General features: G+C 38.6%; 4 protein-coding genes across 4 annotated transcripts in view; 2 read left to right on the top strand and 2 right to left on the bottom strand.

The window, feature by feature from the left end:
- LOC145787172 (atrial natriuretic peptide receptor 3-like) overlaps positions 1-2195 on the top strand; it is a 9469-nt gene extending 7274 nt beyond the window's left edge. Inside the window, exon 10 of the mRNA XM_082598898.1 lies at positions 2092-2195. Within this exon, the coding sequence (XP_082455024.1) occupies positions 2092-2195 (104 nt within the window). The remainder of the gene's footprint in view (positions 1-2091) is intronic.
- Positions 2196-19725: 17530 nt separating this feature from the next.
- LOC145787580 (coiled-coil domain-containing protein 174-like) lies at positions 19726-26564 on the top strand. The gene is made up of 11 exons (XM_082599348.1): positions 19726-19867; positions 21661-21772; positions 22221-22299; positions 22734-22794; positions 23137-23218; positions 23744-23846; positions 24465-24576; positions 24863-25005; positions 25318-25443; positions 25582-25675; positions 25932-26564. Exons 1-11 carry the CDS (start codon positions 19774-19776, stop codon positions 26438-26440), a joined length of 1515 nt encoding a protein of 504 aa, XP_082455474.1. The 5' UTR covers positions 19726-19773; the 3' UTR covers positions 26441-26564.
- A 49-nt stretch (positions 26565-26613) lies between these two features.
- LOC145787171 (uncharacterized) lies at positions 26614-35762 on the bottom strand. Its single transcript, XM_082598897.1, has 15 exons — positions 35726-35762; positions 35418-35513; positions 35105-35285; positions 34436-34518; positions 34048-34125; positions 33700-33806; positions 33419-33516; positions 33242-33287; positions 32957-33020; positions 32746-32823; positions 30236-32624; positions 29655-29728; positions 29055-29121; positions 27076-28705; positions 26614-26752 (listed from the first exon to the last, which is right to left on the bottom strand). Exons 1-15 carry the CDS (start codon positions 35760-35762, stop codon positions 26693-26695), a joined length of 5088 nt encoding a protein of 1695 aa, XP_082455023.1. The 3' UTR covers positions 26614-26692.
- A 7070-nt stretch (positions 35763-42832) lies between these two features.
- Positions 42833-60012, bottom strand: LOC145787169 (inositol polyphosphate 5-phosphatase OCRL-like). The gene is made up of 17 exons (XM_082598896.1): positions 59636-60012; positions 58588-58746; positions 57555-57656; positions 57341-57455; positions 56605-56721; positions 55467-55651; positions 54675-54786; positions 54064-54247; positions 53462-53562; positions 52845-52955; positions 51872-52037; positions 51469-51579; positions 50796-50920; positions 50598-50711; positions 49412-49639; positions 48619-48730; positions 42833-47907 (listed from the first exon to the last, which is right to left on the bottom strand). Exons 1-17 carry the CDS (start codon positions 60010-60012, stop codon positions 47780-47782), a joined length of 2547 nt encoding a protein of 848 aa, XP_082455022.1. The 3' UTR covers positions 42833-47779.
- Between the last annotated feature and the right edge of the window lie 12077 nt (positions 60013-72089).

Genomic DNA, 72089 nt, shown 5'->3' with positions numbered 1-72089 from the left:
GGCTACAAATACAGAAAAAATAGCATTTACAGCAAACGTTGTTCGAAGCAAATAAAATACAACCAATGCTAAAACTTTTTCACCACATAGGCTTGTTAAAGTGAAACTATAATAATAACTTAATAATAACAATTAATAATTTTCAATACACTTATTAATAAACTCAATAAACTTAATAGTAATTTTCAATAATCACTGCCAGACCTACGTTAACATAAAGATATAATTTGCATCGACACTTGCACCTATAATGCCTAATAAAACTTCCACCGGTTGGTGGAACAATTCGCCTGAAACACGTAGCAAAAGTTTACATTCTAGCCCAGTGGTTCCCAACTCGTTTTTAAGGCGACCCATTTAAAAAAAAAATTCAGTTCGGTAAAATCTTGCGACCCTAGCAAATTGTCGTAATATTTTAAAAACCATACAAGATTGCGTTGCAAACAAACAGCACTACAAAAGCAGTAACTTTTTCCGAAAATAATATGTTTATCAAATCACTAATGAGATAGCGGTGCTGGCTTGCTGTCAGTGAGTTTATGAAATCGAGGCGTTATTTTGCTTATAACCATAGCCGCATGTCGGCTTTAACTTTCAGCCGATTTCGCTGTTCAGTCTTCAATACACACATGGCGCTAAATCCAATCTCATAAAGCCAAGTTGTTGCAAATGGAAGATGTTTTTGAATCACTAATTTTGAAACTGTGGGAGACACTTTGTACATGGAAGCCTTAAAGTGGATGTTTGCAGAATCTTTGGGCTATTTGTCTTTGAAGGACGCAAAAGAAATACGGTTTGCTGCTTCTGTCGTTATGTCCATAAACTGTTCTGCACACCCTGGTTCTGCATTCTGCAACATGGATGGGAAGTTGAAGCAGATCTATTCCAACAAATGGATCAATTATCCAATCATTTTGGTTATTAAGTGTTAGAGATTCTCCATAGCAGTGCACAAACTTTTTGGCAAGCTGTTTCAGGTGTCCAATTATGGTTTGCTTAATATCAACTTCATTGCCATAGATATATTGCGTTAGCTGAGGAAATATATCGTACTCATCTCTGGTGACATAACTTTTCCAGAATATGAGTTTTTTTGTGGTAAGCAGAAACTTTTGCGGCGCGATCAATCACCGTAAAACCGTTGCCATGCATATATAAATTTAGAGAATTCAAAGAGTCTAATATGTCGGCAAGGTAAGCAACTTTTGTCTTGAAATCTTCTTGCAAAAACTTCTAGGTTAATCTCACACAGTTATGTTGCCTCATGAAGATAGCAATCTTCTCCTGCAAATTACAAACTCGGTTCAGGACAGGACCTCGTGACAACCATCGCACTTCTGTGTGCAACAGCAATGCTTGATAATAATCAGAATCCACAAAGACGAAAACAAATGCCGATTTAGTGGACTTGTTTTGATAAAGTTTACACACTTCACAACATCACTCAACACTTCGTGCAGCTCTAGAGGCAGCTTTTTTGCAGCAAAGGCCTTTCTGTGGAGAAAGCAATAAGTCCATACAGCACTTGGGGCTTTGTCTTTGATGCGTTTTACCACACCAGACTATGTGTGGCCCAACGTGTGGAAAACTTTGTCATGGCGTTCGTGACATATAGTGCACGTTACAATATATATCCCGTAATTTTTTCAAGTTAATTTATGTTTGAGACTGAAATTTTTGCTGGGTTTACATTTAATAATAATAATAACAATAATAAAAGCGAAAACTGTTAAAACTTCTTGCACTACGATCATGCTACAAAGCTTTCCGATGTCTCGACATGAAACGCTTCATGACTTGTGTTCATATTTTCCAGTTTTGTGATCGATCTCTTCACGTTTTAAATTTGTTTTATTGTTATTTTTTTCGTCTAAGATACAATATGCCTGAAAAACAAGCGACTCAAAAAAATTATCAGGCGACCCAATTTTGGGTCGCGACCCATGCGTTGGGAACCACTGCACTAGCCTATCGAAGAAGGATATCTAGTGATGACGACTAAAGCCGTAACTCATGGAAACAGATAACTCATGTTGATGCGCAATCTGCATTAAGTGGAGATATAAATCGAAAGCTGTTTTGTTTGTGTAGAACTGGATAGTTTTGACTACAAAGCACTAGCCGGTGTGCTTGGATCTGTGACCGGGATAGTCATGGTTTGTCTTCTTATTGCTGCCTCTGTTTGCTGCAGGTGAGATAATAGCAAATAAAGTTTTGTAAATTATACGTGTAAACGGAGGTTAATCTACACCAGGGCTTCCCGATTCGTTTATCACCCCGCACCCCATAGGATTGATGAAGCCACTCTCGCACCCCCTGTTTTGAAGCGGAGTGGTTCTGAAAAAAAATTCAAACTACGTACAAAAACAAAGCAGAAAAGCCGCTCACCGGCCTTTATATGGCTAACGAATAGCAAAAAGGGCAGCCTTCAACAACGAAATCACACAAAATGCAAAAGCGAATAAATAGCCTAAAGAAATAACACAAACTGAGAATACAATGGCGTTATTCAAGATCTTTGACTTTTCTCCTGCGTCTTTGCAATTATCTGTTCGACTAGTTCCTGATGATGATGGCGTATGAGCGATCTTTCCAGGCTAGATTGGAGGGTAGGAAATCTTCAGCCACTCGGCAGTCTCGTCGTCCAGGATTCTCAGACCATGCGCACCGTGTGGAGGCCGGTGGGTTAGGCAGTGGTGGATGACATGGTCTGCGGTCTGTTCCGTGGCACCACACTCGCATTCTGATGAAGGAGCCAGGCCCCATTTGTGCATGTCCGAACGAAAGCGGCCGACGCCAGTTCGCAGGCGGTTAAGCCTGACCCACGCAAGCCTTGCGAGGGACATCCCTGGTGGACGGGGATCGGCGTTGGGTATGAAGTCACGGAGCGTGGAGGTGTGATTTTGCCACTCCGTGTTCCACATGTGGTTCTTCCAGTGTGCCGCACTTAAACTAAGTTCTTCTGCGTGCTTAAGGAGTTGTTGTGCGGCAGGCACAAAGGGGCGTCTTGATTTCAAGCGCTGCTTTATAGGTGGTGGTCTCTTGAGTGTTGCATGGAGGAGATGGTCGGGGTCCAAAGCACGGCGAGCGAGAGAAATCGTGGCTCCTTTACGGCGTAGCTCAGCGGGTTGGATGCCTGCTAAGATGGGTAGGCAGTCCGTTGGAGTGGGACGCAGGCATCCAGTCACAGTACGCAGTGCGTCGTTAATGGCGGTATCAATCTGGTGGGTGCGAGAACTACGACACCAGACCGGCGCGCAGTACTCAGCGGTGGAATGAACAAGGGCCAGGGCAGCTGTACGAAGAGTTTTAGCACCAGCTCCTCAGCCGGAACCCGCCAATCGCCTCAAAAGTGCGACGCGTGTAGATAGTTTTTTGCACAGTGACTTCAAGTGCCGGCGGTACGTGAGTGACCTGTCCAGGGTTATGCCGAGGTATGTAGGTTCGGCACAGTAGGGCAGGCGTTCCCCATCAATCTTGATGTTTATCTCACGCTGTGCCTCCCGGTTGTTAAGGTGGAAGGCCGCCGACACTGTCTTTGGCTGGCTGAGCTGTAGCTTCCATTTCTGGAGGTATGCTGATAGTGTTTGCATGTCTTGGCTGAGGTTCCTCTCCACTGACTGCCAGTTTCCTGCTGAGTGCAGGAGTGCCAGGTCGTCTGCGTAAGCATACTTCCTGGAGGTGGTGGGGGGCAAGTCGTAGGTGTATATGTTGAACAGGAGAGGAGCCAAGACTGAGCCCTGTGGGACGCCGTTTTTAAGTCGGCGTAGTCTGCTTCGACGACCGCTACCGGTTGTGAGGGTAAAACTGCGGTTTTGCACAAGTTCCATCATCATATGGACCATGTGTCTGTCAGGGAGCAGACGGAGTAACTTGCAGGTAAGGCCGCTATGCCATACGGTGTCATAGGCAGCCGTGAGATCAACAAACACGGCGCCAGCCTTCTTCTTAGCCGAGAAGCTGTCCTCAATGTCTTGGGTCATAAGTGTGACCTGATCTACGGTTGATCGTCCGTGTCGGAAACCAGCTTGTTCACGGGGGAGCTGCGGATCTATTATTGGTTCGACACGGGCGTAGATGAGTCTCTCGAGGATCTTGAAGGGGATGCAGAGCAGTGAGATTGGACGGTAACTCTTCGGGTCCCCTGGGGGCTTCTTCGGCTTAGGGACTGCAACCACAAGGGCTCTTCTCCAGATTCTGGGAATTCTCAGGTGGCGCAAACAGCAGGAAAGGAAGTCTTTTAACCAGGACTTTAAGGAGGCAGCAGCATGGAGTATCAACTCCGGGCATAGGTGGTCAGGGCCCGGGGCTTTACCTGGCTTTATGTGCTGGATAGCGGCGGAAAATTCTTCCGGGGTGAACTCACCCGAGATGTTGTCCTCGTCTGGGGTTGTTACCCTCCAGAGGTCCGTCATTTCTTGCAAGACGGATCTATCAGATTCACGGTCTCTCGATTTGTATTTCCCGTTCTCCACAAGTTGTGAGGCGATGGAGTTTGCTGAAACGGGATATTGTTGACGAGAGGCACGTGATCTGCCAGTTAGGTTGTTCAGTGTACTCCATGCTATGCGGCTGGAGTGCGTGAAGTCGATTGATTCAACGGCTGCTGTCTAGCGCTCCTTCCTCTTTAAGTCCAGCCTTGCCAGCAGAGCTGTGGCTGAGCTGTTGGTGTCATTGCCCTGAGGGGCGTGGAGGAAGTCGGAGTAGAGGCTTTCGCACTCCTTATCCCAGCACGGTATGTAGGTCTTTCGTCGGCCGCGGGGGATGGATTGTTTTGCCGCTGATGTTATTGCATCACAAAAGTCCTGGTAAGCTTCTTCCACGTTGTTGGTGTGAGGGGATGGGAGATACTGTGTGGCTTCATTGGTGAGGAGGCTATAGTACTCCCAGTTAGCCATTCTGAAGTTCCATCGATTAACAGGCTTGCTCGGGACAGGCATTATGAGCGTTGGAGCCGTGATAATCGAGGGTCGATGTTGGGACCTGGGGAACTTCTCTAGCACACGTCTGTCCGGTTGGCAATTATCGGGGTCATCACTTGCGAAAGCCAGATCGGGGTTTGTACCAGTGTTCCAGCGTCCGGAGAAGAAGCTCGCTGCACCCTTGGGATCGTGCAGTAGGGTGAGGTTATTATTGGCTGACCATGAGGCCAGGCTTTCTCCGTCGGTGTTGGTGGTGTTGTAGCCCCAATCAACGTGGTGGCAATTAAAATCGCCAGCATAGAGGCTGGGTTGGGGGAACACTGGGATGGCTGTTGGTGTTAAGTTCCTGACAGTTCCTGACACATTCCTTTTCGTAAGTCAATCCACAGTCATCAACGTGAAAAGCGTTCTTTCCCAATATGTACGATCATGGGCGCCGATCGCTCTCTAAAATTGGTGGGGACATTTACTAGGAAAGGTAGGAAGGGGCGACGAGCGAAGCGAGCTAGAAAGATCGGGGGTCTGTTCTGACAAACAAACTAATACAGTAGGTACAAGTCTGATGCGATGTGTATATATTTTAATTGTCAGTGTCAGCATTGGACAGCAGACGTCCCAACACTCGGCAACGAGTCTCCGGCGAATTAAAAACGAAGTCCTTGGAGAGGAAAAAGGAAAGCATTCAACAAAAAGATCAAATAAAATACCTTGGCGTTTACATAGATAACAAATTAACATGGAAATATCACATAGATAAAATTTGCGGAAAAGTAGCAAAAGGTTCATGGGCGTTGCTTAAACTCAGAAATTATGTCAACACAGACACTTTAAAAGATGTGTATCACGCTTTGATTTACTGTCATTTGCAATATTGTATTTCAAGCTGGGGAAAGGCCTGTGACAGTGCACTGGATCCATTAATAAAATTACAAAAAAAGGTTATAAGAATAATTACGAAACAAAATTACTATGCTCACACAAATTTTTTATTTTTCAAAATGAACATCTTGAAACTAAAAGACATACATAACATTGAAATAAAAAAACATATGTACAAAGTTCATATGAATGAGTATCCGTCTACGTATTGTGATTTATTTACAAATGCTTCATCTATTCATCAGCATAACACAAGATATCAAACAGGCAACAATTATTTTATAAACAGATCAAACACAGAATTTGGCAAGAAGTCCATGCAGGTATTGGGACCAATGCTCTGGTCAGAGGTTCCAAGTAGGCTAAAAAACTTATCATTTCATTGTTTCAAAAAAGAGATCAAAACGTTAATTTTACAAAGCTACAGTGCATCGTAAGTGATATGTTATGGAAACCAACTTGTCAGTTGCTTCGAAAACTTTATTATTCTCTGCTTGCTTCATGGAATTTTGTGTTTTGGCCTACGTTATCATCAATATGTTTTTTTTTTTTTTTTGTGCGTATGCTGTTATTGAAGCGCGGGAACGTTTCAATTATTATTTTTCTCTTGTAAGCTTATTTTAAATGGCAAAATCGTAATTTCCGTAGGGTGGCAATTGACTAGTAGACCGTATGGTCGTCTCGTTGTCTCCCTGTCGGTATGGGAACCTGTGTAACTTTTGTACTGTGTATATTGCATATTTCAAACATGTACCTATGTTCCTGTTACTGACAAATAAAACATTGATTGATTGATTGATTGATTGTGCCGTTGCATGATTTAGTCGTTTCTGTGACATGGTAGATCGTAACCAAGTTTTGACACGTCGCAAAGTTGAAAATGACCATTCAGCTGAACACGAGCTGGCTGGTGAAATGAGCAAAAGTCGTACAAAAAGTTCCACTTTCGGAAACATTTGCCGACCAGCGGATGGCATCTTCTTGAATAGCCTATCATTCAAAAATCTTCCACCCACTTTCCATTGTACTGCTTTCGAAAGAAGCATAACTTAGTTCTTGTGCAAGGGATTCTGTGTCAGAGAACTCAGAATAATCGTCTACCACAAGTGATTGTATCTTTCCACTAAAGAGTGATTCTTGTAGAATTTTATAGTGCTCTAGAACGGTCGACTTGAAATAGTTAGTAAGATTTTGCTGGGCGCTGTCAATGACTGCAAAATACTCTGACCGATATTTCGTCTCTGGTGTTTGAAAGTTGAGGAGGTTAGCCATGTCCATGCTGAAGACGATTTGGTATCTTTTTGGGACGTGACAGTTTCAATGATTCAGGGTTGCAATCTTCCATTAGCCTCTCAGCATTTACAAAGACACGATGAAATTCTTCTTCATTGCGTAGATGGCGGAGCAGTAGGCTACTAACTTACAAAGTTTAGTACATTCAACTTCAAGCATGCCAGCCACAGTCACCATGCAACCTTGCAAGGCTTTGTTAAAACGTTCCATACACTGAATGACAGACAATGCCGCTAATAACCTAAGCACACTTGACCCACGAGAAAAAGGTTTCAAAAGCCAAATTGCAGTTGTTGCTACATTTGTATCAATTTGACTCACGGCTGCTTCTATGGCTTCCAATACTGACTTATTATTATACTGACGTTAGAATCATCAAGCACTGCTTTTACAGCAGCTGCACGTGTGAGCAATCTGGTTGGACAAATTAGTTTCAGTTTTGATGCAGCCTGAGGCAAAGACTCTTTAGAATAAAAATTCAGGTACATATGCTTGAATTTCCCAGAAACCTTTTAGCCTATAGCCTATAGGCCTAGCTTTCCGAGTTCTTGTGTGGAACTTGGAGCATCTCGAATAAACGGCGAAGCTACAACAGCTTTTGATACAATTAGATTAGTAAATATGTGCCCCACAATGCACATATTTAGCAAGACGTTGAGATTTTTTATTTCAGCTTGACCGCTACGGGGTTTCCTCCCATAAAACAAAAATGTTGTCCCCTCCTTTCAATAGATTTTAAACGTCTGACTAATAAAATTGTGACATTCGGTTAATATTTTCCCTTTTACGTTATAAAAATAATGAAAAAAGATGGTGGGGACATGTAAAAAGATGGTGGAGACATGTCCCCGCTGTCCTATAGGGATCGGCGCCCATGTGTACGATAAGAAATTGCCAACAATAAGCAAACAATTACAAACAATGAGGAAATTGCTGACACAATATCATCGCATTATCCCGCCACCAATCACGTGAGGTTCGGACCACAGCCTTTTTGTTATCAGCAACTCGTCGGGTGGTATTTTCTTGTTGTTGTGCATTGTGCTGTATAGGCCAACATAGAATGCTCTGAGAGACAATCATCACCTCTCTCGTTAAACAAAATCCATCTCTATATAGCCTACGGTATAGCTCTTATTCCTCGGTGGATTCTCGCACCCCTAGCAACACCTACTCGCACCCCCAGGGGGTGCGAGCACCCCCAATCGGGAAGCCCTGATCTACACGGATGAACTCGCAATACCGTATCATTATGACATGTTTTTACTAAGTCTTAGCCTGTCTGGTATGACAACGAGGTAAATAAAACAGGTAAATACACTAAATACATATGGGGAAAGTAGGGCAAAATGGGATGCTTAAGCCTAAACAGTCATAAAATTCTAGAGACTTAAGAAAAACGAACAATTTTTGTTTTAGCAGAAAGGTCAGGCATCATGCTACACAAATCAAACAAAAAAATATCAAAAATAATAATGCTCATTTAAGTATCAAATAAATTTCAGAGGTGCCTTTTTTCCTGTGAATGAGAGAAGTGAATCAGAAATTTGCACAGCAACAATGCATTGACAATCTAGAAACAAGTTTATCGTTGATGATTAAACAATAAACATGCAAAATAGCAGAAATAACATTTGAACCACAATTATGATCAGTTATGTTCGTTTTCGATATTGTCATTTCCATTCTTATTCAATGCATAAATCACAAGTGTAAACAATAAGACTATTGTTATCCTGAATTCTTGCACAAGAATAATGTGCCCATTGCTCACAAGAACAACAACGCATCCACCCTTCATCAGATGTCGAATAGCTGTGCAGCTTTCTTGTATCCACATTCTTTATTCACAATGCACTTTATAGCGGCTTTCATTGTGCCTTCATCCCAATTTTGCCGCGTTGTTTTTCGAATATAAGTTCATACCATTTTACTTTTGTACCAAAATTATTAGCTAGGATATTCCTAAATGAAAAGCTATAATTTAAGATCTATTAATAAACAAATAGTTTAATTCTGCTATGGCCTGTAGCATATAGTTTCCAGAAGTAGGCTAACAAAAACGAAGAAACCCATTTCACATGTAGTTTCATGCAATGGTGTAACTATCCCATTATACCCCATTGCACTACACAGAAAAAAACTGGCTGTAAAACACTTGCAGTGAAAGGAAATTCAAATATTTTCCTTCTTATGCTATCACTACTTCCTAAAGTATTATGAAAAAAAGCAACAACTGCAACAAATAACTATTTAGTATAAAAAAATCACGGGAACATTTGGCCGTCTTTTTTAACGAATTACCTGTTTTTTTAATTCTGCTGCACAAAACACCTCTGTACACTAAAATTACAGAATTGAACTAAAAACTGATTCAATTCCAAGCTGGCTACTTCCTATCAAAATTTCAGCTATGTGGCGTAAGTAGTTTTTTTAAAAAACGAGAACCTCGTTTTGCCCTACCACCTCATTTTGCCCTACTTTCCCCTAGATCTAAAGCATTGATGCAGCACTAGGGGTAGCCTATTCCTCAGGAAGCACATGTTGCAAAGGCAGACAGGAGCCTACGATGCAACAGCTACTCAAATGCCTTGTCCTAAAAGTAAAATGCTGAAAGATAAAACAAGAGTTTGCGTTATGCTCAGAGCTACGGCCGTTTGACGCGAAGAAGAAATGAAGCAGAAATTAAACTAAATGTTGAACGTTCTTATAATTTCTAAAGTGTCACTATTATGCCTACTTCTAGCCTAATTGATGTATGCAGCATATTTCTTTAGGCCTACATGTTTATGTATCGCAGAAAGAGATCCTGTTCCACCTCATACAACGAGAGTGCATTAAACAACCACGAGGTTATACCCATACAACAGCAAGAAGACGAATCCATAACAACTTGCTTATCAACTCTAGAGGATGACTTAAGATTATAAATTATTATAGCCTACTGTGCTGAATAAATTACAGCCACAACCAGTGGCGTACGTAAGGGTTTGTAAGGGGAGGCAATGCGATTAGCCTAAGTTTGACATTTTTTGACAAAAGTAACACTTCAATATCTTATAGGTGCAAGTTTTAAAATAATCTAGTGGTTGGGGCAATATAAACTTTCACTATTTTTGCGTATGTCACTGATTTTACGGTTAGCATACTAAATTACAGATATGTGAATATGAAAAGCATGATTAATTAAACTTAATTACTGTAACTGGAAAGTAAAAACTATAATCGTTCGCTTATTAAATTAAGTTGACATGCTGTAAGATTAGCCAATTAAAGCATAAATCGAACATTTAGCTCTTTGGCCCATCAAGCATTTAAATACTGAAACAAATGTGATAAATAATAGGCTACAAAATTTAGTTTATTTTTGAAATTGTGAAAGTTTTCGGCATTACGTAAAATTCTTGTAGCCTACAAGCCATCAGACATCAGTAGTGTAGATGTGGAATCTATGACCTAAGCTTATTGTTTAATCTTATGTGACGTTAAAAGTAGATTGTGATTTTTAAGAGTCATGGTCCACATCTTTTTGATTAGTATTTTATTGAACGCTATAGTCTAAGTTCCATTGTTTGATTGTAGCCTATATAGCCCACCTACCCCGATAGCTCAGTTGGTTTGCGCGTGACTTCGTGGACGAAGAAGCTTCAAGATCAAGCGGCACTGATTCGACTTTAGGAGTGTGCGCTTGAGCAACGCATTCTAAGAACTGCTCTCCATTCAGCAGCACCAAATGGATGGAATAATTTCCCGGCAACAACACTTCAACAATCGAACACTTCACTCTGTCAATCTCGGTAACCAGTCCTGCGTAGAGAGCCTCTACAAGTAGGTATGCGAAACTACCAGGAATAGGCTAACCTATCAAGGCATTGTCAGTCCGAGGATAAAGATTCAAAACCAACCAACCAGCCTACTACGGTCATACTTCAGAGAGTTTTGACTTTTCCTTGATTTTTTTTTATTTAATCATAAAAATACTTCTATTTCTTTTTTTATGAAGTGAGTTAGACTACCTATTCTTAAATCTAAAGTCTATTCAAATTTGCATTGACCTTGTAACCTTATTAAGGTAGCACAACTTTTGCAAACACCAAAAGGCAAAAGATACGATGCAGTAATGTAAACGATTGTAAATCTTGGAAATGAAATAGACTATATGGGCGTTTTTTGTTTTACTGTTGTGCATTAGACTATTATTTGCAAATGTTCGAAATTAATAAAATCGTTCTTGATTTCTCGACGACCACAAGTCACTCTGCAATGTTTACCGTACCAGTTTACAGTTTACCAGTTTACCAGTTTACCGTAATGTTTACAATGTTTACCGTAGTCGGCAGCAGTGGCCGAGTGGTTAGCGCGTTGGGCTCGCAGTCGAGAGCCTGCATGTTCGACTCCAGCCACCCGCACTTGCTGTTGTTTCCTTGGGCAAGAAACTTTACGATAATTGCCTCTACCCAGTGATCGATTTCGAGTAATGGGTAGTACCAAATTTAAGTCATAAATAGAGTAGACAACCGGAAACAGACATTGCAGTCGGCTGCAGCGTGGGTCAGGTGTACGTCGGAAGGCGTACACCGATGCATAGCGCTCAAGTCCGCTTTCCCGCAATGCAGGATAAAGATAATCAAACAAAACAAAAACAAAAAAAAACAGTTGGATAGGAAGCTGCGGTTTATGAGCTTGCTTGAGCATTCAGCTTCTGCACACCTTGCTGGCCAATATCTTAATAATATTCTGAGTAGCCAAGAGTGCAATTTAATGAAGACGTAGAAAAAAAATATATACAAGATCGATGAACAGAGTAGGCTACAAAACCCATTACAAAACCCGAGTGGTTAGCGCGTTGGGCTCGCAGTCGAGAGCCTGCATGTTCAACTCCAGCCACCCGCACTTGCTGTTGTTTTTCTGGGCAAGAAACTTTACGATAATTGCCTTTACCCAGTGATCGATTTCGAGTAATGGATAGTACCAAATTAAAGTAGAGTAGACAACCGGAAACAGACATTGCCGTCGGCTGCAGCGTGGGTCAGGTGTACGTCGGAAGGCGTACACCGATGCATAGCGCTCAAGTCCGCTTTCCCGCAATGCAGGATAAAGATATGAAAAACAAACAAAACAAACAAACTTAGACCAGGCAATTCTAGAGCTAATACATGCTAAAGGTGCCGACGCCGGTGGAAACCCTGCCGCTGCCGTCGAAGGGTAACGCCTAGGCCCTAGAACATCACACAACTAAGGCGAAAGAGCCATGTCCATTGAGTCCTGTCTTTGTCATGAGTTACCAAGGGGGGTGGGGGGACTTGTATACCTGGGACCGGTATATAAGTCCCCCCACCCCCCTTGGTAACTCATGACAAAGACAGGACAATTCAATTTTCTCTTTCGCCTTAGTTGTGTGATGTTCTAGGTTTTTCCCCGGCGAAGAACCAGCTTTATTATTTTGTTCAATTCTAATACAGTAGAATTCGCCTATAGTGACACCTGAAGAGACCGCGGAAAAAGTGTCACCATAACCGAAGTGTCACTATAGAATTCTACTCAACTGTTGCGTATGCAAACGGGACTTTGCAACAGGTGTCACTATAGGCGAAGTGTCACTATAGCCAAAGTCACTATAGGCGAATTCTACTGTAGTAGCCACTAGCCAGCACAATGGCGTACGAAGAAATTTTTCATGCAGGGGTTTTGAAAAAAAATTCATGAGACCATTCTAAGTCTAAACGTAACCAGCATTTAGTTCACGGCAGCAACGAAAATAGGCCCATGACAGGTCACAAGACATAGACTTGTATAAGGCTATAAAATTGTAATTTCTTGGCTATATATAATTGTTATATCATAACACAAATAGGCTACGTGTTTACAAATTCGATTTAGGCTAGCCTACATAAAAAATAAGAAAAATAGTGAATAACGCAATTAAATAAAGTCATAATAAGCAATAGGTCTACAACATTACAAAAATTTAAAATATCAAGCCCAATGGGGGTTTTAACCCCTAACTCCTCCCTCCCTTGCCTACGGTAGCTTACGCCAATAATCCAGCATAAGGATTGCCATAGGGGAGACCGGGGCTAAAAGTAACAGGGGTAAGTTGTAACACTATCATTTTCTCCCCAACTAAACAGAAAAATGTTTTTCTCTATTGCGCCCTCTATCAAGTGTATTGTAGCTAAGTTACAGAGAAACCCTCGTTTCAATATCTCTCCGTACAGTTGAGTTATAACGAAAAGCATTTTTTGCCAACTGAAAGTAAAATTTTAGAAAAATAAACTTGTAGTTACTATGACAAGAAAAAGTAAGCTAGAGGGCTGGTCTTTTTTGTTTGATATAACCATTTACTTAGGTATTTAAAAAATTAAAGGTGACCAAAAATATGTGGCCTTTTATTGGTGAAATATCGAACAGTTTATGGCTAACTGCTATTGGGGCAAGATGTAACAAGAGCTGTGTTATGTTCTTTGGCAGTAAATGAGCTAGATTACTTGGTAACTGTTACAATTATGCGTAATTATAAAAGAAAAAGTGAACGTGGGAAGATTCCACCTGCTGTATTAAAAGGTAGGCACTTTAACATTACCCACTCGTCGAAGAGGTACGCAATCATGCGTGACATGTTCACTCGCGATTCAGCTGATTTCAGTCATGTGACTCGACACGTGATATTCTGATCGAAAAATTTTGATACAAAGAAAGTTAACTGAATGCTTTGCCACAACCACCGTTGCCTAATGGTTAGGGCAGAGGAGTTGTAGTTTATATTTCGTGGGTTCGATTCCCACCCTCTGCTAATACTATTTTTTCTTCTGCAACTGAACTGAGTGCAAGAAGGATCTTAATGACTGCAATCAATGGAGTTTATAAGAAAAATTGTGACTAAACAAAACACAAAGCAATTTCACATTGAAAAGCAGGCGCTCTTCGACGAGTGGGTGATGTAAAAGTGCCTACCGTATTAAAACGTGCTGCTGAGGAAGCCATCACTGGAAATGAGTCTAGTCGAAAAATTGCCAAAGATTACAACATATGCCATGTGACTTTGTACAGACTGGTTAAGAAAGTTAAAGGTAAATTTAACTAGCCTACCTAAGATAGCTTACTGATTGTAAGAAAAAACATTGAACACCTGTAGGCCTATGTCTTTCGAGCGTATTCGAACAGTAGACCGGGAGAAAACTGGGTCAGGTGTGAAAAGTGCCATGGTTGGTCGCATTCTCAATGTACCGAGGGATTGCCAAAGTATTATTGTCACCTTTGTGAGGAGTAAAGGAAAAATGTGAATTTTTGAAATGCCTATTATATTGTGTGCAGTTTTGCTTCAGTGTGTACCTTCTGGTGAACATTTTCTGACCTTGAAGAGTGAATAAGCCTTTCTTGAGCAAATGTGAATGTTCAGTAAAGTGTTTTCTATTTATTAGCAGCAAAAATATTCTGTTGCAACTTGCCTCTGCCTGTATTACAACTTGCCCCAGATCCGGGGCAAGTTGTAACGCCCGATTGAAGTTTTTCTAGGCCAATTTTCTCAAAATCCTTAATACATATCACAGGGCTTTAGGTGGAATAGTATGCGTAAATAGTCTACCTATACAACTAATCTCCAAAAAATTCGCTCAGACTTGTTTTTACAGACATATAATAAATAATTCAAAAAATGTTACAACTAGCCCCGGTCTCCCCTACTCTCATCTTAACATCAACGATACAAATTTTCGAAATTAAAATTGTGAAACAACTTAATGTCGGCTGCATAGCCGAGTGGTGAGAGCGCTGGAATGGCAATCGAAAGGGTGCCGGTTCGACACCGCTCAAGAGCATGCAGCTGTGTCTTTGGCAGGATACTTAAAGGCATGCCTGAAGGTGGACACGAAGATTGGCTTCCTTGCCTTCCTATCCACTTCATCTAAATCTCCAACCACCAGGTGTAAGCCTGGATACGACAAACGAAAACTTAAGATTGATTTTACACTCAAAGCGAATAATACGATATAGCATATAGGCCTAGGATAGAAAAACAAGGAAAATCAAGACTTGGCCTACAAGCTACCGGGAACACAAACATAGTCTACGCGGTAAACTGCGCAGAGGTGTAGCCTTGGGGGTCAGGTTTTTTGTAGGTTACTCCTGCTCCACTCCGTATCCAAAGTCTATGACTCTAAACAACACTCCTTCTCTAAATATTTTGAGAATAGACTATTGACTTCAAACTCCACATCTACTCTGAGCGCAAACCATAAACCACAATCCAGGTTTTGTAAGGCTGCTATAACTTTCCACCTTCCCTATCTCTTGTCATGAAAAGAAAAGCATACTTTTAAATGAAAAAACTACTGTAGCCTCCTACTTGGAAAAGAAAAATAGCGAATTGAAGTTGACTATGTCCAGACTATGTCAAACGTATCACCTGGTAAAAATATCAGACTTCAGCTCCTGTTTTGCCAAAAATATCAGATTTCCATTCCACTCCGCTGTTCGCCAAACAAAATTGCACGCGACCTTTATCGCACAATCATATGCTCTGGTTAACTTAGTTAAATGTTGGTGTGGTTATTTACGAGGTCAGTTTAGGAGAATAACATTGATTGATTAAATCTTTTGCCTCGGACTGAGAAAGTTGCTTTGAGAGCTTAATCCTGGCAGTTTCTTCTAGGCTAGGCTACTTATAAAGACTTTGAAACGCTGACCCGGTCATCGAGATTAAAAGAGTGAAGTTTTCGCTTGTTATTGAAGTGTTATCTGTAAATTATTCTATCCACTAAGGGCCAGTGAGAGGAGAGCAGTCTTTGACATGAGTTGCTCAGGCGCACACCTCGAAAGTCGAACCAGTAGCCTATGATCAAACTGATCGTATTCACTGAATTTTCACGTTGATGGGTAGGTTTGATGGCTGTACAACTTAACAATACTAACTTATAAAGCAATATTTTTAGTAATGTATCTTTTAAGGATGTGCCGATTAATCGGAATCGGCAGGTAGGCTATCGGCAATTTTTGGAGAATCGGAATCGGCATCGAAAAAAATTGCTGATTCTTTATCAAAGTTTCCTAATAAAAAGTAGCGCTTAATGCGTTCAACAAACAATCTTGTGATTGCGCAAACGTAATCAATCAAACCCGCTACCCGATAATCTTTTTTCACGTGTTTGCTAAAGCAACAAGATTGGCTGCAACTCTGCATTTGAAAACAATACTAATTTCTTCACAAGATGTTTTTCTTTTTTCGCCTATTGATGCACTTTGAATGCAAGGCTGGTGTGTTACTTTTTTAAAGGTTCTTGTATATTCAATACCGCTGCGTTCATTTTCTTTTACACTCTAGTTTTTTTCTCTTCTAGTTTCTGGCACCTTCTTGAATTCTGCGAGAAAAATACTGCAAACCGCACAAGATAATATTTTGTACACTGCATTAAGCTACGTTGATTTTACACTCTGTGAGCCATGGCGATTTTTCTCTTTTAACTGATTTCCGCGACAAATAAAACGCGTGTCTATCACCACTTTGTAGCGCACAAGAAGTGAAGAACTACCGGTACCTTAAAAAATCACGCTGTCATAGAGCAGGCGACAAAGTGAACGCTTTTAGACATTTCAAAGGCAGCAACTTGTAACAAAATTGCAACCGCTTGTAGAGCGCCAACTAAAAGCAGCTTTAATCATTTAACCAGAGAATCGGTACCGGTATCGGAATCGGCAAATATTTAAGAATCGGCATCGGCAAAATTTTGTAATCGGCACATCCCTAGTATCTTTTTAACTTTTTGGTTTTATTGTTTTTTTCTCATATTCTGCCGAGTTCATATTTTTATAGAATATTGCATTCTGTTTCACATTCTACTAAGGTGTTGCGACCGTGTCATATTTTAGACTGGTTGTCCTGCTTTGGTATCATGTAGCCCAGTGCTTCCCAACCGGTGGGTCGCGAAGCTGTTTCACTTTCAGATGGGTCGCGAAGCATTTCTAAAAGTTACTTGCATTAAAAGTGGGACCTTGCGAACTGAAAAAGATTGAGAATCACTGATGTAGCCTACTCTTGAGCGCATGACGTCATGCTTGAGTGATGTCAGGCCAGTCAGGAAACCACAATTGGCACAATATTGCCTCCAATGGACTAATAAAACCTTTTTGTTTTTGTAAACCAACCCTCCCAGCAAATTGTCCACTTGAAGGGTTGACTGTCTGATACCATTAGTACCATAGTACAGTATAAGCCTTGTTACTCAATGCAACAAACAGTTTACCAGCCTCATTTTCTATCAGAGCGTCCTCAGTGTGATCATGTCAAGAGCAAAAATAATAAAAAAATTCTTCAAAAGCTTCAAGTTTAGGTATTGTGGCGTAACAATTATACTGGTATATACTATCGGAATGGCCCGTTTCGGTGAGTCCAATCCCTATTCGGTGATTTTTTCATTTCTTTTTTTTAAATTATCGAGTACCGTAGTATCATTGCCGTTTTAGGGTTAGGAGTTAGGGGTTGGCTAGAGGTTAGGAACTCACTGAATCGGACTCACCGAATCAGACTCACCGAATAGTAGCAGACACATATACTATAGCCTCAAATGTTGTGATTAGCAGAGGTACTTAGGCTACTTTGGTAAATATAGGCTCCAAAGCTATCCTTGCTAGCACTCATGTTGCGCTTTCTTTGGGTACGAAGTGATACCGTAGCTTCTTTTCTCTTCCTTTTAAGATTCGTTTAGTTACAGGAATCTCTGCTTTTATCTGTATTGGGGTGGAAGCTGAATTGGTGACCTTGTAAGGTTTTGCTTCTCTCATTTCACTATGTAATTTTCCAATGTGTTGTCATGATACCTTGAGAAAAAAATAAACCACTTGTTGTTATCTGTAGCCTATCTGTGGAACCTCAGCATCATGATGAGATAACTTGCATTGCAGTTCAGTTTGTTTTTATTTCTGACCATCACAACGAAAGACAATATACAGTATGTCAAATATAGCAGAGGTCTAGAAAAAGGTAGCCTATATATCGGTAGCCTACCGTATTTGTTTCAGCAGACTGTCAAGTTGTGACATTTTTATATCAGCTGCATAATCCAATGTTGTTTACAATTAGTTTATCAAGACGATGCAAGTGTGGAGAGGTACTGTATATGTATAAATATACACAACATTCAAGATGTTTTTATTTCTGTACTGTACCCTATCCTATAAACCGGACAAAACGCTTTGAAGTAGGTGTAATAAATTGTTGTATTTGCAGACGTTTAATATAAAATAAACAATAATAACAGTTACGTAGTAGCCAACCAAGTGAGAAAACCATTTATCTCTTGTACTTACTGATTCAGTGTATATATAAAAGCAACGCAATATATAGTAAGAAAGAAACGCAAAACAATCAACTGAGGAACGTGGTAGGCCTACAGAACGCTTAATTGATTACACATGTGTGCAGTGCGGTGGTAATCAATTCCAGCGTCTGTACCAGAAAACGCTGAATGTAATTATGTAGTGAGGCAGGTCACAAGTTACATAACATCAACATAAATAAAATGACGACTATAACATAAATCTTCAACAGAAAGAATTCACATGGAATGGTTGATGCTTCCATTTGAACTCAAGTTGCACTGAACACCTGTTGTACTGTTGTAGTCTATTATACTTATTGGAAATACAACACAATAGATAGATAAGTGTTTATTCAATAGATAAGTATTATTTCTGCTTTGACATGCACAAATGGGGGATGGCTCCATCTGTGAGTGTGGCAAGGAGGAACAAACTGAAAACCACTGCAACTGCGCCATCTGCCATGTGCTTAATGGTGAACTGGATCACGACTTAATGCACTGGCTGCTCTTCACCTGCTCAAACATCTAGACAGAGTCACCGCCACTGCTCAAGGGTGGTACAACGTAAAAGGCAGGACCCTACCCCTGGAGTGGTAAAGAAGGTTCACACAAGAAGAACCGAAGTATTTATAAAAATCCAATCGCTTGGAGTTGCATGATGACTTGATGAGGTGTATATGTACTTAAAGAATTCTATTACATGTTAGTAGCAGAGTGAATGCATGTTCAACTGATGTTGGTTATAACCAGTGATGTACGCGCATACAAAAAATATTGACGTCGTCAGCGTAAACGCAAACGTTCGAAAAGCCATACGCCGTATGCGTCAACGTAACTTGTAAAAAAAGTTGGCGGTGTCAACGTCAGCGCATACACTAGCGTAAACTCATTTTGTTTGCTAGGTGCCAAACATTCACACGGTATAAACCACTCGAAACAAACAAGTTTTATTTTGAATTTCCACGAAAAAACACAAGCATCTGAAAGTGTTCATCTGACATTTTGCTGTGTTTTGGTTCTAATATGTCTTTGCCCATTGAAAACATTCTTTCAACTGCAGCGCTGGAAGGTATTGGCGTGTTGTAGCGAAAAAAATACATTAAAAAGTATGCGTTGACGCTATGCGCTAAAAAACCACGAAAACTTTACAGCGTAGCCTCAAGCGCAAACTATCCAAAAAATGTGGCCGCAAGCGTTAGCGTAAACAAAAAGTCTATGCCGCAAGTGTGCAGCGTAGAATTTGCGGCGTATACGTACATCTCTGGTTATACCTTTAATTTGATTATTATGTCTAACATCCATCTTTTTGAAAGGTCTACCACTGTTTAGTGTATGCACTTCTGCAATAAAGATTTGTTTTCATTATGATTAGTTTAAAATCAGAGCTATTTAAGAAACAAAAAGAATTTGCAGAAGAAAAATCTCGAAATTCTACTACAGGACATGGAAAGTCTTCAAGTAATAAAAATAATTTGTGAATACTAGTTGTATCCTGTGGATCGTATGTACCAACAATGGATTATTCAACCATTAAGCAAATCAGGCCGATTAATCAACTCATTTCATGGACTAATTTCATGTTGTATACACTAACCATAATCTGCTGATTAGAGTTGTTGATCACTGATCTGCTGATGGACTTTGCGCAACTTGATTTTTTATTATTTAATCAAACAATCAGCATAGTTGGCCACTTAAACAAACTGCTGTTGGTATATCCCACCACATACATTTTGTAATCTACAACAGTGCTTCTTAAACTTTTTTAGTTTTGTTCACCCCTAGCATCTATCTTCAGATTTCATTCACCCTTGTCTCATGATATTATATTATAATAAAACTATCTCGTCTATATATAACAGCACAGAATGACTTCGATTGTTTCGATTTTTGTCAAGATCAACTCAAGCTAAGTTTAACCATTGCAATCTACAATTTCTCGAGTCCAGAGATATAAAGCTACAAAACACAGTCACCAAATTTTTGTACTTATACACTCAGTGCAAAACAACTTCACTATTAAAATAAGCAAAAAAACAACAGTTCAGTAGTCGATTTACTGCAGAAAATTGTTTACTAGTGACTAGGCTGCTCCTGAACTTTTGCAAGTACAGCAGTTTTTCAAATCGCGGATGAATCAGTCCTTCTAATGCCACTCTCATCGATGAGTTCACACATTTCAGTGCATTTCTCTTTTTAGTTTTCAGTTAGTTTTTTGAAATTTATAAAAGAATCAAACAATAAAAAACATTGAAATTTATAAAAAACAATTAGTTTTGATTAAAAAATGAAAAACTTAGAATGGATTTTGTTTTTGGAAATTCTCACCTGTTCACTGAACAGGTGGAACACCCTGAATATCCGCCCTGCTGGCAAGCTATCATCTATTTCTGATGGTTCACCCTTATTCACCCCTTTTGGTTGGTTCACCCCTGCAAAAATTTTATTCACCCTGGGGTGAACCATTCACCTGTTTAAGAAACACTGATCTACAACATATGCTTGCTGTACTTCAGAGATATTTGGACTTGCTTTAATGAGGCTAGCTGCTTACATTAATTTTGCGATTTTAAATTGAGTTAATGCGTTTTTGTATTTCATAATTTATTCAATTATCTTGTGTTAACTTAAAAAATATCTTATAAGCAAGACCTGGATAGCCTCAAGCAATAAAAATAAGTTATGTGTGGATAGTGCTAGGTTTTCATTGTCTATAACAGATGCTTACTGTAGTTTAGAAATGTTTTGACCTTCTTTTACAAGGCTATGCTCCCATTTATTTTGTGAATAAATGAATGATAATACGGTATCTTGCTGAATAAACATGTTTTTCTGCTGTTTAGTTAGTTTTAACAACAAGGTATAAAGTTGAATGATACTGGACTTTTGTCAAATGTTGATGAGTGTACCAGCAATAATTAAAAGTGATTTAAACGTCTACAGTTGCTTTGAATGTTAACAATACAGTTCAATGATGTTAGTTTTGCGTTATGTTTATTGCCTTAGCGCAAGTGCATTGCACCAAGTCATGTGCGCTTGATTACGTTGTGCCGCCCTTTGGCTGTTAGTAATTTGTAATTATTACAGCAAGACTTGGTATTATACCTACTACATAGTGATTTGTCACTTGTACACATAGCCCTACTCCTGTTAAGACCACTTTTCAATTCCTTTACGTTTGTGGGTTTCTGTAGCTATTCTGCAGTACCTGTTTACAAGCGTAACAGTTAAATTATATTTAATTTTTTTAGCATCATCTGGAAGTAAAGTTCTGCCATGGATGAAAAAAAATAAAGGAGTTGAAGAGAGAAATAATAGAGATATGTCAGAAGTGCTTGAAAAAGATAAAAATGATCAAGTTCGGTATGTCGCTTCATGACCTCAGAGCAATACACAAAAACATAGTACAATTTTTGAACCATCAGGCATATAACTATATATGTTACGTTTGACATACAGAAATACTTACTGGTATGTACTTCTTTTTGGTGGATATAACTTAAAGGAAGTTTGATTTCCAATTTACTTTCAGCAAAAAGACTACAATGTATAATATGTTGTCACTTGAGGAGAACCAGTTCAGTTGGGCTTTTGTGTGTTAATTTTGGCATTGGACATGTTTTTGCTTGACTCTTACTAGAATTTTCAGGCCCTTTGCCAAGAAGGAAACATTTAATGGCCTAGTTTAATAAGCTACAAATTAATAATTAATCTATCGAACTGATGTCAAAGTCATAGTGAACTACAGATTATACTTATACTTGCTTTTTTGCTGACATGTATTTTTATGATGTGTTGGGTTTTGTTTCAGAGCTATATTAGAAGCAAAATCAAAGCTATACAACAAAATGACAAGTGGAGATATCATTGCTGACAGTGAAGACACTCAGGTGTGTTGCATGTACTTAACATGCATTCATTAACCGGATTTTTCCAATGTTATGTCCATATTGATGTAACCGCACTGAATTTGAAAATGTAAACCTGTGTCATCATTCTGTATTTCTTTTGAAGTGAATGTATAGAATGAAATAGTATAGCTTTGGGAGAGAAGTAAATTTTCAATATCATGAACAGATGACTGACAGCAACTTAGTGGGATTGAATAGCATTATTCATTAGCTTGATTTTGCGATTTCTGAAGGAGATTCTGTATTGATTGGTCAAGCTGCTATGAAAACACTTCTTAACCTTATCTGTAATGAATATTTATGATAATGTATAGAATTGATTCTGTGCTGAACAGTATCCTACGTTAAGCTGAGAGTAAGATATTTTACCATTTTATTTAATTCTTACAACAAAATGTACTTTTTGATCACAGGAGTTTTTGGTTGACTTTGAGCAGAAATCAATCGATGCTTGGAGAGAAAAGAAAGAAAAAAGTTTGACTTTACAATTTCGATTCATTTATTTAGATTGTCAGTGATCTTTAATTCAAAGAGCTCGATCTTTTTGTAATGACTTAAACTTGTCCTTGAAACAACTCAAGTTCGTGTCATTGATTTAACTTTACAAATCTGTGTTGTAGCAGCTCAATACAGAACTAAAAAAATGTGTGTACTGTATAAACTTTGTGGTGGTTTATTGATACAAAACTGACTTTCTGTAGATTTACTCTAAAAGCTACGCACATGGTTATATGGCTTATGTAATATCTTCAGTTCGTCCGGGTGTTGATTAAGCAATTAAGCATGTCAACTTTCGATATACTGTATTGCTTTCAGACAGTGATACCAAAACTCCAGAAACGAAAGCAAAGATTTCTTCAACTATCAAGGAAACCATTGAAGATGCCAAAGACCAATGGTAGACACCGAATGAGACGTTTTTACTTATGAAACTTTTTTTTTCAATAACGTAACTGCACAGTCAGAGTCGCATTGGAATTCCAAACCATTGCTTGGTTATACGGGAATATTCTTTAAACGTGAACCATAACAAACTCGTTCACTATTAAATTATACAAGCCAGGGTTAACTTATTTCGGAACGAGCACCACCAATTTTTCAATTTTGTTTTGAATACTGTTCAGCGATCAATTCGTTTTAATTTTTCTAAAAAAAGTGATAAAAAAAAAATTGAAAGCAGTTTTCCCAGTTTCAACATGCAATAACTCTACAATACATTGCAATGCAGGTTAAATCCATTTTTCAGCACATCCTACATTTTCTTCCATTTTTGTTTAGCACACCCTATTTTCAAACTTGCAATATTTTTATTATGTATCCCACTACCCGCCGATTATGAAAAGTAGAATTGACTCTTACTGTATTATCAAAGTCAAGTTACTTTGATTGAAATACCCACAACCCCTGATTGTGATTTTTGCAGGATGGAGTATGTGGATAGCCTTGGAAGGACCAGGACATGTTTGAAGGAAGAATTACCAAGCCTACAACGTTTAGATAAGAAATTGGATTTAACCACATCAGAGGTACATTCCTCAAGTTAAATCGGTGCTGATGGGTTTCGCTGGAAACTCTTTTCAAAGCAAACCCAGTGTTCAAATACTCTGTTGGAGAAGTGTTTAATCATTAGTTGAGAGAAAAAACATTACATACAGCTAATGGTTTTCTTAAAGCAACTTCAAATCTTTTCCAGAGTAGTTTTTAAAATCCTACTACAGTAGACTCCATTTAACTGGCTCACGAGTAACTGGATCATTCGGTTAGCTGGATCATTTTCTAAGCCCCGAATCACATGTGCATTTTTAATGTAAATGTATGCCGCTTTTCTGGATCACTTTTTTCGTATAATTGGATCACTTTTGCACCGAAACAGACAGTAAGATCCCATAATTCGCACGTCATTGATCACACGCAGAAACAAGATTATGCCAATGCTCTCAAGCGGGGTCTGTTGGGACGAGGTTTCGCAGACCATGGCAATCTGTTGGCAAAGTTGGAAAAAACATCAAGCCAAGTAGGCTACTTACAGCTGACTTGAAACAGGCGACTATATTGCGTTTTGTTCAGCTGAAATAGTACTGCATTTTTAATTAAATCATGCAAAGCAGATTTTATCTCTCTCAATCTTACAATTTTCTGTTCAGAACAAAACGTTAATGTCTGATGATATGAGAAGAGAAGAAGAAAGACAGAGGTGGGAAAAAGAAGCATTGCAAGAACAGGATGAACTCCATTATGAGAATCTTCGCTTTGGAGGCAAGACATTGTTATGGTTATGTTACCGCTAAAAGTAATTACAAGTGTTTATCCCGGTAATAAATCAGGTGTTCTTGCCCAAAATTTTAAAGCTATTTGACTTAAAAGACGTGAGGTGTGACAGTGTCAACCCATGATTGAAGACATTGCTGAGAGAACTGTCTTTGAACCATTGATCTTTTCTTTGTTCTTTAACGATCGACCTATTGTCGCCACCAACACTGCGAAATGTGATGAAGATGACATCGGTTTTGACTAAACTCAACTCTAATCGCTTATCATGCAGAGATTCGCGAACTTGGCGTCGGTTACTACGCGTTTTCCAGTGACCAAGAAAAACGCGAAGATCAAATGAAAAGATTGCATCAACTTCGACAGGAAACTGAAGCCCAAAAGCAAACGAATGAAGCTAAAAAAGTTAAACAACAGGTGATGATGTTGATCAAGATCGTATCATAATTCTGCAAAGTATACCTAGGATTTCATGAAACTTGCTACTTCATAACTGTGTACGACATCAGGCCTACGCAGTAACAAAAAAATGGCTCGTTTACGCTTAAGGCGTGAAGCCTTATGTTACTATTTTTGGAATGACGTTGAGCCGGGACATTTCTACAATAGCTTTGGGGTCCCTATTCAGTTCTAGCCGATGATCTAAACACACTGAAGAAGTTGTATTTCTGTATCACTTTACCTTTTAGCACAAAAAGCGGTACACATATATTTTGTCGTTTCTTTCAGACTGCGTTAGCAGCTCGTTTGGAAAAAGTGCGTCAACGGCGAATAAAGAAATTGAAAGATCAAGGCAAAGAAATTCCCGTCAGTTTGCTCGACCCCATCAAGGTTGAGCCACCGAAACTACAAGAGGTAGGCCTATATAATGGCCATCTGAAGCCTATTTTACACAAAGAAACTTCTTGAACACGTAAATGAGCGCAATAGTGTACGTCGTTCGTGTTACTTTTACCCAGACGACAAATAGCCAATGTTATGTTTAAATTGAAGGTACCGAAAGTTTTGGAGTCAAACATTGAAGATACGACGCTTGAAAAAGCAGCATGTGCATCCACTAAAACAAGAGAATGGGATAAAGAAAAAGGTAAGTGGCCGTCTCATGCTAATGGCTATTCAAACATCATTTGACGTTCTATTGCTCCATAGCGCACTATATCATGTATGAATAAATCCTCAGTCAAATTACAGCCTGGCGTATGGTATAAAGCTCTCGCCTGACACTTCTTGCTATTCATTTTCCGGTATTGTGTACATTGGTTTCATATTTTATGTGGAAGATAAATTTATGATTCAATTGTTTGTGGTCAGTGATGCACAAAAATGATTCTTTCTCGTCACAGTTGAATGGAAACCGGCAAGAGCACCGCAACAGCCTCGAAGTTGGACCGATCCCCGGGATGAACGACCCAGTGAATTCGCTCCTCCGTCTTCATATTACCCTCCCACCACCAAAGCAGCAATCAAAACCTCCGAAAGATCTTCCTCGCATAAATCCGAGTTTTGCGAGCAACTTCCTCACACAACTGTCAATCTGACGTCTAATATTCCCACCAAACGTCATCATGGCATCGATGATCCTCATCAGAACATCAAACATAAAAAAGAGCCCGATGATGGGTCCATGAATCCTTTACCAAACACTACTTCCTCCTCCCTGTCAGATGAGGACAGGATACAAAGACTTCTTCAAACCGTATCTTCTTCCACACCAGCAGAGGATAAAATAAAATCCCCTTCTGTTTCTGAAGCACCCTCTCTCGCACCATACGTTTCACATAACAAGCCTATCACTTTAAAAATTGTCCCAAAGCCTTCTAAAAATTTAACCACTAAATCCGCGTTTAATTGATTTACGTTTTGTTTATTTTTGAAATACAATGAATGATGGACAACGTGTTTCAATGATAATGATGCAACAACAAATGAACAACAGCTATATTGTGGTTACCGTAAACTGTGGAGTGTGACATAACTGTGACAAGAGAGTGGTTTAAGAGTAGCACAGCAAATAAGCACAAATCAACACGCTGCTGAAGTGTAATAAAAACGAAAAAGCATTAAATTAAAATTTTAAAGTGCTTTTGAAAGAATAACAAGAGAATCATTTGTAATCTAATGTTGATAAAAACTTCGAAATGTCCAGGGTTTCCAACGACAGCTTCTGAAAAACAATGAAGATGATTGATAACAAAAGCTGTTCAAATGACACTATTTTTTTCCCTATATGACGCAATAAGGCTGTTCTCACACTTCTTCAAGACGAAAATAACCGCTGTTTAATTTAGCATTTCATATTTTTGTCATAACGGATTTTTAGTTCATAACTCTACTGTTAGAGCCGCAAGTTTGTAAAGTGAAACAAGGGCGTTAAAAATATTAAAAGCAATACTTTATTCGAACGCTGGCACCTGGCAGTGAGTTTCAGCTATCACAAAACTGACATTTATTCAAGTTGCAATAGTATTAGCGATGCGAACGCCCTACCTTTTGTTTCCGTTTTGACTTTTTTTTTGGAGTCTGCGAGCTTGGTGGAGTCCTCGAGCAAACGGATGACTGGCTGCTGGATTCCTGGATGTAAGTACCTGCCCCACTGCAAGGAGATGGCTGAGAGTGTTGAGCTTGAGCGGTTTGGGTCTCAGTAACAGTTTCACCTCCGACTGTCTCCCACCTATGCACGGTGCTGTGACTTCTTGATAACTCGACTAAAGACTCAGCAACAAGAGCTATTGTCTTCGGGCTGTCGCGACACACAGCCGGAGAAGGAGTCCGTAAATGTAGTGGTGACCCCCCTAGCTTGGACGGTGGGATCGGTATGCTGGTGAGGCTAACACGGCGTTTCCCTCGATTTTCCGTTTTCAACGGGGATACAGAAACAATCTTTTTAGAAGACACCTTTTTGTGTTGATGTTGTGCCGCTGCAGTATTGTTATTCAATATATTATTTTCATTGATCTCATGTAGAGCTAGACTTGTACCACTTGAAGTTACCTGGGTATTGTTGGAACTTTTGACTTTTTCAGCCTTGTCGCTCACCGAGAGGTTTCTTTCCGAAGAAAATTCGAATGATTTTGATTTCGTATTATTTTTCTTAGCTTTGTCTTTCTTTTTCGATTTTTTTTTGTGCTTCTTGTGTTTTTTCGAGTGCTTTTTTTCGGACTTTTTCCCATGCAGTTCGTTCAACAGTTGAACAATGTCAACTTCGCTCATCCCTTGTATATCATACCGCTGGCGTTTAGCTTCACTTTCCACAGACGGTTCACTCGGTTTGATCTTCCGCTTTTTACTTGATATCGATGAACTTGGAGAGTTTTTTTCATCGTCCGACGTCAAGATTCGTAAACGTCCTTCTTCAGAAGAAGTGATCTGAGAAAAGTCGTCCGTAGTTTTTGCAGACGACCATTTTGTATTTTCTTCAGCGACTTTAGCAATGTTTTCTATGACAATTGTCCGCTTTTTCGATTGCGGAGATGCATTCGGCAGTGACATAGCTTGCGGGGCAGAAGTTGCGTGTGAAGGCAGTGGGTTAGAATCCGTTAACAACAACGAAGGAGCAGAGACATTTGGTAGGGACTGGTTGAACTGTTTAACAGAGGGAGACGCTTCCGTGGCCAGCTTGGGCAAGGCAGTGAATGATGAAACAAGTTTTGTCGACATAGTTAGTGAAGCAACGCTTTGTGGAGGGAGACCTAAAGAAATGGTGCTGCTGGCCACACTACCAGCTGAAACATCAGTAGTCGATGGCAGGGAAGAAACATTTATAGATGGACTATTGACTGCGCGCGTGTTCGCATCATAAGGCTTGGATAAAAACAAACCGTCGAACAATGTTGATTCTGATGAATGATTGCACGGATTTGTTAACAAAGAGTGCAGTGGCACACCGACTATGACGTTGCTTGACATAGATGTAATGCGTGGAGTAACGGGTCTGTGGCGAGATGTGGAGGTTGAAGAAATTGTGATGGCATGAGTCGGCGTGTCACAAGTTGGACGTATATCGGTGGCCGATGAAGTGAATCCAATGGCAACAGGGTTGGGGTCTTTCGCAAACGATCGAGATTTCCTTTTAGTGGGTGATTTCCCATCAGGCACGGAGCGTATAAAACCGGAAGATCTGGAATGCAAATCAAGAGTTTTGTCGCTTCAACCCTTTTCTAGACTTCTGCTATGTTGACGTGCATTGTTTTAGCTGTGATAGCAGAAGTGAAAACAACTGAACTCAACCGTAATAGGCCTAACACCTTATTCATTACAGAGTTTAATTTACTGAAGCAGGAAGCATAGACTGCATGAAAATACCTATGTTTCGATCTGAAAATACGGTGATTGGTCAAGATAAATTTAACTTTAAATCTTCAGATAGGCTTAGGCAAGACTAAAGAGGTAGAAGGTTCTGATAAACACTAAACGGTGATCGTGAGGAGTAATTGCGAACCACATCATTCGCAAATACAATCACAAACCTCTGATTTGAGTTGACGAGTTCATTGTTTTGAACAAGCAGTGGTTTCTTAACAGCTCCCGAAAAATCTAAAAATGAAGGAATTTGATTAGCGCAATAATAAGTTGCATGCACAAACAGTAACGGTAAAGATGTAGTCGCATAATCACAAAAACTTGATTGTCCCAATTAGAAATCTATAACTTCTCTTTCAGCAACTGTACAAAAAAAAAAAATCGAAATTGAAGTGACTTGCAAAATAGTAACGACGTCAAACTGCCTCTAGCGAGTCGCATACATCGTCCGCCCTGTAGCTCAGTTGGTTAAACGGTGCACGAAAAAAAAAGATCAAGTGGCACTGGTTCAACTTTCAGGGTGTGCGATTGAGCAATGCGTTTCAAGGACAGATCTTCATTCAGAGGCACCTCGTGAATGAAACAATTCACAGACAACACTTCGACAATCGGAAACTTCACTCGGCCAATCTCAGTAACTGGGCATGTGTCAGTGGTTCAAAGTCTCTCTACAAGTATGCAAAAATGCCAGGAATAACCTACCAGAGGCTTTCTCAGTCCGAGAATAAAGATTCAAACCAACCAAAATGTAAAAACAAAAATCGTACTTGAGCTTTTTGATCGAACGGGAAGCACGTAGGTCCCAGATATTCCTTCAGCGCTTAGTTTTGGTATCAGCTTCCTTCAAATTACAAACGTGCGTTTTTGCAATGAAACAACTAAATCAAGCAAGCATCCTCGACATCTTTAAATGAGTGAATTTTTAACAACAAATAAATAGATACGATTATGAAGGGCACAACTTTAATCAATTCTTGTTTTGCTTTTTGCTTATAAGAATCCCAGCTTCAAGTCCTTACTGACTACAACACACGAATTGTCTCAATAGAAGCAACAGCAAATAAATGAAATCGGTGCTATACTTGCGTGGCTAGAGTTACTAGCGCCCAAGAACAATGACACATTTTTTGTGCCCTCCAGATGACAATGTATGAGCCATAAAGCGATAAAATTTTGATTTTTTTTGTTTTAAATTTTGGCACTGCGCCCGGAGACAAAAGCCCACCCTTCCAGTTACATCACTAGGAGACTGCAGTATAGAAATAAGCGAGGGGGAATTGCTATTACAGATTTGCACTGGTTTTTCAAATACATGAACTTTTTTTTTATTTTTTTTGATAAAACTAACCTGTATCTTGGTCTTCTGATGATTGGTTGAGCAAAGGAAAGGGGTCGAGCAATAGTTTCCGAGAACTGATCAGCATGGGAAAGTGTGTCACTGTTCAACCAAGCTCGAAGATTTCGTGTGGCTTCTTCAGTCTCAGACTTCATTTCAATCGATTCGCAAGCAGCTGTTGTGGCAACGGGAAAAACTTCTGAGGGATTTTCAGTTTCAAACACTGAAAACACTCCGGCGGAAGGTGAGATGGTCCTAAAACGTGTGCACGAGGGATCGGTTTCCTCCGTAGTCGTTTTCTGGGTGCCTGGCGTCATGTATTCTTGCATATCTGTAGCTGCATCTATCATTTGCGTTAAGGAGGTTTCGTTGAGCAACATCGTTAAGCTTTCACCAGTAACATCTTTCTTACAGAGGTCAGCAAACACTCTGTCATCAACGCTGACAACAGGGTTTTTATTGACCTTGGCACTATCAAAGGATGCCGCATGCGACAAGACATCGGAAGATTGCGTAGCAGCAAAACTAGATATAATGATATTCGGAGAAGTTCTGGTCGGCAAAGACGCGGAAGCAGTGTGTGATTCGCATGACTGATTATGTGGTAAATGTGTAGCAGCACAATCAAGTGAAATGGTATTGCTTTTTGGTTGCATGACATTTGAGAAACTTGGCATTTGTGATGTACTTGAAGTGACCGTAGCAGCTGCAATTGTGGTGACTGGAATAACAACGCTCGTTGAAAAAGTATTACCTTTCTCATCTTTTGCCTTCTTTACTTGTGCAGTTAATTGCTGCAAGATATCACCCATTTTAATATCTTGGTGTTCATCAACTATAAGTACCCCACTTTTAGGCACGGTAAAACTTTCAAAAGTTCTCTTGTTGGAATCAGGTTTGGCTTGACAGGAAGTCTGTGATTTAGTTGAAGAGGTGGAATGAACACCATCAGATGTGGTAGGGATATGATTAACAGTCTTCATCTCGGAGAGGTCGTTTGAAGCAACATCCATAACACCATCAACTTTTTCTACGTTACTGGTGCCTCCCACGAGCAGTTCGTTCATCAAATCTTCTTTCACGTCAGCGAGATTAGAAGAAATTGTTGCTGCTTGTGGTTCGTTACGATTAGTTGTACGATCATCAAATAGTTTTTTTCCTTTCAGCGGCGACTTTCGAGTTTTAGATTCGATTTTCGAGTGGATGCCAGTAGCTCGAAGCCCGTATCTTAAGGTTAATTTTCGTGGGCTTGTTACAGCACTTTGAAGGCTGACAGCAACTAGAATGTTTTCTGGAGAATTACTATTGTTAGAGGAGCATTTAGATGGAGAAACACTTGAACGAAGGTCGTGTTGTTGCGGTTGTTCAACGTCTGGGAAAATCTTATCGGTCTTGTTGCTTTCAGCACTCGGTGACTTCACTTGAAGCTCAGATTGGCAGGAGGTTTCCGAACCGGAATTTTTCGTAGCGGCAATTTGCGATTTTGTTGGAGGTTTCTTTTTTCTATCTTTATATTTCGATTTCATCTTAATTTTTGGCATTGCGTTCTTTTTCCTGAGCTTTGTTCTAGTGAGCAGTACCTTCGATTTACTGCGTGTGTTCTTAGCAGGGCTTTCAATAAGATGCAGTGACGGTCGCCTGGATGATTTCTTCGGCGAACGATATGAAGAAACAACTTCTTGTTTCAACGTTTCTTCAGTCAAACATGTTGGTTTGCCAATATTTTGATCGATATCTATTGTAGATGCTTCAACCAAATCAGAAGGTTTTCTCTCCTCCAATGCAGACATAAGGCAACTGAATGGGGGATTACTAGCAGCATCCTGTGGCGTTTCAGCACTGCTGGACAAGTTTCTGTCAATAACTGCGTCGTCAGGTAAAGATTTATTGACGGTTTTGGCATCACATGTTTGAATGATGGTTTCCATTGGTGACAAATCTGGTCCTGCGTCAATGCTACTATTATCACCTCCTTGTACGGAGTTTTCTTGGGAATCACAGTTCTGTATTTTGGTCCTTTCTTCAATTTTTGAGTCACAGTTTTCATTATTAGGTAAGACGTTTACTTCAACCTGATCAGCAACACTAGCACCAGAAGTGTTAGGTTCCTTCGCTGGAGTAGCAATTGCAGCTTCAGTATTTGATGAATCCACAGCCGATGAAGAAGCACTATCGCGTGTAGGAGTGTTGACATTATTTTCATTCGATTGAAGAGAATTATCAAACGAAGTTCTCGTTATGCTTGGTATCAGCAATGCCTCTGAAAGTGATGGGGAATTTGGACTTGTTTTTTGCGATTCTGCTTGCCTCGGTAAATTGACAACTACCGGATTTCCAAGAATGAATAACTTAGGGTCAGGTTCTGAAACTGTGGAATCTGATGAGGCTTGTGAAACGGTTTCTGTAGAGAGAAAAAAAAACATAAAAATTATGATCAAATTTTTAAGTAAATTTAGAAGATTTTTGACATAATATGTTCTAATCAAATTTGTCTTTGTTGAAGAACAGTGCAATTTTCTCACTTGAAACGATGGGACTATCTTCTAACTCCAGTAAATTTTCAAGTTCTTTTTCGAATTCTATTGCAGTGTCTGTAAAATCTGATCAAAAAAGGGAGTTGTAATATTAATAATGTGTCTAAAAATGTCATTCACATGACACAATATCCCAATTTAATGAGAAAAAATGCGAAAACGTGATACAGCATAAAAATAAGCTTTGAAATAAATGTACCTGTTTGGAGCAAGGATTCGAGAGACAATTGTGCAATGGATTCCTGGTTGTGTTTAGCCGCATCCTTAAGCAAAGTTGGTAAAAATTACACAAATTGCTTGATGCCATCCCTTTTCCACACAAAGCTAACGAGGAAAATTTAATAATGACATGCAGCAGTCATACAAACATTACAAAGAAAAGAGCAAATTTATAGAGTATTTTTGTATGCACGTAGTCTACTGAGATTGAAAAATTAATTGTTCTGAAAAGAGTTGAGTGAAACACAATAACTCATATACTCACTGCGTCTATGTTAGGACTTTGTGAAGGCGATGTGTCTAATGGTTTTCTGAAAGGAAGCATATATTAATAAATACAAGGAAAACTAAATAAGATATCAAAAGTAGAAATTATTCATTGTCGCTGTGCAAGTTAGGTAAGTTTTATGGCAATGCATTCGAGCGATGTGTTTTTACTTACTCAGTCCGAGCACATTTCTTCATTTGAGTCATAATAGTTGCACCTACAACTGCCATTCCTTCCGAGCGGGCAATGTTGTGTAATATGAAATTTGAAGACTAAAAAGAATATAAACCCAGTGTTAGATGAATAAAAATGTAAAAGTAAAAAAAAATGTAAGACAAGGAATAAATTTTAAAGAACCAAGAAGATCTTTAGAAATTTTTGTGATCGTAAAACTTTATAAAAAACTGGATGTCACCGCTTTGAGATCAAAATTAGAAGCCAGAGATACGTCTTACATCAGGTTTTAATTGAGCAACTTTATTTTTTCTTTCAACATCGCTCAGTCGCTTCGGCAAGCCCAGCCTTTTCTTTCTTCTGTTACATACAGCTTGAATCAAGGAATCTGCAGATTCAAATAGTTTGTTGCAGGGATTGTATTTCTTCACAAATATTTCAAAACAAATACCTAACTTCACACTATGATCCACTTAGATATTTAGTAACAATGCAATGGTCTCAGTCAGTTTTTCGAAGAAAATACATGTCTTAATTACAAGGTTTCACACAAAATGTGATGATATGAAATTCAACATTAAATTCCAAAAAAAGGCATTTCAGAAATCCAACACATTGGAAAACCTCACCTGTGGGTTCAGGTTCAATTTCCGATGGTGCTTGAAATACACTGCTTTCTTTAAACACACCTTGCTCATCTGTTTCAGCTAAAAAAAAAGGACAATTAAACACAATTTGTATCAAATCCCAAGCCGGACGAAATAAAACCGATAAAATTCTTTAATAGCTTAGTAATAACTATAATTCTATCAAATTTTAGACAAAATACTTACGCAGTAAATGTCTGTATAAAGTGGGTTTATCATTCCATAAAAAATCCGAAGGTGTTGATTGTGTTACCACGACCCCAGCTAAAAAATAATAATGATTGATGTTTATTGTTTCAACTAGGAAATCAACATGAATATATATTTTCTATTTCGTAAGAAATTTACATCAAGTAATTGAGACACGTACTTTGAGACATCTGGTTCGTACAGGAGGCGCACTGCATTTTCTTGGATTGAAGACCATCTAATATGGAAGCAACTTGAAACGATCTGAAATGATCCAATAAATGAAATGAATTTAGATTATCAGTAACTATTATATATTTATGCAATGCAACAGTAGGTCTACTGACAAAGTATGACACGACGTCTTTACACTTTTAAATAAACATTTGATGGTCAAGGTTTATGTTTCTTTTTTTGAAAGAAATATCACTAAATTTTGTAAGTATTGAGATGAAAATGCTCCTCTACTGCAGTATGTCCTTGTAATTGTTAAACTAATTTTGTAATTGACATGTTCTGGTACGAAGGAAGGTTTTATTAAGGATGTGGTGCTGTGTGGGTATACTGAAAAGCAGCCATTTCCATAATGAGATCGACAAAACATCAAAAGCGTCCTGGGAGAGTTCTCAAACCACAAACTCTCAACTTGGTGAAATTCGAAGAACAGATGGAAGCGTTATTTCTCCTTTTTCATATTATTGCTGGCTGTCCAGAAAAAAAATAGTAACAAAAACATATATCCATGAACTTATTGGAAGATTTTGTCATACCAAGGTGTCATGACCAATTAAAAATAAAAACTTACAATGCTTTGTAAATAAAAATATCTTGCTTTTGGAGTACCACTTACTTAACTGCTGTCATCGCTTCTTCTAACTTTTTCCACATCAGCAAGAACTTTTGCTTTCTTCCATGTGGCTTGTTTTTGAAATTTATAAACTGAGATTCAGCATCTTTCATAGTGTAGTATTCATTCAAAATGATGCATAAAGATTTGCCAAATATTGTCCTGGGTGAACCGCTTTCAAATTCTGGAAATGTGATCAAAACATTTATTAATCTGGGGCTACTTAATAATATATACTGTATTATTCAGTAATTTCATGTTCAAACAATTTTATGACAAAAAAAGTGTAATCATGGATCACAACAGGTATATATACTACCTTGTAAAAGCATGTTTTTCATTTCTTTTAAATGGATGCTTTCCTTCACAAATGACTGGTAAGTCAAAGGACAGTCTTCTTCAGCCAAATAGCCTAAAAAGATTAAAATCAATATAAATTCACCTATTCAGCACTAATACCCAATACCCATATGTTTCTTATACGACAAAACACAAAATATTTTGGTATTGTCCAAGGTTAATGATGCTGTCCTGTTAGGAAGTAGGTACATGTACAAATTATACAGTGAAAAATATAAACTTCTGTTCAGGGCCAGAAACTTGGTGCAAAACTTACACACTTACCTAGCACCAATCTGGCAACATCCGAATGGAGCAACATCACAAAAGCTTAAAAATCAACATGTAGATTGTAGAATCAATATTAGAAAATTGTGCATTCAATCATCATAAAACTGTAATATAGTGGTGATAAATTGAGCAGCAATAGTTATACTATGCAATAGACCTCCCCAATCCCCGGACTTTCTTTTGTTTTCTTCTATATTATGACTTTTCTGCATGGGTTTTCAATGCTGATTTCAAAAATATGCATAATTTTTTTTTTCGATCAACGTCTTGGAAGTTATTTGCCGTTGCTTAGCAACAACTTTTCATAAAAATTACAAAATCCCCTTTCAAACCCTTTTCCTTTTAACCTGGTATGCTGATATCTAGATGATCTGAAAGCACTTCTTCAGCTAAAGAATTAAAAAAAAAATTATTAAAATTGGACAATCGGTACCAGAGTTATGACCGTTTAAGTACCCAGATTATGCAGTCACGCATGACTGATTTTTGTTAATTTATTGCCAAATGATACTAGAAAAATGGTGAAAGTTGCTGTCAAGGGGTTTTTGGGGGTAAGGAGTTCAAAAATTATATATATTAAAAAGTGTCTCAGAGCAACAGAAAAAAAGTTATTAAAAAATTGATACGAACAGTCATGCATGAATGATTTTGTCGCAGTCGCTTAATTCATTCCTGCAACGAGATGTATTTCTTAGGCACCACAAACGTTAAATGCCTGGAGTCACATACAGTATAACGTGGAACCGATCATCTCAATGTAGCTAACATCTGGGTACCCATTGCACTTGATGTTAGAATACACGCTTCATTGCTCTGTAAGAGCTCTGATCAAGTGCAAGATGGTCACGGTCCGCCACAATTTCAATAGCATCTCTCACCCAGCATAATGTAGTCTATGTATCTAAATCATGTGGCAAAAAGTGGATTAAGTCAGCTGAACTTAACGATAACCTTCTGTAATGCATTTCAGGTTGCACTATTGATCAGTTAGCATTTTCTACTTGTATCTTATATGATTATAAACGTATTATATACACTTCCGTCTAATATTCTGTGTGTATTCATTTATCCATCATGGAGCTGAGGAAGAGTAAAATGAACAATGGTGGTTTGCTTGGTAATTTGCAGCCTTTAAAACATTTTAAGGAAGGACAATTTGGACCAACTACTGGAGATGTTCTTCAGAAATATATACATATATCATCTTCAATTAAATCCTCGTAACCACCAGAGTGGGAAGCTCGCAGCTTGGGATACAGCAGTATGTCTAGCAAAAATATGGTAGCCTGCTTGCATTCCACTGATGACAAAACAAAATATCCAAAACAAAATTATTCGTTTGGTTGATGAATACAAGAAATACAAACATGCCAAAAAGGAATCTGCTGCCTTAATTAAATTTCGAGAAACACTGACAACACGATTTATGATATCTGCTAAGAATGCCGAAAATCTTATTAACAAAAACAAAACATTGCTACCAGAAGATAAGGAAGAAGATATTCAGTTTCTTAAATTACTGGAAACAAACCAACCAGCATCTCTTGGACCCCTTGATAGAAAGAGGTTGAAACGCTTCACGAATTATGCATTGAAGAATCGAATAAAGGTAATAAAGTATGATGTATGTTTGTTCCCAGTATGCTTAACAGCCTAATGATTTTTAAAGTAACATACTTAATAATTTTTGATACGGATCCCTCTGTCAGCATACAGTATCAGTTTTTTTATCCATTCATCTCTATTAAGATTTAAAACAAAATTAGTACTTATAGTTTTGTTATGAGTAGTGGTAGCAGCAGTATGTATGAATTCTTCATCAGTATTAGATTATGTTTCTTCTGATGACAAGGAGAGTACGGTAAGTTAAGTCCTGAGGTAGATGGCTGAGAATCTGCATTTTTTTTGTAAAAAGTGTCTTGCTTATGCAATGCATCTTTATCAAAAATTAATAGGTATGTTATTTTAAAATTTTTTACGCTGTTAAGCATACTGGGAATAAACGTATATCATACTTTATTACCTTTATTCGATTCTTCAATGCATAATTCGTGAAGCGTTTCAACCTCTTTCTATCAAGGGGTCCAAGAGATGCTGGTTGGTTTGTTTCAAGTAATTTAAGAAACTGAATATCTTCTGCCTTATCTTCTGGTAGCAATGTTTTGTTTTTGTTAATAAGATTTTCGGCATTCTTAGCAGATATCATAAATCGTGTTGTCAGTGTTTCTCGAAATTTAATTAAGGCAGCAGATTCCTTTTTGGCATGTTTGTATTTCTTGTATTCATCAACCAAACGAATAATTTTGTTTTGGATATTTTGTTTTGTCATCAGTGGAATGCAAGCAGGCTACCATACTTTTGCTAGACATACTGCTGTATCCCAAGCTGCGAGCTTCCCACTCTGGTGGTTACGAGGATTTAATTGAAGATGATATATGTATATATTTCTGAAGAACATCTCCAGTAGTTGGTCCAAATTGTCCTTCCTTAAAATGTTTTAAAGGCTGCAAATTACCAAGCAAACCACCATTGTTCATTTTACTCTTCCTCAGCTCCATGATGGATAAATGAATACACACAGAATATTAGACGGAAGTGTATATAATACGTTTATAATCATATAAGATACAAGTAGAAAATGCTAACTGATCAACAGTGCAACCTGAAATGCATTACAGAAGGTTATCGTTAAGTTCAGCTGACTTAATCCACTTTTTGCCACATGATTTAGATACATAGACTACATTATGCTGGGTGAGAGATGCTATTGAAATTGTGGCGGACCGTGACCATCTTGCACTTGATCAGAGCTCTTACAGAGCAATGAAGCGTGTATTCTAACATCAAGTGCAATGGGTACCCAGATGTTAGCTACATTGAGATGATCGGTTCCACGTTATACTGTATGTGACTCCAGGCATTTAACGTTTGTGGTGCCTAAGAAATACATCTCGTTGCAGGAATGAATTAAGCGACTGCGATAAAATCATTCATGCATGACTGTTCGTATCAATTTTTTAATAACTTTTTTTCTGTTGCTATGAGACACTTTTTAATATATATAATTTTTGAACTCCTTACCCCCAAAAACCCCTTGACAGCAACTTTCACCATTTTTCTAGTATCATTTGGCAATAAATTAACCAAAATCAGTCATGCGTGACTGCATAATCTGGGTACTTAAACGGTTATAACTCTGGTACCGATTGTCCAATTTTAATAATTTTTTTTTTAATTTTTCAGCTGAAGAAGTGCTTTCAGATAATCTAGATATCAGCATACGGTACTAGGTTAAAAGGAAAGGGGTTTTAAAGGGGATTTTTGTAATTTTTATGAAAAGTTGTTGCTAAGCAACGGCAAATAACTTCCAAGACGTTGATCGAAAAAAAAAATTATGCATATTTTTGAAATCAGCATTGAAAACCCATGCAGAAAAGTCATAATATAGAAGAAAACAAAAGAAAGTCCGGGGATTGGGGAGGACTACTATGCAGTTGTCTATAACATATAAAAATGGAAGTGGCTATTTTTCCACAATCAGGTGTTGCCAGAGTTAGGATTAAAGTTAGGAAGAGTTAAGGTAAGGGTTAGAGTTAGGAATAAGATTAGGGTTTTGATCTTCCCAGGACTAAAAAAATTTCCAAAATACAAGTACCGGTAGCCTATTTGTTTTCAACAGCTTTAAACTTTTCTCAAATTAGGGCAGACTTCCTTATCTGGCAACACTATTGAGGCTATTATTACACTATATAGTGTAAATATAGCCACAGCCTATAAAAATATGACCTTGCAATGGAAAATCCTAACATTTTTGGAAATACAAAAGAGTGTAGCTATATTGGGATGCAACCTATTTCGTCCCCTGAACACTTTGTTCCCCGAAATTGGGGGACGAAATAGGTTGAATCCTTATTAAAGGTTAGGGTTAGAAAAAAAACAACTTTTCTAACCCTGGTGTCATCGGTCCCACAAATTACCCATAAGCACCATAAGTCGCGTCGAATTACCCATAAGCCCCATAAGTCGCGTCGAATTACCCATAAGCCCCATAAGTCGCATTTCCCTAGTAAAACGTTGCACAGCAGAACTGCTCAAACCGAACATGTTTGTCCGTCGTCAACAAAATCGAATTGCGACCTATTTCATCGCCTGAAAAGATTGAGAGAAATTTTGAAATGTTTCAAGTATTTTAAAAATATCATGGGTTAGGTCAAAAACTTAACCTACTACCGGTACCATAACTGATTTTGCACTATTGATGTTGACCGGATCTACAAGTTGACAGACAGTAGCATAGCCAAGGAGTTTGAATAGGCAGGCAGGCAAAAAGGCTTTATCAGAAATACTTTGATGCAAAAGCAATGTAACATATATTTTTGAGGTCTTGCCTACAAGACCTACAAGCCAATTCAACAGGTGAAGTACCGTACATTGCCAGAGGTAGCTTTCTTGTTAGCTGTCAGTATGCTCTAACGCAAAGTTGTTAAAGTATAGTTGCCTTTGAATCATCCCGCCTCAATCATAACCCAGCGAGCTGTCCTTGAAATATATTGCTCTACTGAACACCCCAAGAAAGAGTTGAACCACACTTGCATGACCTTACCCCTTCTTTGCATAACTGAGCGTTCATTTACTGAACTGCTAGGACAGATAGTTACAAACTGTTAACCCAACCAGTTGGAGTAATAATGCATTTATTTGCACGTATTTCTACCTGTGCACTTGCTTTAATTGTGATCTTCAGAGACCCTAAATATTTTTTTGAGTCTCCACCCCTGTAAACTTTGAGGTAAAGAAAGCCAGGCGAAAAATATCATTTCTGACAATCGAGTTATATATGATCTCTGCAAGTCGATAAAACTAATTGCAAAATTCTAAACGGGCGAAATGCAAATTGCAAAATTGCAATTTGGCGCGAATTATTAGCCCCTTTCTAAAATTCAGTGGAAAATTTTTGGTACCATGTTTCCAACAACTTTTGAAGATTTAAACATGGCACGAAGAAAGTTTTTTACTGCTTGAAGCTGCATTAGCCTACATTTCCTCTGAGTCTCTTTAAGAATTTTTTTTCAGGATAAAGTCAAAACAAATGTGGTCAGGTATTTATACATAGAAAGAACCAGAAGAAAATCAAGGTGGCACGAAAGAGACAGAGAAAACTTTTATTTCGTCTGTTTGCGAGAATAATAGGTAGCCTACGGTAGAATTATTAACAAAACGAATAAAATAGCACCATAACAATTTACCCAGACAATCACTTTATTTGGTCCATATCTTTAAAAAATCAGGTACGGATCTGACCAGATAAAGTAGCTGTCTGGATAGATTCCACAACCTACAGGAAGCAGCGAAAGACTATTATTATCAGTTATTGAGTCAACTTCCGGTGCCCCAACGAAACAAATGGAAAGCATCGGTAAATTACGTTAAAACTAGATAGGCTGATGCTCAAAAAAATGAAAGGATAAAAAAGTTATATATTGCTGCGATAGTCAAATGAAGTCTTGTGGTTTTATTCAAATACCAAAAAATACCATTTCCTACAAAAGTAACTTAGTAGGCTACCGTAGCCTATCCTATGAGAAAAAACACGTAGGCTTATGTAAAAACAACTACTGATAACTGCTAGAAGAACGAAGCAAAAACATCAAAAGTATACCTAATTATAACTTCATACTCTAAGTAGGCCTGATGTTCTGCATCCATGTCAGTGCACAGTTGTATAATCGGGAGATAAGGGCTCCTCTTTAACGCTCAAGTCTAAGCCAACTTAGCCTTGACAAGCTTTAGGCCTACAATCCTAAAACTAAACCCAGTGAAGAATTTCCCTTCGGTTGGGAACTTCACTGTCATAGATTGCGCTATAACTTATAAGCATATTCTGTGCCTATTGTTGCGCAAGAACATTCAAATCCAATGCTAAATTTTAAATGCTAAATGGACAGTGCTAAATTTCTAGTAGACTAGTCTGACATTTTATTGTCCAAATCCCCAAAATAAATTTATTTGATTCCATTTCTATTTTGACGGTTGTGGAGTGGTAAGTAGGCTGTAAGCTACACTTTCAAAGTTTAAAAAAAGAGGTCAACAGCCTGAAAAAGTGGAAATGCAAGGTGGGCCTAAAGTAGGCTCACAGTTATAAAAATAGAGTTTGGGTCTAAAAGTAAATTTATTGTTTTTATGTGGGTACTTTTAAATTTCAAGAACGCTCGTTATATCTTACACACAAACTGTTTAATCTCATGAAGTGTATCGCAGGTCAATTTACAGCATACAAAAAAGTTTAATAACTGTAAGCCTACTTTTGGCCCACCCTGTATATTTGCAATTTCAGCACACCAATCCTCTAACACAGGGGTTCCCAAACTTTCTGTTCATCGGTACCCTTTGGTCAATTTATAGATTCGATCGAGCACCCCCAAAATTTTCTCATATTTTTGGCTTTAGAAAGTTTAGATATTGCAACAATTTAACAGTAGAGCTGCATTAGAAGACTGCATACATGATATTTTGCACCAATCAAAGCACACAAAGTTATTCATAACAATGTAATCCAAGGTTAAACAAACACTACAATCAATCAAACAAACAATAGGCCTATAGGCTATCGGCTGAATAAGCCCAGCAATCCTAGCTAATGTGATGGATGAGCCTGCTTTTTAGCAACAAGCTCATTAATACGAGGTGAAACATTAGCAACAGCACAACGAAGATCATGTTCACGTGTTTTGAGCTAGGATCTGTTTTTTGATTTGATTCCAAGCAGCACTGAAAATGTTGACTCACACAACCATGTTGATGGAAACAACAACAATGCATGAATAGCAGGTTCTTGATCTCAGGTCTTCAAATTATTAACATCATCAGGTGATAAAAAACATTTTAAGGCAGATTAGAAGTTATGGAAAGAATATCCTTATACTTAATCTAATGTACCCCTTAAAAAGTCGAAATGTACCCCTAGGGGTACATGTACCCCAGTTTGGGAACCCCTGCTCTAACATGTTGAAGCTACAACCCGCAGTCGTAAATCGCTGACAGCGATGCATCGCATAAGAATTTTTACGACTCGTTGAAATTGCACGTCTTTGATAGAGCAAGCAGCAGGACACAGCCTAAAATAAATTCTTATTTGTAAGCCTACTGAGTGAACAATAATTTGACCGACTTCGATATTGTGGGCAATTGGGCAGAGAAATGCTGAAAATTTTCAAACTCACAACAAAGGAACCGGCGTAGTATCAAATTAAATACCGTATATTCTAATCAGTGAGAAAACATTGTGAAGTACCACAAAGATAAAACTTCTTACATTATTGCACATGATTATGCCTGTTCGCACGGGGCTGTTTAAATATCATATGACTGACACCTCCTTCTTCCATGTGACATTTTTTGTTAACCTTTTGTCGGCTCTGACCATCTCAAAGTGTCATATGTTATTCGAACAGCACATTAGGTGCAATACAGCTTCAAATTTACACATACTCTGTTTTATTCAATGTGTAACGTAAACCAAGCAAAATACGATGAAAGTGCGCTATTACATTAACTTGGCAAGGGTTGAGTGTTTTTAAAAGCCTCTGATTTTAGTCTACTTAAAACTTTTTGGAGGTAAGGTAGACCTGCAAGCTTAAAAGATTGCAGCAAAATTGTTTCGCAAAATAAGCAATTAGTACCAAAAGCTGCAAAAATAAATTGCATAAAAAATAGTAAGGTACTGCTGAAATGTCGTCAGGTAATCCCGGAGGATAGTCTGAAATTCGGATATTTTAAGACAAACAGTGAAAACTGTTAGCTTATATTTATGGTCTGACTTCTAGCACACCACTGATATAAGTTAGACCAATTAAACGTTTATTGTCCAAATTTTAGGCCACCTGGTAGGTTACCCCAGATTCTGACGCCTCTCCAGAGTCGCAGTAGATACTTGAACAGCCGTTGACAGTGTACAATGCAATGCAAATAAAAACAAGCGACAAGATATGTCTACATTGGTCTAGCGGCAACAAGAGCATTATAGGCCGAATTTCAAAGAGCCTTCTGCAGACGTTGAATCAATGTAAAAAACGGTTGATTTGCTGTCTGGGCATTAAGTTGATGATAAACATCATAGTTGGAAGCACAACGAGCTGAGAAAAAAGCAAAAACCATTTGATACAGTATTCGAACAGTTCTCTAATTCTAATTACTTTGCATGTAATTCAATAGAGCATACCAATTGAGCAAACTTTGCAGAATCTTCCTTGCAGAAAATTATTATTGTACAGGGTGTAAACGCCAAGTGTAGACAAACAAAAATTGTCATAAATAAGTCAATATCGAATAGATTTCATTAAATGAGGGCTAAATAATAAAACAAAGACGCACTGATTAATATCCATCGCCATTTATTCAAAATATCCACCTTTGGCATGAATTAAACGTCTGAGTCTATTTGGAACTTGGGCACATGTTGCACGCAAAGTTTTAGCATCTATTTCATCCCAGCATTTGAGCAAAGCTCGTTTAAGTGCATCAGTATTTTTGTGGGAGATTACACAGGCCTTCTGCTCCAATAGTGACCAGACACCAAAGTCCATACGGTAGGATTCAAATCTGGTGAAGATGGAGGCCAGAGTTCCTTTGACCAGAATCCCTTGAAATTGTCCTTGCAGAAGCTCTGGACCAACTTCACGGTATGAGAGGTTGCCCATCTTGCTGTAGTGTCACCCCGCTGTCTCCTAGACTCCTGTCAACCCAGGGGACCACTGAAGCCTTCTTTTTATGACAAATTTTGTTTTTATTTATGACAATTTTTGTTTGTCTACACTTGGCGTTTACACCCTGTACAATGTACATTCAACCGTCGATACAGCACAAAAGCGAAAAACATAAATACTAGGGTGTCCCACTTTTAGGCGACTTTTCAGGAAAATTAGGTTGGGGTCAAATTCTGAATGGATTTTCGTCACTGATTTCAAAAATGACGTTATTTTTTTTCATTATGACGTCATCTTGATGTGCCAGCTAGCGGATTTTTGCTGTTTTGGCCTTATCACAAATATGGTAAGAGCTAGAGACTTGGAACTTGTGCCAAAATGACCGGAAGGGACGATTTCCTATTTGTTGTCAATACAATATGAAACGCTAACTGCAACAGAAAAGAAGTTATTTTGAAAAAACATGTTTTTGCTCATTTTTGGACAAAAAAATGAGAAACACGGCAATTTTGCTACAGTGATGCTTTTATTTCGATTGTTAAGTTGCTCCACCTTGTTTAGCAATTAAGTACAGTGGTAGTAGTAGTGGTACACACTCTTGAATGTCTCTTCCATGTAGGCTAAATGAGATTTATTTTACACACGCAAAAAGCTTTTTGGAAGGCAAAGTGAAAGGCCCTAATGCATACGAAGATGGTGGTTTAATGAACATAATTACGAAAATACCAAAACTTAAGCCCCAACATCTGAAAATACGACAATATAGTAAAGTTTCATCACAGCTATAGCCACAAATCATTTAAAAGCCAAAATCTTATGGTTTTCTGAGCACAAGAAAGAAACTAAAGATTCATCTTTTCGGAGCGACCATATGTGTTTTCATGCTCTGGCAGCTCATTTATTGATGGTTGCTCCAGGAAATTTGAAACCCCTACTTTTTTATCGTCAAGAAAGCGTGTCCCATGCGCGTTGGATAACAACAGCAAGTGGTTAATTAAGATTGCTGATTTTTGGGTATTGTGTTGGGCCTCAGGATATCCCTAAACTTCAACGTATGGTTTCTTTTATTGTTTGTGTTTATTTGCCAGCATTTTTAGTCATTCATCTTAAACCTTCCGCTGCTGAAGGTCCCTCAATTGGTACTGCTTACAAGAGATTTATTACTTGCATATAAATCTGTGGATGAACCAGTATTCAACGCTGTTCTGAAACATTTCGTTAAGCATGCATCCCAATGGTTGAGCCCTAAAAACGTTGCTTTAAGTTCTCCACGCTGAAGCTCCGCCTTTTGCTGCTGATGCGGCAAGACAGAAAAGTTTTCCAAGAAACGTTGATATCGAGCAGACGCTTTTGAAGCGTGACAACTTAAGTGATTTTTTTCTCCGAAGAAAGTAAGATGGCTCCACGCATTGCATGTTTTTCATCTTCATCAGTGTTTTTGCGTATGATCAACAACAACAATCGAGGAACAGAGCGCTTTATTGGAAGACTGAAACGCGTTGTGAACGGCTTGATTCGAGATGACCAAGATGATTTGGCCAAAACAGACTTGCGCATTTGTGCTGCTTTGCACAGTATGGTGTGATAAATAATCCCATTGAACTGTGTTGTGTTGATGAATGGTGGTTTTGTTTGATAGATTTTTGAACGAAATGATCAAGGGTTTAAAGTTATCTAGTATTAGTAATTGCAATATGCATGTAAAAAAAGTCAATGCTGAGGTATATAATCAATTGTAAATACAATATGCTAGACTAACTACCACTGTACTTAATTGTTAAACAATGTGGCGCAACACAGCAACTTAACAACCGAAATAAAAACGTCACAGTAGCAAAATTGCCGGGTTTCTCATTTTTTTGTCGAAAATGAGCAAAAACATGTTTTTTCAAAATAACTTCTTTTCTGTTGTAGTTAGCGTTTCATATTGTATTGACAACAAATAGGAAATCGTCCCTTCCGGTCATTTTGGCACAAGTTCCAAGTCTCTAGCTCTTACCATATTTGTGATGAGGCCAAAACAGCAAAAATCCGCTAGCTGGCACATCAAGATGACGTCATAATGAAAAAATAACGTCATTTTTGAAATCAGTGACGAAAATCCATGCAGAATTTGACCCGAACCTAATTTTCCTGAAAAGTCGCCTAAAAGTGGGACACCCTAATAAATACGGTACTTATAATACGTAATTCGTTGGAACGAAACACTTTTGAAGAACATCTTTTAACAATTGATGTGCTCTACAAGTTAAAACATTAAACAAATGTGTTATCTGGTATCAGCTTTAGTTAACCAATAACAACGAAGAAGCAGTTCTACCAGATATTATTGAAAATAGTTAGTCAAGATTTGAAAGCAGTGGATCTAACTTTTATGGTCAGAAGCCTAAAATTTATTTGGACTGAAATAAAAGCTCAATTGTCAGCTGGCTGAACTCAGTTGACAAGGACAAGCATGGCATGTGTCCACGAAGTTCAGATCTAACTTTTTCGACATTAACCTCAGATGCGATTCGTAAAAACTGTTTGACGTTGCCGCATGTTGAAACAATGCAAAAAAACAATTTTCTGCAAACTGGAGATAAAACAGGATCCCACCGCTTTGGTTTTCCCACTTAGTCTGTTGATTTAATGTCTGCAGACGTTGAATCAACGTAAAAAATACAAATTCTCCGGCTTAGCCAATGGTGGGAAATGCATCGACCTGTGCAATGTGCATCTTATATGATGGGATACAATGGTACGTCGCTTATGCATAAACGATAGCACGATATATATCACAAGAAAAACAACCGTGAGTTGGAATTTTTACGGTACAAGCCGCAATAAAAGTAGCGTGACATTCCTTCAGTAGAAGTCGAATTCAGAAAACTTTTCTATGGTTGAAACTAAAATAACCGAAGATTTGTATACGAACACAAGCACCAACTTGAGAAAGAAAACTAGTTTCTTAGCGTTGCAGCAACGTAATTTGATGCATAAGTAAATCACAATCCTTGAGCCGTTATTACCGTACAATCGTACACCCATGTGACTGGAATGAGTAAGGTGGTTATTTTACCAGGGACGTGTTGATGAAAAAAGTCTTTGCCTCTATCTTGCATGAAATCTTTCCAGCCATTTTTTGTTATTTTAACGGCAATATATATAACAGAAATAAACTATATGAACACAATTAAATTGTAAAATTTTTTAAAACAAATTTCACAAAACTAAAAACAAGTTTGTCATATAAATGTCAAAACAAGAAAATTTTCAACAGCTTTTCGAGACGCAATCACGCTGCAACGAAAATTCTACTACACGAACAAATTGTCGAAGATATATTTTCATAAAATTCTGTCTTTTAGTAGTCTTTAAAGCTGTCGACCAAAAAATTTTCGATAAATGTTGTTGCTTTTTGTCTGTCGATTCTCGCCTCAATCCCAGGCTTCCGTTGCGTGGGACGAAGAAGTAATCCACTGAAGATTGTGGCTGAAAACAACGTTCTTTTCAGTAATTCTTTCGTTGCAGTATTTTAACACTTGACCTTAAAGCTATACCCAAATAGCAAAATGACGGATTTTGCTGTCCGAGTAAGCAATGCCTGTTTTTAGTTCGCTGCAATATTTACAACACCTAACCTTTGACCTGGCAATGTGTCCTGTACTTTTAACACAAAAATCGCATGTGTTTATTTTATCATGTTCTCGGATAAGATAAAAAAATGAGGTTTTGTCATCTAAGTGTAGTTAGAACAAATTGATGCTTTAATCACTGCTTCAAAACTAGGGACGTCACATCACGTGATTGGAAACTCTGCTTTTCCGAGCCGACTCTCGGTTCGATGAAATGTTAACGTGTCCTTAAAAGTTTGCTTTCTACAAGAAAAAATGCAACCCTTCTTGTGTGGAAATACGCCAAAGTGGTTGAAGCTAAAAATCCTCTAACCTAAAATCCTTATTCTAAGAGTTAATCACGTGCGTCTACCTATGATTTAAAAACTTAACAGAACACATCGTCAGAAACAAATTGTAGTAAAGTCCTGTCACTCTTTTACAAACTCACAAAATTTTGGGGATATAATTTTTTTGCGTTTACACTCGGAATTCGTTTGTTCAACGTCTACAAAACACAAACAAAGAAACAATGTTCTGTTGACAAATGGAATTGAACGCGGGTCGCCAACGCAGATTTACAACTTACCTATATGGTGAGTATTCAACCCATTATCTTTTTTATACTTGGGAAGTTCTTGAAGAAATGCTATCAAATAATTGAAGACACAGCGGTGGCATGTTGATAGGGTAAGAATAAGCTGCACGGAAGAGAACATTGACAGATATTTAGAAAAGCACTCTCTCCCCATGTTGTGTTACAGGATCTGATCATACCGTTCGTCGGAAGGTTATACGTGTGGCGATAAGTCTCTTGGTTGCACGTATTTTTTTATTTGACACTTAGATGCTCATAAAAATTCAAAAAATATAAAAGTTGCAGGGCAGCGAAACTCAGTTGTAACGTAATTATTTTAAACGATATTATAACTTATAAGATTCTGAAGAGAGCAAAGAATATCGGAGCAAAATGGTTGGAACACCTAGTTACTCTAATAAAAAGATACGGAGCCGCAAAAAACATTTATAGCACTTAAAACATCTATTATTTCTATTTATTACATCAAATCAAATATAGTTATTACTCTGTAAACCCTTGACAGCCAGTTTCACCCTAAAAAGAGAATCATCAAAACGTCCTTATTCAAATAGAATCTTTATTACATTTATTTATTTAAAACATTTATAGCACTGAAGATGAAGACAGTATAGTTTTTGAAACGTTGTTTGCTGAACATGAGGTTAGTATCTACATTTTGGACACAAATCTCCATGAAGGGACAAACCGAAACTAAACAACCGCGGAAAAAACGTCATTTTTTTAAACAAGCGTGACGTCCATTGGTTGACTGAAAACGTGGTAGACTACAAGCATGAATTACCTCTTGAGATTTGTCTATATCGTTGTGGACATCTAGACAAGGTTGGTAATAAGCGAAAGGGATCACAGGCTCTGGCAACGCCTCCAGGAAGACGAGCAAGGACTCTGCGACGGAATGGTTTGATCCAGGAAGCAAATTGATGCTTTTTGTGAAAGGAACTTTTGTGTCAAGATCCTCCTGAATTTGTTGCAACTCAAAATGGAGTCCGGGCTGCTGGAACAGGTCCGCCTAAAGAAGACAAAATAAATGACAGGTAGATGTGTAAGTATCACCTTTATCAAGCAAGTAGACTTCATAGTTTTATGTGCTTTTGGACAACGCTAAACGTCGCAGGGGGTCTTGATCGAATGACAACTATTAGTAACGTATTTTTGAAAACAATTTTTTTTAGACTCTTGTATATAATTTATTGATAAAGCATTCGCCACCGTAAAGGCGACTTCTTCGGTATATGGAAAACCACAAGCAAGTGAAAACACACGAACTACGGTAATCAATAAAATAGATCATAAAAAAAACATTTTAAAACAACAACTTTTTAACAGTTGCAAAGCTGCAGCCGAGTAAAAACTATATCGCTCAACAGTTAATTTTTATATGTCATGCATGCGACTTAAGAATCATAGAGGGAATTCTCTGGCGCATTTGCTCAGGCCAGGATATGACGTTTGACATGCCTACATCTGACGTTGATCGTTTGTTTTCGTTTCCTGTTATCTTTAATGACATACTTTCCATCACAACACTGGCATTCTTTAAAAATTAAATCTTACGAATGCAGCAGGTTGGGTGAGGGTTTCTGCGACTTAGCAAAACAGGCTCAGCATTTTCATTCCTACCTAGCTTCAGCATTAAAGGAGTAACGTGACGTGCTTATGCGGTATATTTCCACTACCGCCCTGTCAGTTCATAAAATAATAACTTCATCATACGTCACACATTGGAATCGACTATTTTGTTAGATCGGATGTAGGGTGAAAATGAGCTCATGTGCAGTGAAACTACCTGCATTATAAAGCGATGACTGCAACGTGTATCTGTGATGGAAGCAGTACCGTATAAAAGCATAAGTGGATAGTGGGTACTGGGTACTGTTAAGCACTGAAGTCCAGGAAGTTGTGTCAACGTAAAAATAATGATACCGTTGAAATATGTACGAAAGCAATTTCAGAGAGCGTTGTCATACCTGGTGTCGGGCGTTATTGTAAAGATGATCTAGAAGCTTCCATAACTCTTTCGGGACTTGAAGTGTCGGTTCAGTGACGTCGGTATCGTTCCAGTCTAAAGGTGCTATTTTGCTCTGAAAATGTGCAAGCGAAAAGTTAAAAATCTTTTCAAACGTACCGCACTGAGTGGCAAGAAACGGTTAATAACAACTGCGTACCAATTCAAAGATGCGACTCTGAGGTATTTCGCGTATTGGCTTCTTCATCCTGCATAGAGCTTCTATCGAAGTACCGAAGCAACTGGGATGGTAGTGGCCGTTCACAGTCAAAAAGAAATCTTTCCCTGAAGACAATGTAACAAATTTGAAAGCGTAAAAATAACGCAACGGAAGCTAAAGCAAACTAATATAAGGAATTAAAGTTAATCTGATTGAGGAAACGTCGGAATAAAAGCAGATTATCACCTCATATATCTTGTGAAAGTTAAACTTACTTTGCATCAGAAGAACGTATATCATGTTATTTAACTAAATGGCTGGTGAACAGCTTCATTCAATTTTTAAAATAAATTCTTGCCAATAACCAACTTGTTTTTTCGTAACAAGATAAAAAATGGAGCAGTTGGGAAAAGTTGGACGTAGATCACGACGTTGTGTGGTGTGCGACAACAGTGAGCAAAACACACGCATAAGAAAATCATTTTAACGATCATGTCGTCTTTCATAACAAGATAAAAATGGGGCGGTTTGAAAAGTTGGATCTACAGTACAAAACCCTGTGTGTTGTGCCATAGCTCTAGCAGCAATACGCATAATATACAATTTTCAAACTTATTTCATAAGTTTTTTGATCATTCGATAACACAAAAACACTTTTACGCCCTCAACATACCTCCCTTGAGATGAAGAACCAAAATGTCTTCAATCTTTTCAACCCCACTGTTTAAATTAGAAGCCGTAGTTTTGTTGACGTAAACTTCAAATTCAATGTCAAGTTTTTCGCCTGGAAAAACAAATGAGTCAGCATTTTTGATAAAAGAATAAAAAGAAACAGCTGCATTATTATAATTCAAAGCCGACCAACACTGTAGAAATGATTAGTTCGGACAATGAGAACATTCAGCTTGGCCACAGCAAGTATGCCGGCGACAGATTTAATTCAACCGACTTGACGCGCGCAGTTTTTCCAAACGATAAACAACATAACAAATATTCAAAAAAGAATGATTAAAATACAATCGCTCGTCTGAATTGAAAATTAACTTTCATATCTGTGTGCACCCTTTCAAACAAACCTGGCAAGATAAAGCCTTTCGGCTTGGAAATTGTCAGCCAAGGCTTGCAGAAGCTTGCTTCTTCCAGCTTTTTTATAAATTCAAAATGACAAGGCGTTTGCCCGGTATTGTGCAGCTCAATGGTGTTGTGTACTGGCTGTTGAAATTTCACATCTTCAAACTCAACCTGTGTCAAAGGAAAGACATAAAGCTAGTTTTCTTTTCCTAATGAAGAGTTCGAGCTGCTCAGTGCACATTCCGCAAAGGTAGGTGAAGTTTAAGTTTCGTATCCAGGGTGGGTCAGCAAAATGTTTCACCTTTTTTGAACAAAAATATACTTTTTCAACGAGAACGTTTTTTAAAATTTCATTCATAAAAGCAATGAATCATTATTATTCAATGCCAAGTTTGCCGAAATTAATCACTCGCTCAGTTCAGTATACAGTTGAACAACAGTATCACGCTCAATCAATATGACACTGCTTATTGGCTCACCATGTATTCACATAGCTAAAGTTTATGCACACCCAACCAACACATGCCATCCTTATATATACACGATAACTTCATACTTCGGCGTGGATATTAAGGTATAATCACTTTTATTAGGAAGACAAAACACATCTTTGCCAACCATACCCATTACCCAACCGCAGCGCCGCATTAACCAGACATTAAATGACGGGTCTGCTACTATTCGGTGAGTCCGATTCGGTGAGTTCCTAACCTCTAACCCCTAACCCTAACCCCAAACCCCTAACCCTAAAACGGCAATGATAATTAGGCAACGGCACCCGATAATTTAAAAAAAAAATTGAAAAAATCCCCCCTTAAGGGATCGGACTCACCGAATCAGACTCACCGAATCGGACTCACCGAAACGGGCCATTCCGTTAAATGACATACTCAAGCATAAGACATTCAATATATTGCTTCACAGGTTTACAAAACAAACGCAATACTGTATAGTGATATGATCAGTGATTTGACTCACAGTATGTTGGCTTAACGTCATTGTGGGAAGCCAGTCGTTTTCCATTCGGTCCAAGCGACGGATTTCTTCTTCATAGACTTTGCGATATCGAGCGTTGTTGATGACCTTGACCTGAGAAGACGAGTGCATGAAATGCTGGAATTCTAAGATTCAAGGACAATCCACTCACCTAGTATGTGGTTGTGGAGTGGTTCGTTGGTTTAATGCAATGTGTACTTATGTTGTTTCAAAGTAGCTGTACTATCGATCAATAGAGATTGTGGCTGAAAACACGATAATGGACTACTTTGCTCTTTATTTCATATACAGTACCATATAACCTTCAATCCTTCATCCTCCTCTCACAAAACCCTCAAACCCATAAAAAATGTGGATTAAAAAGAACGAATGAATTAAAATCTTTCAATGCACTGATTGCCACGTGGAAGTGCAGGGCACGAAATCGTGCCGATAGACACAATGTCACAATCAAATGGTTTCATCACGGCAAAAACCCAGCCTGCAAATCAAGCCAAGATGTTGAATTAAAGTAAAAGATCTGATTTGCCAGCTGAAAAGCAATCACCATGCCAGTCACATTGAAGAATAAAAACTAAACAGAAAGCTCTCCCACTTACGTCCATGTCAAACAAGGCGCTGACCGGCTTATGGTCGCTGATGGCTAATGTCTGGTGTGATCGGTAACTCTGTAAGGTCATCGCTTTCGTTGGCTTCTTTTCTAACGAGCAAATGCAACATAAAGCAAAAGTTAACTGTTGTGGCTTTCTAGTGCAAGTAACCGTAGCTACGAGTGAGAATTTTCATGTTCTTGATAATATGTGGCCACCTATCAATGAAAAAAAAAAAAAACGTTGAAAAAAATCGCCGATTCAGCCTCTCAGACCGAATACTTAGAGTGTGTTGCGCTTTGAGCAATCTGACTTGGAGAAACAAGGAAAAAACATTGAGCAACAAAATGTTTTCTTATAAAACCAAGAATAGCAACTTACAACCCATTTTAGTTAAATCGGCCAAAATAGACAGTTTATTTTAATAAGAACCTAAACCGAGATTTTATTTTAAAGCTTTTACGAGAAAAAACATAGCTCGTGGTTGCCCGGACAAGCAAACTAATCAAATTACTGTTTATAGGAAAATTACAAAAATATGATGAACGAGTACACAAGATTTAACTTTCAGCACAAAGATTGTGAGCAGCCATTTGAGAAGTTGATCTTACTTTGTACATTGGTGTGTAATGCTGCTTCTCTCCACAGAACACGATCGCACCAGGCGGGAGCGCGGCATTTCTCACTTGTGTCCCATAGATCGGTACCGGGGTTGTACTTATATGTTGGTCTAAAGTTAATCTCGCCTTCTTCAAACTCCGTAAATGCATTCCCGTCTTTACGTTGACAATTGAGCTGTTGAAAACACGAGTCCGAATTTAGAAAAAGAAAATAGGAGTCAGGTGCAATAGTTGGGTTTAGGCCAGTAGGTGTTAAACCTTTTTCAGTTTCCAGCGCACCAAAAAAAAAATCGGGACACACTCATTACAAAACAAAGTTGGTTAAAAAAATTACTGTGCAAATTTTAATGCGGTTGGTGGACCTATTTGTTAACGTGACAAGCAACTACGGCAATGCAATAGGCAAATGTCATGATATCACCAGTTATCTAATGCATTCAAGTCTCGTATGCTTGCCTGCATGCCTACTTGCAATATCAATAGGTTGTATTCATAATCCCAAGACTCCCGCGGTACACAGTTTGAGAAACACTGCTTTAGACAATTGGTTACATCATAAATGACGTTGCTTCAAAATTTCTGGAAGAAAAACACGCGAAGACCTGATCGTTTTCTTTAAGTAATTTGTAGTGGCCATTGTCCACGTAAGCCTTGACTTCCTCGGGGAGCAAACCATCAATCCGGTAGTTTAAGTCGCCGACCCAAATCAAAACACTGCGGATCAAAATTATGCTCATTATGAAAAGATAAAAGGTGAAGTTTAACTACTGTAGGTGAAATAGTTTTGTCAAACTTTTAGTGAACCTGAAAAAAGTCTGTTAGAAAATTTATCAGAATTATACCGGTGAGGGCGATGACCAGGTTTGCCTAAAATTTGGACAGAAAACGACAAATTGGCCTAATTTTGTATGCAGAGGCTATATTAGAAAGCTTACGTGTATAAAAAGGCTATTTTAACTTAATGTGGTAAGTATATCCTGTACAATTAGGGCAATTTGTCGTATTCTGTCTGCATGTAAGGCCACCGACCTGACAACCGTGCTGATGAGTGTTCGATCTATCTGAGGCTGACACCCAGGGATAAATCCTTTCCTTCTTGTTTTCGATTACGTTAAAAATGCATTGACTTTCATAGTGAATAAAAAAAATATCAGTAACTTCTCAAATACATGTAGCTCCACACTTACACTAAGTGGAACTACATGAATTTGATAAATTATATATGATACTGATATTTTTTTATTCACTTGTTGATTAATGTGTATCAGGTTGTATCATCTGTGGATCCTTCTCTTGTATCATGGGCCAATCCAATAGATATTTGCTGGTACAATCCTTCATTTTCTTTGACTTTCATAGATTGGAATAATTAAATAAATTAGTTGCAGATTTACTCGTGCTGAAAGACGCTCGAAGAGCTCTGTACATCAGGGTCGTAAAAACGCATCCGTGAGCAAATGTCGCTAAAATCTTCGTTACGTCGTTGGACCATCTCAGCATGCGCCGCAAGGTGAGAGTTGACGACACAAAATGTTGAACTGTGAATATTGAAGCGGACAGCAACGCCGCCTTTGTTCCCCTGATTGAAATGAAAGAATGCTTTGTTGATCAAATAATAACAATAATAGAATTCAAATAGTGCTATATCCGTAGTAGCAAAAACCATGCCTCCAGGCGCTATAAACATTAAACAAGTCTTTCAGAAATGTGGAACCTTGTCAAATATTCTCACATTTACGGAGAAAGTTACTTTTTTATTGTTGATAAATTGTTGTTTTGGTTGTTTACAAACTGCGGTTTTATCACAATTGTTTATTTTTTGTTTCCAAAACTGAAAATGAGAACAAAACAGCGTGCAAAGAGATTAAAGTCTCTCATTCATCCAAAAGAAAAACCCATTAAAAAGACTCGTATGTTAAATGACACGTTAAGCAACATAGATGAAATACTAAAAGCACTCATATTGCCAAACTCATTGCCAACATCATGCTTTAAAAGGTCCTTGGCACTGTGTATAACGGTAGCAAACAAAAATTCAAGCAGCCAATTTAATCGTAATGTTTTACGAAATGAGGGTTTTTTAAGAAGCAAGCTAGGTTTGATGTTTGACAGTCACCGAGCACAGTGGATTTATACACCTGAGTTGAAACAAATAAAGACAATAATTTAGAAATATGAAAAAGGAATTTATTTTCACACGAGTCAGTGTGAAAATAAATTCCTTTGCATTACAAGACATGTAACTGAGTCGTTCATATCAAGCATTGCTGTGGGTTTGACACCCGTCAGAAAATATTTCAATTCATTTTCTTGATATTTTTACAGTGCTTCAAAATTTGCAGATGTTGAATCAAGATAAAAAAGGACTGATGTGCTGCTTGGATTAATGGCACTCATTTCAATCAACCATCACTAAACGCAAGCAAAAGAAATTGAATTGAATTTTAGAATAACCCATGCTTTCAACAGTTTCAAGCTTTAACGTATTTAATCCTGAAGACCAAATAGAAATGTTACGTCACAAAATCTTACCATTTTACCCAGCAGACCGGTGCCGACTTGATAGGAAACAATCCTAGAGATGCAAGATTCGTGCTGCTCAGCAACATATACTAACAACATCATCCCAACGAGACGATGGAGCTTAATCTGTTGATGAAAAATGTAATTGTACAATCAGCTAGTTTTCGCAATGGGTAGCTATTCTGTGGAATGACGCAGTGGTTAAAACGCTCCATTTTTAACCATACATTCTTGGTTCGACTCCCGGTTTAAGATTGTTAAAAAACACCACTTTACTGAAAGAAAGAAACAGGACATTTTAATCTTTCTGGTGCTGAAAGTTAAGTATAAGAAGCTTAAAATGTTTTTATCTTCTAATGCTTGGTACTGTGTGACAAACTGACAATTGTATGATGAAGTTCAGTGACACAACGAGGCTAAACATTGGTGTCATTAATAAGAATAATTATAACTAACCAGAAACTAAAAATGGCAATTACCATGTGGCTTTCAAATAGATCAAAGGTCAATCTATTGTTTTTATTTCACCGCAACTAACTCACTGACGCCAGACTGGACTCAATATCCGTTGAAATATCTACGTATTTTGAGAGAAAAAAAGAAAGATCCTCGATATAAGAATCTTGAGCACAAACTCGTCTGTCTTATGACCATATTTTTTTGTATTACTACTTTTAGCTACAATACTGTGCATATACTTCTACCAAAACTTCACAAGAGTTTTACGCAACATGATTTGAAGTACCAGTTTGTATCTTGACTTTGCATGCAGCGACTGCGAAACAACTTTGACCCATTCGTCTTCACGTGATGACTCAGAAAAAACAAAAGCTTCTTTGCTCAAGTCAAGTTCTTGAAACCTGGAATGAACGTTATCAACTGTAAAGATCTTTCAATTTTAAATTTGCTGTAAAAATCATGACAAAATGCAAGATGAATATAAATCTTGTCAAACCCACCCAACAACATAAACGTCAGGAGGGAATTCATCGCAAGCTGTCCACTCACAAACAGAATCAGGAGGTAGTTGACCATTAACATTCCAAGTACCAGCAAATAACCTGCAAACTTAAATCATCAAAACATATCGCATAAAAAGCTAAGCGATCTATCATTTGTACATGATAATAGTCAGAGAAAACTCGACTATTATCATAAAAAAAAAATATCAAAAATATCAAAAAAAATATGATAATAGTCATGTGGAAGGACATGGAGAAAGTCACTAAAAAAAGAACACTGATGGCAGAAAGACAAACTATCTGTGTGTTGGGAGGAAAAATATTAAACGAAGATATAAGATGCACATTGCACAATGCACATAAATTGCTGATGTAACATCAATAAACCATGTTATACATGAACTAAGTGCCTCGGTTTTGTCTTTAGTTAATGTTAAATCTCACACCAGATCATTCAACATCGTTTGAATATTCAGTCGATTTTTTCAGTGCTGCATCCTTTTTTTCACACCCACATGCTATGTTAAACCATTGGTATATTCATTTGCTTGTTATTTATTTAATAAAGCAACAGAGACCCGCTGTATCAACACTATCATTGACATTCTTTTGAGAGTTCAACAAATATTATTATTTATAGTAGCAGCAGCTTTCATTCAGACGGTTAGAAATTTCAACACATTTGCAACATCTTAATAATTAGATGTGATAGAAAAAATGGTTTAAGACGTGGATTCAGTACTTAAAAGTTACCTAAAACACTCTTCAGGTTACGAGATACAAATTTTGTGTTGGACAGTGTAATCGACTACAACCTGGAGGTTAGACATGTGCTTTCCAATATCAAATTTGGGCACAAACCATGATAACAATAATTGCATTTTTCAAATATTGCTTTTTCACCACACTACAAAATATGTTCATATACTCATCATTACAACATTACAACATACTCATCATTACAACATAAAATCTTTCAAATAAAGGTTTTATTCAGTTAGACTCCCAAGTGTGCAATCTGTAATTTTACCGAAATGGTCTGCGCGAGGTGTAGTCATCTTGTCGCTTAGCCATGAACAGTTGCATTAACTCCTCTCTTTGTCCAAGAAGTTTTGATGCTATCTCATTGTGGCTGGCAGTACTGTCATATGTCGAATAATTTCCAGATGAAGAAGCTTGTGATGGCACACTAAATACAGAATGGCCAGTTTCGGTGAGTCCGATTCGGTGAGTCCGATCCCTATTCAGTGATTTTTTCAAGTTTTTTTTTTAAATTTTCGGGTATCGTAGCCTAATTATCATTGCCGTTTTAGGGTTAGGGGGTAGGGGTTAGAGGTTAGGAACTCACCGAATCGGACTCACCGAATAGTAGCAGACCCCAGTAAATAAGTAGATATATATATAATGCTTATTTCATTGCAAAAAATATATAAATTTAGTTTAATGCTAACCATTCAAATCTGCACAATGCTTTATCTTATTAGACAAACAAAACCAATAAAAAACTAAAATTATTGTGAAGGACAATGTATTTGTCAACTCCCAATTGCATAGCACAGTGGTATGGTATCTAATTCAAACAGTGGAAAACGCTTTAAATTGCAACACTAATCAAAAGCAAACATCTGTGTCTTTGCTCAAATAGACTCAAGACTCAAATAGCATGCGTGAAGAATGAAGATGTATATGAATATAGGCTCCCTTGTTTCCCAATTATGTATAAGAACTACGGCAGCTCAATAACTGTTGAGGCATGCTGGATCCTGCCATGTTACTTCTGTCACTGCACTACAGATTTTACATTGCATCTTTGCAATCGCATGCTAAACAACTAGCGGGCTACTAAAAAGATATAAAAAATAATAATTTCTTTAAAATTGAAACTGCCGTACAAGACATATATACTTAAAACAACTCAGAATAAAATTCATGTTTATCTAGTTTGACTTACAAGCACAGGATAGGTTTCCTGTGATTAGTTAAAAAATCATCATTACAAATTTAGTAGGCTACAACAATTTAGTTGTAATATCAATTCTTCAAACTGTATAATATATGTATCAATATTATAGACTTACCTTGTAGGATAGTGTGTATCTTTTTTGTTGTCTTGTGATTCAGACACATAACTAACAAAAGTGGATTTTCCTCTTTCAAGAGTTGACGTATTGGATCCTTTATCACCAGCATTTAATTTTGACTGTCTGGTGATTTGCTGGTCATCAACAGTTAAATTGACCATATCAACCGATAAATTTGCTGTTGATGACACTGTATGTGATCTTTGCTTGTTTTCTTTTGGAAGATTTGGCGGTGGAGGAGGAGGTCTTGATGGCACCCGAGGTCGTTTTCGTGCTTCATGCTTAGTTGATGCAAGAGGATCAAATTCTGTTAAATCACTTGGGTCATGTCCTTGTATGAAATTAGTCGAATTTTCACTTGAATCATTCTCCATGAGAAAGCTTGGTGATTACAATAGCCAACATTTATCAGCCAAATTGCTTGTCTACAAAAACTCTGCAATCGATCCAATATATATATAATTTTATATATTATATATATGCATAATTTATATACCAGTACCACAGCAACTCAAACCTTTACAACTTATAAAAATCTTGGAAACATAATTATATACAACACTTAAAACTTGCTGGAGTACAGTGCTATACAGAAAAACCAAAAAAAAAACAGATAAAGAAAAGTGTAAACTATCTCAAACATAGATTGTGAAAACTGAGATTTGTCTAGTGCGATTTACTATATTCTAAAATGATATGGTAGGCTATGTACAAGACTGGGGTCCAAGTATTTGAAGAGAACTTCCAAGCAATGCAAATTGTATCTACAGCATATTGTATCAAACTGCATATATATTGTATCAATGTAGTTGATACAATGCATATTGTATCAACTACATGCGGTATCTACGCTTGCCAGATGTTTCGTCCCGACGTTTCGGCCCTAGCTTGCTAAATGTTTCGTCCTTGAGATTTTTCGCAAGACGTTTCGACCCTTAAGCGTTGGATTGTTCACCCACCAATAAGGAACGTAAGCTGGGTATAGACCGTCGTGAGACAGGTGATTTTTACCCTACTGATGAACGCTCGTTTCCCGACCGAAGGTCGCCGCAACAGCAACTCTGCTCAGTACAAGAGGAACCGAAATTCGGACATGCATGCATGACATACATGCGCTTGGCCGATCGGCCAGCGACGCAAAGCTACTGTCCGCGGGCTTACAACTGAATGTCTCTAAGTCGGAATACTTCTGACCAACGATTTGTTCGTGTCCGGTCAGGAGCTGGCAAAGATGGGGCAATCGTCTTTGTTTCACAAAGTGGCGGAGAGGCCCAGGTGTCCCACTCCACAAATTCTAATTTTTGTTATGATTTTATGACAAAATTGGCTTTTTTATGCTTTTTTTTATGATCTTCTTGCATATTTTATGCTATTTTTATGCTTTTGCACCAGCCACATTATACATATTGCTTAACTGAAGTTACATTCGCCAAAAAAGTTTGGAAGCAATCCACACTACTGACGAGATACCAGCAACTTAAGGGAGGGATTTCAAGCAATTTTGATTATTAACTCTGAGGTAATATACCATAAGCAAACGAAACCAAGCAACAACACGGCGTTTATCATGATACACAGGAAAAATAACTAAAAATTGCAAATGTTTTCAGCTAAACATCTAGCCCTTGTCAAGCATTTTGAGAAATGATTTGTACTACAATGAAGTAAGAACTGCTAGAGAATTGATTACACAACAAAACTAATAGCGGCACAACGTGTGATATTTAATTAAAGACCTTTATCAGATAGGAGGATCCTGCAGCAAAAAGCTGACTGTTAAGTGTGGGATTGAAAGATTTGATAAGCAGGGCTTCGTGAATTTTTGTGTTGAATTCAGAAAAGATTGTTCGTACTTTCATTCTTCAAGATTGTTCCTAATTGTTCTTCTGAATTCGACACAAGTGGGTACCCCAGCACTGCACAGGCGGCCACTATTGCGGAGTACCGTACCATCAGTCGCCTCTTACAACTCGCTGGATGGGCGGCTTCACTATTCTGTCCCGGTGAAGCACGGGGGATTCAATCCTAGATGAACAAGTTTAACTTTTAGGTACCAGTATGTATCCAAGACCACTTCTGCTTTTGAAAACAGTCCACATAAAAAATTAACTTTTTTAAATTACCAAATCAAATGGGCTGCAATTTTTATGATTTTTTATGACACCAGGACAAGAAACAATAACTTAAACTGGATATCAAACCTCAATCGTTTTAGGCTACTGTGTGATGTGCAGTCTAACCATAGAAAGAGCTCAACACCTGCTCTCCTGGGCCACATCAAAACCGGCTTTTGCCTGAGGATTTTTCATTCTGGCACATTTTGAAATTTTCAAGGTTTTGCCACCTTTTCCCGTTCATTAACGTGCTGGTAGGTCTACCGTATACATCGATTTTTGTAGTTAGTATCTTTTTCATCCCGGACGCGCTAATGACAAAAAATAAAATGATTGATTGACTGATGGTAAAATTTTATGACTATTTTATAATTTTTTTCAAAAAATTGTAACTTTATGATTTTATGCCGAGTGGGACCCATGAGCCGTTCGGGTCAGTCGCGGCCAAGGTGTTGAGACCAGGCGACCTAGATGAAGACCTGGGTGTCGTGATCGCTAGAACAGTATTTTGACTGTGATTTGTTGAGCCTGCCTTCTGGTCTGCGGTTCGTTTTGTCATGAAATGACAATGGCGCCGCCACCGTCGCACGGTTGTAGCATGTACGTGTGGTCGCTCGAGTTAGCTACAGTCTAAAATACAGCTACAACTAGGCCTACATGCCGAGTTTAAATAAAACTTCTTTTCGGTCGCGGTGTTTTGCCACTCTCAATCTCGCACGCTTGTCAGATGTTTCGTCCCTGAGATCTTTCGGCGGTGTTTTTCCACTCTCAATCTCGCACTTTCCACCAAAGTAGCCAATGCCTTGTAGGGCCGAAACGTCGGGACGAAAGATCTCAGGGACGAAACATCTGGCACCCGTGTCTACTACCTCAGGACAAAGCATAATTATTTTACTATGTGAAGTAGGTATATACTTTGTACATATTGTTGGTAACAAAATAGTACAAAAGCCTAAACATATGCTAAGTGTTTTTGACACTGTATTAGCATGTTACTAAACAATCTTTTTTTTTTCTACTTACGGTATTCCGGTACTGTACCGTATATGTATTATATATTTCTATTGTAAAACACAAATTCATTTTTTATGTGTTGTTACTTTGCCTATTGAAGCTGGCAGCTGACGATGACCTTTTGAGGTTTTTTTGATATCTTATTTTCATTCAGATATTGCTTGTTGTTAATTCCTACATGAATGATATTTTCGCTGTATTACTGGTAGCCTACTGGATCTACATTTGTCGCTCATGCATGATTTTGAGAACCTTGAGGCGTAAATACATAATGTGCTGACAAATTGATATTTTGACTAGTCAGCTGCATTACATAAGAACTGCATTAGAAATTGGAATACATAGCCTAATATTAAACATCATAAACACATAAAACGATTATTTATACCAGTAAGCCTACCGGTACCGGTATTGTAGCATCCGCCTACCAGACATTTTGTAAACCACCAGAAGGAGCAGGGCAGATCACCATTTTGGTTTCACAACATTTACACCTAGTCTAGTTACTTATGTGTGTGCCGCATAGACATACTCAATGTGACACCAGGCAAGCTATTCAAAGTGAAATGTACTGTATAGTGTATATTGTACTTGTATCAAGGCGATCTGACTTGTATTCTGTTCTACTGAATTGGAAAATTTTTGTGAATCTGGCAACACTGTTTTTCGTCATTGGTCATTGGTCAAATGAGAGCTCGAACATGTTTATCGATTTAAGAAATGTTTAAATAGAAAGGATGTCTGCGACAACAAGACCGCTTTGATCAGTACCGTAAAACGGGGGGAATAGGAACATGGGGGTGAATAGGGACAAATTTTAGACTTAGAATATTTTGCATATTTCCTTATATCTGTTTATATATTTTTGCAGGCTCGCATGTTATTTTGGTTAGGCATTATATTGATTGATTGATTGATTGAATCTTTATCCTCGGACTGGGAAAGCTTCTTGCAGAGCTTAATCCTGGCAGTTTCGCATACTTGTAGAGGCTTTGAATCACTGACGCAAAACGCAGGCCCGGTCACCGAGATTGACAGAGTGAAATTTCCGATTGTTGAAGTCTTGTTGCCGCAGAATTATTCCATCCATTAGATGCCGCTGAATGGAGAGCAGTCCCTAACGTGCGTTGCTCAAGCGCACACCCCGAGAGTCGAACCAGCGCCGCTTGATCTTGAAACTTCTTCGTTCCAGAAGTGACGCGCTAACCAATTGAGCTATCGAGTGTAGAATAGCATAAGTGTCTGATCTGTACTTCTACAGACTTACTGCTGAGCAGAGATTTTTTCTTGAAACTTTTTGGAGTGTTTTTTGCAACCGTGAAAAACTTCTATTCCTTGACGACGTTGAGCAGAGGTGGAGAACTTTCATATTGCCAAAGACCTCGGCCATAGTAAGTAGTTTACGCTTCATGGTAATTTTCAACTAAAATCCTAACAAAATTTTGTGCTCATGGATTTCATTTTTTTCAGACAAATTTTCGAAATTTTCGGGGAGATTAGGAACACGCCAAAAGAACATGCCACGAACATATAAATCGGATCCTCGAGGAAAAACATACAAGAAACATACTCCAGAAGCAATCAATCAAGCTCTGGCAGATCACCGTCGTGGAATGTCCTTTCGCTCATGCTCAAAAAAATATGGGATTCCGATTGCAGTCCTTTGCAGAAGAGCCAACAATCCCAAAATGAAGACTCAAGGGGGGCAAATAACTGCCTTAGATCAAGAGTTGGAGACATATATGGCACAAAGAGTAGCTACGTGTGCTACATGGGGCTTTCCTTTGGACAACTTTGACATCAGATTCATGGTAAAAAGACATCTAGACAGACGTGGTGTTTCTATTCCACGTTTCAAAAACAATTTGCCAAGCAAAGATTGGGCCGATTCATTTGTTAAAAGAAATCGTGAGATTGTGTCTTATCGGATTTGTCAAAACATGAAGCCTTCAAGAGCATCGTTGTCGCCTGCCATTGTCAAGACATATTTTTATAATCTTGCAATGTCGATTGCTGGCATTCCACCAGCCAACATCGTGAATTACGATGAGACCAACTTAAGCAATGACCCAGGGAGAAAAAAGGTCATCACTAAGCGAGGCATCAAATATCCAGAAAGAATCATGGATCATAGCAAATCATCAATATCGATAATGTACGCTGGCTGTGCAGACGGCACTTTGCTTCCGCCATACGTTTGCTACAAAGCAGTTCATTTGTATGAATCGTGGACAGTTGGAGGGCCATCCGGTGCTCGATATAATCGCTCTAGTTCAGGATGGTTCGAAATGCAAACCTTTGAGGACTGGTTTGTGAGCATTGCGCTTCCGTATCTGAAAAATCTGGAAGGGAAAAAAATAATGATCGGAGACAACTTAAGTTCTCACTTGTCTGCTGAAGTCATAAAACAGTGCGAAGAAAACTACATTGCGTTTGCATTCTTGCCACCACATTCCACTCACATCCTCCTGGTCACAGCGGTAAACCATAATCTCTTCGTGGGAAAATTGTAACATAAGATTCCCAAATCCGTTCGTCTGCATGTAGGTGACCGAAAAATAAACATTCTTTCGAAACGTCTTTTCAAAAGTGTATTCCTGTAAAATTAGCCCGCGGCTATCGAAATCGAGATGCAAAGCCGTACACCTCTAAAACTGTCACTACGATACAGATTACTTGGATAAAAGACGGAGAATTTGTCCAGCTAGCAAGCACCAAATAAACCAGTTAAATGTGCGACCGACTTCCAACAAACAACTTCGAGAATGAATCAGAAAAATTTGTGATAACTCAAAGGCACGAGAGCAGTTCGTGTGACGCAATTTCATGTCCAAACAGGTTTCAACTGAAACAGGTTTAAACAGGTTTGACACGAGTCTTACGGACGATGGTGCAATTTTGGCTCATGTTTTAGGAATTTCCATGACGTAATATTCAGTAGACCCGAACGGTTTCTACATGACGTTTGACCAGGCGAACAACCGTCTGGAACATAGCGACCCCTAGTTATGACAGTCTGACATGGCATAACTAAAAAAGAATTGACGACAATTGTGAGCCAATGAATAAAAACACATGATACACAAATTGTTTGAATCACTCACGTTTAAGTTAATACGCAAATACAAAGGGCATGCAAAGAATGAACAGCAATAAGAATAAACACGACGATACATGAAATTGGTACCATAGGTATTAGGTACACGCAAAAAATGACGCTATATACCATGGTTGCGATAATAACCGACTGTTCTGGGCTCAGACAAGTGTCGGCCACCGCAGACAAAACCAGGCTCAAACCCTAACACTTAGGTGTTCTTTACGGGGGCGAGGCACGAAATATCCCTCAACACACAGTCTACTTTCACTTTCCCCGTACTCTCATCATAGTTGCAGACGGCAACTTTAGCTCTACGAACCACAGGCTTCCCTTTCCTAATTTGTGGAACTACCTCATGCACCCTCCCAAGTTGATACTTCCCACGTTTACCAATGTCCTGGAGAGAACCTACCACTACAAGTTGACCAGGCTCCAAATTCTCGGCCATTTTTAGCCATTTTTTCCGGCCCTGAAGACCTGGCAAGTAAAAATCGATCCATTTACTCCAAAACTGCTGAGAAAGTGACAAATTGAACCGATAATCCCTTCTTAATTGGTCACGATCATGTGGTTGCCCAACAGCACAGTATGGGTCTAAGTATGGGGTCAAAAGTGAGGCAGGGGTGATGACAGTAAAATCCCTAGGGTCGTCACTCAAAGGTACCAAAGGGCGTTCGTTCACGATCCGAACGGCACTACTGGTGTACGTAAGCAGTTCAATAAAACTGGGCTTACGAATTGAAGAGTCCAAAATGTGAAAAAATGCGATTTTAAATTGTTTAACCATTGCCTCCCAGGCGCCACCTTGCGCCGGAGCATACGGAGGTATAAATTCCCAGTTTATCTCTCTCTGTCTCAGGGCGTTGTGAAATTCAGCTGATCCTATCAACTCGGGTAACTTTATTTGAAAGAAGCATTTAGTCACATCAGCCATGAGACCAAATCTACCAAGCCGAAATCTAGCCAAGACATCTACCAGAGGGTTTAACAAGTCAGGACCCGAAAACATTACATCATTAACACAAGTTCCTCGAAATTCAGACTTGCCATCGTAAACAATGCGCTTTTTTAATTGTGACGTAACAAAGTATGGTAAATACCATTCAAATCCCTTGACATTTCCTGCTTCACCAGTACGCTCAATATAGCCATTTGATTTAAGATCTTTCATGGTGTCAGTAAGGAAATCACGAAGTTCAGGTTGTTTTAAAGCTTTCTTTCTTAAAGCAGCAGCTCTATCTGACGCCAACACAAAATTGTTAGGTAGATCAATATTTTCCTTCAACGGAACAGGTATCTCAAATCGACCATCTTTCAACTCAATATTCGGTTCAACAAGTTCTCTAGCCAATTTATCATTGCGAGACAATTCACAGGTTTCATTTTGCAACGTCAAATCCTGAATGACTTTATTCAGGTCTGCTATTTCCATATCACGAGACTCAATTTTACGCTGAAAGCCAGAGAAGACATCCGACTCTGAAGACGTCTGCATTCTGCACACTTTAGCAACGCTTTCATCTAAGGGTGACTTACCACCACAAGCCAACCAGCCGAGAGGAGTGAGCAAAGCATGTGGTTCACTACGATTTTCACCAACACGCTCTTTTTTTGCACACATCAAATAAGCGTTGTCGTTGCCAATCAGTACATCTACAGTACTACAATCATTCAAATGAAACATATTCACGTCATGAAAATGACGGAAACCATTTAAATCTTGTTTATGCGGTAAAGTTTTAACATCATCAGCCCAAGCTGGGTTAACCACCGAGGTTATATCACAAAACAGTTCATCTGTCTCTAACGACTGGATGTTGAGTTTGACAAGGTCAGCACAAGTAGCTTTCTGACCAGCCAGGGTATCCATTTTAAACGACGCTTTATCGTACGGTTTAAGATCAAGTTCACACACCAAATCACTCGAAACAAACGTCAACTGCGAACCAGGATCATGCTGACAATACACCAACTTCGATTTGCCAGTCATTGGATTCAAAACACGAGCAGCAGTAACGCGGTTAAAGGCTGCTTTAACATTTCCAATCTTAACATTACGCACAGGAACTCTGGCACGAGCATCATCTTTCCCAACCGAATCCAGAGAATCACGTGACGTCACATAAAAATCATGCAGAAGAAAATAGTGTTTCCTATCGTTGTTAGGGCCACATTGACGACAGTTGTTTGCGTGAACGCAATCCCTAACCATATGCTGGCGCAAACAATTCAAGCATTTGCCAGCTTTCACAATGACATCTCTCCTATCTTTAGGTGTCAAGCGCAAAAATTCTTTACAATTAGACAAAAAATGATATTCAACTTGACCACGTGACGAACAACAAATGCATGCCGGTAGGTTTTTACGTCTGGCTTCACCACCGCGCGGTGCGCCAACAACAGTCGAGTACTGCGAACTCCCTGACATCACATCATCATGGGGTTTTACGGACGTCTGCCTAACCGGACATGAAGGCAATTTTCCTTTGCCAAACTTTTTAAATTGCTGCGACTCACCAGAATCGCCCATTAGCATAATGCTAAAATCAGTGGACTTACGCGTTTCCTCCCGTACTACAAATTCAAACAAACTCTGAAAGGTAGGCTCATCAGTGCCACCATACTGATCACCTAAAAAGTCAAGATAACGCTGCTTAGCGTCAAACGGGAGTCGCTTAGCCAAATCCAAGACAAAACGTCCTTCCAATTTGTCACGCTGACCATAAGCTTGCGCGTAAAGCAAACACTGTGATAATTCATCTTTAAACTCTTTTAGATCACTGGAAGAGGTCGAAGTCAATTTGCTACCATAGCGATACTTTCTAATTTCTGGTTCTGCGAAAAGACCTCCACGAACCCCAAAACGCTGGGACAAGCGAGCTAACGACATTTCTATCCTGTCTTCCTCTGACAAGCCAGGGGTGTCAGAAACCAAATTAGCAATCGTTTGCGCAACTGTTCTAACACAAGCTGCTTGTAGCAAAGTCAAACGAGTCCCCTTAAAGGGCGAAGCTGCCATTAAGGCCGTAACACGATTTTTAAAGAAGATAAATGGCATATTATTACCATCGTAACCAATCAAGGCCGCCTTATCGAAAAACGTCCTACTATTTTGGTATTCAAAAAAGCAATCCTGCTGTTGAGAACTCGATTTAGCGGGAGAAGACAAGCTATATCCCTTAAGGGGCTGAGGGGGCTCAGTCACATGCACAGCCCGATCACGATCCTCACACACGTTAAAATCAGGAGACGCGATACGCCTCTCACAACCACCCAAATTACGTGTAGCTGGGCGATCAAAACCTAGCGGCGCAGAAAACTGTGAAGGGGGCAAAGCATTACTACTAATGGTGGCCCCGTGACCTGTACGCTCTGGGGAAGGAGTTCGGTTGTAATTCGCAGACCTTGGCTCTACAGCATTCGGAAGACCCTTAGCCGCGGCCCCGAGACCTCCTGAAACAGCTGGAAAACGTGTGGATTGCCCTGGTCCACTCACAGGTTGAACGGGCGTTTGGAAAAGGTTATGTAAATTAAACTGCGATTGATGTTCTTTTCTGGAATGCCTAGAAGAGCCCTTCTTAGAGCTACGCCGGGAGCCCGCCTCTGATCGATATTCAGCTAAAACTACCTCTTTTCGTTGTTCAGCCCTCAACTGAGCGTCTTTGAGTGCGAACTCAGCAGCTCTCGCTTCGGCTTTCGCGGCGGCCTCAGCTGCTCTCGCGGCGGCCTCTGCAGCTCTCGCAGCAGCCTCAGCTCGTATGGCCTCAGCAGCTCTCGCTTCGGCCTCAGCTTGTATCTGGAGCTCCTCTCGTTTTAACTGTAGGTTAATTTGTGTAACTATCCGTGACGAGCTCTCAGACATCCTAGTGCTTACATTTGAGGCGCTATCCTCAGGATGTATGTCAGCATCCAACATATCTGAGAACTCACTTTCTTTTTGTTCAAAGTTATTTTTTAACGAGTTAAATTCGGGATCTACCCTATCACGAAGTTCTGCCAAGATTGCAGAGTTAAAGATTTTAGTCAAAAGAGCATGGAAATGCAGCAATTCCTCTTCTAAAGTAGAGAACTTAGATCTAAAAATTAACAGTTCCTGCTTATCACTCAAAGAACCTAGGGCTACAGAAAGTTCCCCAATTTGAGTCAAAATATCCCGTCTAAGATGCCGGGCCTCTCGAACTGACTTAGCCTCATCTGTAAGAAACGATTTTTGCGATCCTTTTTTAATTTTAATGTTTTGGTTTGATTGTCACGCTTCATTGACCTCCAGCCGCACGAGTTTTAATCTCTTTTGGTCATTTATCGGAATCGTCCTTTTGCGTTTTGACTCGAGCGGTGGACGGTCACATTTTCTAAAATTTCATACTGATGACGGTTGACTATTTGTTCGTCGATTGCAAGTAAGTGTCTTCGTGTGTAGGCTACTTGAATAAACTTTTAGTCAGCTTTAATCAGTTTGTGATAATTAGAGGCCTAACCTTGGAGCCGTTCTTGTCAGGCGAGAAGCACAGTTGTTGGATGCAAGGTCAGTTTATGATCTTGCAGAATTCGACTGTTACATCATTTTAGAAAATATCTTGTCTGTTGCCATTATTGGTCAGGCTGTGTATTTAAGTTAAGTCTTACTCTGTGTGAGTTAGCTTAATCTTTTAATTTACTTGTGTCCTGGGGTAGCCTTTTTAGATCTACCAAGGATTGCTTTGCTAGGTCTGTGCATGCGTGTCAGCTAGCTTTGTTTGAACTGTAAATTTAGTTGTGTCCTGGGGTAACCTTTCTAGGTCTACCAAGGATTGTCTTGCTAGGTCTGTGCTTGCGAGCCAGCTAGCTTTTGTTTCAACCGTAAATTTAGTTGTGTCTTGGGGTAGCCTTTCTAGGTCTACCAAGGATTGCTTTGCTAAGTCTGTGCTTGTATGCCAGCTAGTTGAAAGCTTTGTTTTAATTTAAATTTACTTGTGTGCTTTGGTACACCGCCTTACTAGGTCTGCGCTTATACGCCAGCTAGCTTGTTAACTTATTTTAATTGCTTAATTAATTGTAATTAAAGTTGTGTCTTGAGATATTCCTTGCAAGTCTGTCAAGGATTTAGTTTAACTGGTAAAACTCTTTTCTCTTTGGTGTTTGGGCCTGGTGCAATGTCTTTAGCTAGTGTTATTGTGTCTTTTCCATATCCACTCGAGGCTCCCCTTTTAGATTGTGTGTTTGCTACTGCGCCTGCCTTTTAGATAATGTAATATTCAGTCATCTTCGACACTGTTTGGTCATGCATGCTTTGTGATTTATTGGCATAGCCTTTCGGGCAGTTATTATTATACACTTGTCAGTGTGCTGTTTGGCAATTCTGCTTTTCTATATTTCACCAGTTACGTGCTGCTTAGCTAAGCCGTTTCGTTAGATTTCATGTGTTTTTTCTTTTTATTGTGTTTGTGTAGGGCTAAAGTTAAACATTACCGTTTTCAACTGCCTTGATTCATTTTAGGCAGACGTTTTCAGTGCCTTTGTGTGACTATTTTATGTAGGCCCAATTTAGAGTGTACTTTAGATGCTACTTGCTTCGTCAATGTGTCTTTTCATACGGCATCTTTCAGCCAGGGATATCTAGAGAAGGGGATATGAAGGCTCGCAGCGATTGCCTTATTCTCGTGACACTACCAGGGCGGTAGTTTGTTGTGCTTTAAACATGTGGTTCTTTTTAAAATCGTAGAAAGTTTTGTAGTGCAGCTGGTACAATGAGCTACAGTAAACAGTTAGCAAATGTTACGTAGAGCATATTTAAAGAATACTTGTTTACAAAGACAGCTAAAAAGTTACCAGTAAGCTGTTTTTTTTTAACAAAGCCTTTGCAACAGGCTAGATGTAAAGCAAGTATATGGGTAGTTGAATTAACAAGCAACCATGAGCATGCTGTAAATATCCAGGCCTGATGCTAATAGCGCAATGCAAGTTATCATAACAAGATTTATTAAACTACTATCGGTGGCAATTGTCATTTTACGATAAACACAGATTATTTACGATAAACAAAAGCCCTTCTATTGTCAGACGTAAATAAAAGCCTTCGTATCCCCTTCTTTAGATATCCCTGCTTTCAGCGCATCATTGTGATAGAAGCAACTTTAGGTTTCGTTTGCCAGCGTCAGCCAGGCGTTGCTCAACGCCTCACACTTAATTTTTAGTTTGTAATCTGAGGGAGCATTGCTAGGGTACTTTGCGTTCTTATTCTTGC

Source organism: Aplidium turbinatum, chromosome 18, assembly GCF_918807975.1.
Source record: "Aplidium turbinatum chromosome 18, kaAplTurb1.1, whole genome shotgun sequence".
Taxonomy (NCBI): Eukaryota; Metazoa; Chordata; class Ascidiacea; order Aplousobranchia; family Polyclinidae; genus Aplidium; species Aplidium turbinatum.
Note: the sequence above shows the minus strand (reverse complement) of the source record. Positions and strands in the feature narration are given on the sequence as shown.

What these genes read in the sequence shown, in the direction of transcription:
- LOC145787169 (XM_082598896.1), bottom strand. Translation starts at nt 60,012, where the DNA reads ATGGAGAATGATTCAAGTGAAAATTCGACTAATTTCATACAAGGACAT. An exon ending in TCGAGCGTCTTTCAGCACGA is followed by an intron (nt 54,787 to 55,466) that starts GTAAATCTGCAA and finishes TTTGATCCGCAG; the next exon opens with TGTTTTGATTTGGGTCGGCG. An exon ending in GCGCCTTGTTTGACATGGAC is followed by an intron (nt 52,956 to 53,461) that starts GTAAGTGGGAGA and finishes TCGTCTTCTCAG; the next exon opens with GTCAAGGTCATCAACAACGC.
- LOC145787171 (XM_082598897.1), bottom strand. Translation starts at nt 35,762, where the DNA reads ATGTTGCTCCATTCGGATGTTGCCAGATTGGTGCTAG. An exon ending in CGAATCCTTGCTCCAAACAG is followed by an intron (nt 32,824 to 32,956) that starts GTACATTTATTT and finishes TTTTTTGATCAG; the next exon opens with ATTTTACAGACACTGCAATA. An exon ending in AGATAGTCCCATCGTTTCAA is followed by an intron (nt 32,625 to 32,745) that starts GTGAGAAAATTG and finishes TTCTCTCTACAG; the next exon opens with AAACCGTTTCACAAGCCTCA.
- LOC145787580 (XM_082599348.1), top strand. Translation starts at nt 19,774, where the DNA reads ATGATTAGTTTAAAATCAGAGCTATTTAAGAAACAAAAAGAATTTGCA. An exon ending in CTGACAGTGAAGACACTCAG is followed by an intron (nt 22,300 to 22,733) that starts GTGTGTTGCATG and finishes TTTTGATCACAG; the next exon opens with GAGTTTTTGGTTGACTTTGA. An exon ending in TGGATTTAACCACATCAGAG is followed by an intron (nt 23,847 to 24,464) that starts GTACATTCCTCA and finishes TTTTCTGTTCAG; the next exon opens with AACAAAACGTTAATGTCTGA.